The 72089-nt window shown below is 43.2% G+C and overlaps 1 protein-coding gene across 1 annotated transcript; it reads left to right on the plus strand.

The window, feature by feature from the left end:
- Nucleotides 1–34556: 34556 nt before the first annotated feature.
- SLC52A3 (solute carrier family 52 member 3) lies at nt 34557–37576 on the plus strand. Its single transcript, XM_089518446.1, has 3 exons — nt 34557–35620; nt 36048–36171; nt 37364–37576. Exons 1-3 carry the CDS (start codon nt 34557–34559, stop codon nt 37574–37576), a joined length of 1401 nt encoding a protein of 466 aa, XP_089374572.1.
- Nucleotides 37577–72089: the final 34513 nt, after the last annotated feature.

Here is a 72089-nt window from a genome sequence, read left to right on the forward strand (position 1 = left end):
GTAACCAGTTATCCCTAGAAGACAAAAAGGGAAGGAAAAAGGAGTTTCATGTCACCTTCAAGACCAAAAAAAAATATGACTGTGTGACACATAATATTCCAATGTTTCACAAATGAAAACTGGAACATTTGTGGACAAGGAACATTAGAATATGCTCAAGCTGGCAAAAGTTATTACTGATGGAGAACTCACAAGCTAGGAGAGAATGCAGCAATTTGCTTTTGCCTGAATCTCCCAGGAAAGGCAAGCTTTGTGCCCCTCTTGTTGCACCCCTTCAAATCATATCTGACTTATGGCAATCCTAAGGCAAACCTATTATGGGGTTTTCTTGGCAAGTTTCTTCAGAGGGGGTTTGCCATTGCTATATAAATGTATTATAACTTCATTACAATAGAAACAGGGGGGACAGATATATATTTATGATGTAGTGTGCATGGAAGAAAGAAGCAGAAGACATTTGCGGATCATGGTGACTGGAAGGAATGGCTTGTGACAGCTCTCCCCAGGGAGCCCAAAGTCACAGCAGGCGGCAGGGACTAGATGGCTAATCGGAACATGATGGAAACATGGCAAGGAGGCAAAGGCACTGTTACTACTAGAATGCCACATTCATTGGTGCGGGTGAGCTCAACTGCATGACCTATTTTGAATGCCAAGGTGGCTTCTGCTGCTGGACCAGGGAGCATAAGAAGGAGGGTGCATATGTCCCAGGTGCCCTGATTTGGCAGGAACTGTCCCAATTAATCCTCTGCTGTCCCACTTCTTCAACTGTTTTCCAAATTTCCCAGTTTCTCCTTTGTCTCCTTTGTCCTCAGCTTACTTCTGTTGCTGCAAACTGAATTCAAAGTGCAAAATGAATTTGCATTCCACTCGGCAGCGGGGAGAGGAGAGGAGGAGGCCAAATCATGCCCTTCTCAGGAGGCTTGGGCAAAAGCAAACTGCTGCAACCTCTCCTAGCTTGTTAGTTCTTCCTCATCAATGACTTTTTGCCATCTTGAACACAGTCTGATATTCTAGGCTACATGTGTCCCAGTTTTCATCTGTGGATGTTGGATGGCATGAAGGTGCAGAAGACATGAACTAAAGAGAGGAGTGCTGGTTTGGTGCACTCCAGTGGTGTAGAGGATTGATCCTCCAGGACTTTTAGGTGATCAGGGACTGCAGCAGCATCTGCCAACCCCATTATATGCCCATCCTTCCATCCCTGTATTTTTAGGCCATTCCCTTTTCCCAAACTGGGACCCATGCTGGCTTACAGAACAGGAAAAAAATCCCAATCAAAACTCACATGGCTAAAAAAGCATGCAAAAGGCTGCGATTAAAACTGTGTTGAACAACCAAATTCAAATAATATCAAACCCTGTTTGCTCAGTTTTTTTGCTTTGTTTAATGAATATGCTGCTTTTCTTACAGTATGGGAACCAAGCCAGCAGAAGCTGAAGCAAAATGAAGCCGGTACAATGTATGGTGGAAAAGTTTTTTAAAAAAATTAAATAAGCAGCCCTATTAAAATGTTAATTTAGCTGTAATTCACACAGAAACTTTGAGGAACAATGGCTTTGACCAGCAATAGTTATTAATATAAGCTATCCCTGTTGTATTCCAAAGTATTTTGGGGTTGGTATCAAGTAGCCTAGATCCATTAACTTTAGAAAAGACCTGCTCTTTATGGATATTAAAAGTGCTAAAATTCGTATCTTTAAATTGTTGTGTTGGAGTCTCCTTCTTTGGAATTTTTTAAACAGAGGCTGAATGGCCATCTGTCAGGGGGGCTTGGATCATGTATTCCTGCATGGCAAAATGGGGTTGGACTGGATAGCTCTTGGGGTCTCTTCCAACTATGATTCTATTGTTCTATAAGCACGCAGTCCCACCAATGCAAAAAGGCAGTGCTATGGTAAGTCATACCCAGCTCAGCCATAAAACCCATTGGGTGACCTTGGTCAAGTCACACACTCTCAGCCTCAGGGGAAGACATGGCAAACCTCTTCTGAACAAATCTTGACAAGAAAGCCCTATCATGGATTCAGCTTTGGGTTGCCAGAAGTCAGAAATGACTTGAAGGCACACAACACACACACACACACACACACATGCTGTGGGTCTTTGGTTTGCAATGAATGAGGGTTTTCAAGAAGGGAGTCCCACCTGGCCTTGCTAGGAATGAGATTGTGTGTGCGTGCTGGAGGAAACGTTTCTAGATTTTTTAAAAGAAAAACAACAACTCTCCTTTTCTTGCCAACAGAACTCAACCTCCCAGCCATGCGGGGACCCTCAGCACACGCCTCACCCCAAGATGTTGCTGCTCCTGGCAAGAAGCCAGCCTTGGCACCAACTGACAAATGCCCCTCATCATTCCTCCTCCCTCCCTGCCTGAGAATTGTACAAATAAGTCCTTTGTCTAGCAGTGCAAACACAGCACATAACCGTTATCGTGTGCCAGGTGCATTGTAGGGGTGCCTCCAAGGGAATAAATGGAGGAATGAGGTGTGTTTCCAAGCAGGGAAGAGAAAATTTTCCAAACACTCCTCCTCTGACCCGTTCTTTTTGCAGTGATACAATAAAATATGAACTAGGCCGCTCCGTTTGCAAGAACAGAACAGGCCATTTGATTTTCCTGCAGAAGGGGTTGACTGGTGACTTCTTAGCTGTGGTTGGAATGCAAATCCCATCAGCCGTAGTCTCAATATGGATGAAGGGAGATGCTGTCCAACCATTTCTGCAGGGACAGACACTGCTACAGGAGTCCTTGAGAAGGGAAAATACCTTACTACACCATATCATGTGCCTATTCCCTCCAGATATGTTGGATAACAATCCTATCATCCTCAGCCCTAGTGTTTGTGTTGATGGGAAGTGCAGTCCAACATGTCTGGAGGGAACCTGGCTGGGTAAAGTTGGCTTCTGGATGGGAGTGCATTCCTCTGCAAGGGGAAAGTTACATTTTCCACATTTGGCAGTGGGTCAGACTAAATGACCCTTGGCTCCCCTGCCAACTCTGTGATTCCAGTGCTCTGGGGTCTTCCAGGAAAAAGTGTGCTTTTTCCATCCTACCTGTCATGTTGAGGGTGCCAGGAGTAGTTTCTGCAACATACTTTCCCTCTTTTAAACTGCTGTTTAGTCTGTTTCAGCATTAAACAAAGGGGAGGGGGGTGGACAAAGCAATGAAGCCGCACCTTTGAAACAAGCTGACATTTTATTGATTTATTATGATTTATTGTAAGATTTAGCAATGAAAGGCAAAACCTTCCTATTCAAACAGGTCTCCACTCTTTAAATGGTTGTGACAGAAAAAAGATGAGCAATGAGCACGCTCTTTTTAAATATATAATGCCTAAGAAAACCTTACGGGGTTTTCATATTCATGGGGTCATTGTAAGTCAATGAGTCACTTGAAGTGTGTGGATCATGTGTTTTTAATTGTTTGAAAAATAACCTTTTCATCTTAAACTACAGATCCCTGGATTACACAGGATGGAGATCATGACAGTTAAAGCGGTGTCTACAGTGCAGATGCAGCGGAAGAGAAGGAGGTGGAGGGAGAACCATGGATGTTTTAAAAGCAGATGAAAAAGTTGGATGACAGAATATTAACTGGGACTCTCCCTGCCAAACTGAGACAGTTAGAGGGCATAGAATAGCAGTCTTTATGTTTGTGCAAAGAAACAGCCGTGCAACCTGGGACCCTCCCAGACAGGCCAAACCTCTGACTCAAAGATCTTTCCCAATCGAAGAAACATCTTTGTCAGTCCCTTTGACGAGAGCTGAAACGTCAGCCCTGGAAACAAGGGTTAGGTGGGACTGATAAGTCATGATCATGCAATTGGAAAGGCGGGATATAAATAAAAACTATTATTATTATTATTATTATGATGGTGCAACAGAAAGCCACGGACCAGAGGAGAACTCCTATGGGGCTCCACGGAGGAACCTTAACTTTAATCCCAAAACTGATAGTTCTTCTACAATGGGATGAGCCACATGGGGCACTCATTGGAATATTACCTTGTTTTTCCTATTGACCTGTTTGCAAGATTTTAAAAGCCATTCGGCCTTTGTTTGCAGGTCTTCAGATAGTTCGTGGTCCAGAAATGCCTGAACACTGATTCTGAACAAGTATAGACAGAATACAGTTGGCTCTCCATAGCCAGAGATTTTTTCATCCACAGATTCAAGTATCCACAGCTTGAAAATATTTGAAAAATATATAAATTCCAAAAAGCAAACCTCGATTTTGTCATTTTATATAAGGGACACCATTTTACTATGCCATTGTATTTAATGAGACTTCCAAAGAGGGTCCTGAAACCAAACCCAAGCAGATACCAAGAGACCACTGGCTGTTGTTTTTGTTGTGTGCCTTCAAGTCATCTCCGACTTATGACAACCCTGAGGTGAACCTGACATGGGGAGTTTTTAGCAAGCTTCTTCAGAGGAGGCTTGCCATGGCCATCTTCTGAGGCTGAGAGAGTATGACTTGCCCAAGCCCACCCAGTGGGTTTCCATGACCGAGCTGAGATTCAAACCCTGGTCAGCAGAGTCCTAGCCCAGTGCTCAAACCACTACGCCAACCTGGCACTCATCTTTGTCCAAACCTCTGCTAAAAACTGACATCACTAAAACCATCCAAAATTCAATTAGTTGCCTAGCCCTGCTGCAAAGGTTCCTGAAAGAAGCAGCCTTAGGACCTGAGTGCTATGGGTAACTGCAGTGAGCATGTAGCCACCCAGCAGATTTAACTGCCACGACTCCATCCCACAGAATCCAAGGACCTGAAGCCTAGTGAGGCACTTACTCTGGTCTATCAGAAAGTTCTGGTGCCTCAACAAAGTACATATCTTAGGACTCTGCAGGACGGAGCCACAGCAGCGAAAGTGGTGTGAAACAGCATCAATTCTACACTGTAGATGCATCCTGAGCTTGGGAAAGTGGGCACTCCTTTGGACTCATAGAATCATAGAACCACAGAGTTGAAAAAGACTTCAAGGGCCATCCAGTCCAACCCTCTGCCATGCAGGAAGACACCCTTAAATCATTCCCAGAAGAGGGCCATCCAGCCTCTCTTTAAAGACCTCCAAAGAAGGAGACTCTACCACCCTCTTCAAGGGCATGTGTTCCCCTGTTGAACAGCTCTTACTTTCAGGAAGTTATTCCTAAAGTTGATCTGGAATCTTTTTTCAGGGCTCCTACATACAGCCCTGAAGGGCCAGCCTGCAGCCACCCCTTCTTCAGCTGGATCGGGGCCGTGACAACCTCATGCCGCAGCCCTGATCCAGCCTTCCGAGGGAGCAAAAAAAGCTGCTAAAAGCAGCTCCTTTTTGCACCCTCGAAAGGGTGCCATAGCCGTGGCAGCGTGGCTATATGGCAACCCTTCAGCACTGTGTCATCCGGACGTAGCTCTGGAGGTGCATCATGATGCCGCTTGCCATCTGGAATGGTGCACAACGTCAGGGCGCCCTGGGGGTTGAGTCGGGCGTGCGTCCTCAAAACGCTGCACCCTGACTTTGCCCCCAGGCTGGCCTTTCAGGCTGATCTGGATAGCCTCTTCCTGTAGCTTGAATCCATTGCTCCATGTTCTAATCCCTGGAGCAGCAGAAAACAAGCTTGCTCCATCTTCAGTATGACATCCTCTCAAATATATAAGCAGGGCTATCATGTTCCCTCTTAACCTTCTCTTCTCTAGGCTGCATATCCCCAGCTCCCCAAGTCTCTCATAGGGCTTCATGGTTTCCAGACCTTTCACCATTTTGGTGGCCCTCCTCTGGACACACTCCACCTTGGCAACATCCTTCTTGAATTCGGATGCCCAGAACTGGATGCAGTATTCTAAGTCTGACCAAAGCAGAAGACAGTGGCACTATTACTTCCCTTGATCTAGATACTATATTTAATTGAAACAAAAATCCACCAAACAATGATAGCTTTATTGGCCAACCGAAATCCACAATATAGGTATTACTATACCAATAAAGATATCAGTGTTTGGTGGATTTTTGTTTGAATTTACCAAATGGCTAACACAGCTTACCCCTGCATGTTTTCTATATTTTATTGATGCAGCCTAGAATGACATTGGCTTTTTTAGCTGCCACATCACACTTTTGACTCAAGTTCAAGTTGTGGTCTCCTAGGACTCCTAGATCCCTTGTACTTGTACCCCAACTCACAGAATCCTCAGCCATACAGCTTGGGTCCTTGTGGTTGGGGGATTCATACAGAATATAGCCAATGTAATTATGAGTTTAGGTAGTGTGATATCATATATTTACATTTTGTCCTTTTTATGATTTGATAGAGCATGTGAAGAAAACCTTAAGGTGTGCACAGGCCAAAATACACCAGGCTTTTTCACTAATGAAATGACCAGCTTTCTGAGAATCTTGAGCTGTGTGTCAGGTTTCTTTGGTAGAATACAATGGAGTGGGCATCATGGCGTAGTCGCATTTGAGCATGGCTATAACTAGTGATGGGCAGAGCTCAAGGATGTTGCTACGGGGAAGGAGGCGATGGCATTGCCCCTAAATAAGAATTCTAACCCCCACCCATGAAATTTTATTTCAAAATTAAATTTTGTGTTGTGTACCTTGCAACTTATGGAGACCCATGGGGATCCTTGGCAAGGTTTGTTCAGAGGAGGTTTGCCATTTTCTTCCCCTGAGTCTGAAAGCATGTGACTTGCCCAAGGTCCCCCAGTGGGTTTCATGGCTAAGCAGGGAACTGAACACTGGTCTCCAAAGTCATAGTTCAACACTCAAACCACTATGCCACACTAATCAAAATGTACAACTAATGTGGTTATTTCCCCGCCTTTTGTGTTTTTACTTTCCTGCTTTTTTAGACTGGAACTTAACATTTGTTACACTGGAACATTTGCCTTTGAAGGTAAATAAATTTGAAATTCAAAAAGAATCCTTAATCTAAATAAATAACAGTCGTCATCATCATCATCATCTCAGGCTGCATCTGCACTGCAGAAATAATGCAGTCTGACACCACTTTAACTGTCATGGTTCAGTCATATACAATTCTGTAGTTCTGTAATTCTGATCTGTAATTTTGTGGGATATTCTTTAGTGGGATACTTTGGCTCCACTTTAAGCGCTGTAGCTCCATCCTATGGAATAAGAGGATTTGGTCTTCAGCCTTCCCTGCCAGAGAGCTCTGGTGCCCTACCCAATGACGACAAATCCCAGGACCCCATAGCATTGAGCCATGGCAGTTCACGTGGTATCAAACTGCATTATTCCTGCAGTGCAGATGCAGCCTAGTGAGGATAGGCAGTGGGGAGAGCTGTTTTATCCCTGGTATTGTCATCATCTGCCCCTCCATCTGAGTGTTTTTCTGCAGAACTGACAGTCAACCATCTGAAGGGCTTGACCTGATTCACCTCAAACTCATCCAAGGCCCTTTCAAATTGCATCACCCGGCTGTTGCTGGTATTGCAAACTCTTGTGCACAAAGGACAACTCGGAACCAGCCGGCTGGTCCCTAAAGCATGCCGAGGCAGATCCTACTGGAAGTGGGTGGCAGACAGCTTGGAGCCCTGATGGGGGACACCCCACAGCGAGGACACAGCTGTGCCTTCCAACAATGGGCCACCTTCCGGCACCCAGACAGGTGGAAATATACTCTAATATATCAAGCTCAGTCTGGGCTATTTTGGAGCAAACAGATCCAGGCATGCATATTTTGCTTGGCTAAACTTGGCCATGCTCCCTATCTTATTTTATAGAGATCGAGCTGCAAAACACACACTAGCTCTGGCTTCTCTGTTTTCAAGTTAACCTTAGGACTTGTGAAGAGTGGTTCTTGGAGCATTGTGGCATGTGTCTTCCTCTGTGGGTGTCTTTCCACAGAGAGGGATACCACTATTTTAGCTTGCATATAAATATAACACAGGTTGAGTCTCCCTTGTATGAGATGCTTGGGACCAGAAGTGTTTTGGATTTCAGAGTTTTTCAGCATTAGGAATACTCCTTTGTTGTTTTGTTGCATATCTTCAAGTCATTTCTGATTTAGGGCGATCATGGGGTTTTCTTGGCAAGATTTGTTCAGAGGAGTTTTGACTTTGACTTTGTCTTCCCGTGAGGCTGAGAGAGTGCGACTTGCCCAACGTCATCCAGTGGGTTTACATGCCCAACCAAGATTTGAACCCTGTTCTCCAGAGTCTGAGCCCAACCCGCAAACCACTAAACCATATTGACTCTTGGAATACTTGCATATACATAATTTCATAACTTGGAGATAGGACCCAAGTCTAAACATGACATTCATTTTTGTTTAGTATACCTCTTAGACACATAGCCTGAAGGTAATTTTATACAAAATACTTTTAAATACTTTTGTGTATGAAACAAAGTTTGTGTACCCTGAAGCACCAGAAAGCAAAGGTGTCACGATCTCAGGCCATGGGGATAATTTTAAAATATTTTGGATTTCAGAATTCTGGATAAGGGAAAGCCAGCCTGTAATATTTTAGCCTGAATTAATAGCGCCTAGTCTCCAAGTCAAGGGAAGTGATAGTCCCACTAGATTCTGTGCTGTTCAGGCCTCATCTGGAGTATGGTTTTCAGTTCTGGGTGCCTCATTTTAAGAAAGATACAGATAAGTTGGAGTTGGTTCAGAAAAGGGCAAAAAGGATGATATGAGGTACAGAGAACAAAACCTAGGAGGAAAGGTTAAGGGAAAATGTATACTTATTGCTGGTAGACACCAGCAGAAACAGCCAGCTTCAGGGTGGCGTGAGGGCATGGTGTCTGCATGTCACATACCCTGACTCTGCCCCCAAGCCACATGCCCAAACAGATGGTGGAAGTATTTTAGCATTTCGGCTGTGTAGCGTTTACACACTCCACGCTGAAGAAACACTGAAGAAGCATCGCTGCAGCAACAAAAGCGCCCTTTCCCTGGTCCTAAAAGGAGAAGCTTTCTGCTGCTTGTTTTTCACTGGGAAAAGGCCAGATCAGGGTCATGGCATCTGCAACTCAGATCTGGCGCACAAAGGGGTGGCATGACGCTGCCCCTTTAGAGCTGTCTGTTTTTGGCCGGAGTTAGGTATTTTCAACCTAGTGAAGAGAAGACTGAAGGAATCCGCCTCGATCCAATACAGGGAGAGGCGGGATACAAATCATCATCATCATCATCATCATCATGGAATCATAGAATTGGAAGAGGATTCATGGGCCACCTAGTTGAACCCCCAGCTCATGAGGGTCCTGTTTCAATACCTCAAGACAGTCACGGAGAGGATGGGGCAGGCTTTGGTCTCTGCTGCCTCAGAGCAGAGGGCCAGGTCTAATGGTTTTAAGTTACAGGAGAATAGATTTTGATCAAACACAGTTGTCCCTCAGCATTCACTGGGGTTAGGGGTGAAGGACCCCCATGAACATGGGAAAAACGCAATTTAAAAAAAACCTATTCTTTTTACTTAACAGAATATTTCTCTAGGAATTTCCAGTTCCTCCCATGCAACTCCATGGTCAACATCTGCCAGAAGCTGATGGCAGAATCGTGCTGGAGGACCTACAAATGCTTAGAGAAGTCTTTTTCTTGGAACTTCTAGGTGCTCCAGAGCAACTCTATGGTCAACTTCTGGCAGAGTTGCACCGGAGGACCTAGAGATTCCTAGAGAGAACAGATTAATCAAAACCGCAAATAATCACGTCCGCAAAAGTCAAAGCCACAAATGTGGAGAGCCAACTTTATTTGAAGGAACGTCTTTATTATAAGAGCAGTTTGACCACAAATGAATGGCCTAGAGAAGTGGTAGGGTCTCCTTCTCTGGATATGTTTAAAAAGAGGGTAGAGAGCTACTTGCTGGGGATTCTGGAGCTGGCGATCCTGCACTGGGCAGGGGGTTGGGTTTGATGGCCTTTTGGGATATCTTTGATGGCCTTTTGGGATTCTATGATCTCCGTCAAGTGAGTCACACTTGCCACAATATCCCCCTCCCTGCCATCTGTCCATAAGACGGCCTTCCATTTCTCTCCTTGGAGTGACATCTGGGATTGGGGAGAATCTCAGCTCTTTCTCCTTTCTTGGATATTCCCCAGGAGGTTCTGTTTGCTGATGTTATCCTACTAAAGCCTTTTTGAAGGTCTTGCTTTCTCCCCCACTTTTTAAGACCTGGGTTTTTATTTTTTCTCAAAAGTGAGGTCATAAAAGAAGGCCCCTCTGCATTATCAGCAGGGCCTATAGAAACTTCCAAGGGTATGACTATTTTATCGGTGTATGAAAGGAGAAAGGTGGGTGCGTCAATTTATTACTCTGTTCCAAGTCACCTTGAAAAGCACCAACTTCTCACACATCACACACATCTTCCTTCCATGCATCTTATCTGGGGGGGTTAATACTTGACACTTAATTACAGATAGGCTAGTTTCTATAGCTATAGGCCAAAAGCTTAACCCTTTCTAGGCATCTCTTTTAGATTCAGTTTTGAAAAATAGGCAATTACAGTATTATATATATATATATATATATATATATATATATGGAGGTTAAACAGTGCTGGAGCAGGCCATACAAAGTCAACTGATTACCTTTTGACATTTCTCAGATGAAAATTGATGATGGCAAAATGTATTAATGGTGAAGAACATACAAGCAAGGAGGGGTTGCAGCAATTTGCTTTTGCCTCAGCCTACTGGGAAGGGCAAGGCACAGTTTGCAGCAACTGAAGGACAAAGAGGAGGACAAAGGAGAGAGGAGAAGAGAGAAAGTGGGTCCTCTGAAAAGCAGATGAAAACGGGAGAGATAGTAGACAGAGAGAGAGGCTTCCATTTGTTGCCAGACCAGTCCCAAATTCTGACCTAGTTCTTACCTTTAAAGCCATTGATGCTGTTGGTGTTGTTTGTTGTGTGCCTTCAAGGCATTTTTGACTTATAGCAACCCTAAGGTTAACCTAACCTGGGGTTTTCTTGGCAAGATTTTTTCAGAGGAGATTTGCCATTGCCGCCTTCTGAGGCTGAGAGAGTGTGACTTGCCCAATGTCACCCAGTGGATTTCATGGCGAAGTTGGGAATCAAACCCTGGTCTCCAGAGTCATAGTCCAACACTCAAACCATGGCTATTCTTATTATTTAGAGAGTCAGTGTGGAATAGCGATTTGACTCTAGCACTCTGGAACACTAGAGTCCAAATCTGACTTGGCCTTGTAACCTTGGACAAGTCACACTCTCTCAGCCTCAAGAAAAAGCAATGGAAAATCCTTTCTGAACAAATCTTGCCAAGAAAACCTTGCGATAGGTTTGCCTTAGCTGTGTCATAAGTCAGAAATAACTTGAAGGCACACAACAACAACTGTCGTTGTTGTTATTGCTAGGCTTTTTTTCCCTCGAGAGTTGGACTCAAACCAACTTACAAATTGTAATAATTGCAATATAATGAAAAGCATACAAAAAGTCAGCATTAAAAGGGAATTAAGCTGTCAACAATAAAACAACTTAAAGCTCACACTTTTAAAGATAACAAGAAAGCAATTAAATCACAGGTCCATGAAAGTCAGTTCGACAGCTTCTTAAAGCTCTTTCCTTTAAAAAAAACCCCAAACACTGCAGTCCTAAAAGCCTTGTTGTGTGCCTTTGAGTCATTTTCAGTTTATGGCGACCCTATCATCGGATTTTCTTGGCAAATTCTTGCATAGGAGGTTTGACCTTGCATCTGAGGAAGCGGACTGAAGACTATGAAAGCTCACGCTGCCCATTTCTTTCTTTCAGTGAGTCTCAAAGGTGCTGCAAGATCTCTGTACGTACCGATTCTACAGATTAACATGGCTATATCTCCAAATTCTGGCCTTCCCCTGAGGCTGAGAGAGTTGGATTCACCCAAGGTCACCCAGTGGATATCAGAGCCAAGCTGGAAATCGAACCCAGGCCTCCAGAGTCGCAGTCCAAACCACTCAAACCACCCAGAATACGGTAAAAGAAAAATTAAAAGCAGCTGGAAAAGTGGGATGATCGAGGATTAACCCGGACAGTCCCTGCCAAATTGGGACAGTTGAGGGATCACAAATTGCTCCTCCGGGAAGATTCTGCATGGCAGAAGGGGGTTAAACCGGATGGCTCTTGGAGTCTCTTCCAAGTCTATCATTCTATGATTTACCCACCTTAACCTAACCTTAATGAATTGACTTGTCAACCCTGGTAACAAGTACTGGGGATGAATTACTCCTCCTTATTTATTTATTTATTTATTTATTTATTTATTATTAATTTTCCAGGCTCTGTTGCTTCCTCTTAGAATGCTTTGGGACAACCTGAGATGGTTTGCACTCTGCATAAACCTAACTTGAACCACAATCCCATCCACACTTACCTGGAAGTGTTCTGGGGCCTGGGATCTGCCATAGCTGCCTTACTGTGGCATAAGTGTTTAGTCCCCAATACATTTTTCTTTATATACACATGGGGCCCTTTCACGGCTTTATGACTTTAAAACCCATGATGCAGTGCTGCTGCAAGTGAAACATGTGTGCATGAACATAATCATCCAAAATCCCCAAAACAGTGATACCTTTATGGGGCCAATCTAAATGCATCAAACACATCATGCAAGCTTTCAAAGCTCCATTGGCTTCTTCAACAGGCAAAGGTGTTAACAATCATACAGGAGAAAGAAAAGAAAAAGGTGGCTATGTTAGTCTTAGCCCTGCATTTTGTCAAGATGTTGTGGGTTGTTGTACTCAGTTCAGATTGTATAGAAGGGTATGCATACAGGTGGGCCTCTCCTCCTTCTGGCCATGTGGTTAATGGGAGAGTCTTAAAGTCTAGGAAGTACACTTTAAATTCCATTAGCAAGACAACAAACAAACAAACCAACTTCTGCCTTTGGGGTCTAGTTTATCTTGACTCCATCTGAACAGAGGACAACAACTACAACATCTTAACAAAATGCAGGCTTATGACTAATACGGTACTGTGATTTTTGTTCTTTCTTTCTTTGGTATGATTTTTTAAAGATTTTTTTTTAAAAAATTATTATGCGGTAAACAACTATATACAAAACATGTCACAACAATAAAGCAAAATAAAACAATTCATCTCACAACTTTGAATTGTGTTGCAGGTCTCCTTCTTGGGTTCTGTTCAATGTAAGTGGTCATTTTAAAGCCCAGTTGTGTCTTGTGTAAATCTAGTCTAGAATGTCTGACGAAACGTTCAGATGAGATAGAGGTTGTCTTCTCTTCTTTCTGTCTTTGTTTACAAAGTCAATGATTTCTAACACCTTTGCCTGATGAAGAGGCTGGTAGAGCTCTGAAAGCTTGCAACACGTATATTATGCATTTTGGTTGTGGATTTTGGATGATATTGTGCTTTGCTATATGGCCAACGCAGCAACCCCTGGATATGTATTATGCATGCACAAAAACGTCCATGACCTTAAATCAATGTGGGCAATTGAAATGAGCCTCCAAGAACTAAAGGCAAGATCTAATTAAAAGGAAGGGGGAAATGCCGCAATAAATAATGGTGCGAACAGAAGCATCGGAAATTCATTTAAGCAAATGAACTTTTCATGGATTATTCTTGAGTACACAAACAACCTCCTTCTGTGGGCTTCAGGGGAAGCTTTGTAAAAAAATAAACCAGGAAAGTGGCAATAATCTTTGTGGGGAAGGGACCTCCCTTTTGCCATATTTTGAGCTTGTTCCACAGCCGTATAAGATCAATTTTCCATCTGACTTGCAAGTCATTAAGTCAGAGCTCACCCCAATGAGCTGCAGCTGGCTTGACCTTTCTTTTGTCTCCGGCCCAGAAATTAAAAACAGCCAGCGCAACTTCTACGCAGCTTGGCGAGGACGTCACCGGAGATGTGTTATCTGGCCTCCAGGAATCGAGCTGTCTTAAAATAACACAATAAAGTCTCTGCTTCTTCCAGTCCATGAGGCAACTTTAAAAAATGTGAACTGTTCATAATTCTTGGAACCTGTTTCTCCATGAATCAGCAAAGCACCATCCTCTTGGGCTGATATTTACTGGAGTCAGGTCTCTTGAGTTTGTTTCCAAATGTCATTCCTCACATTGCTTTGGACGGTTTCTGGCTACCTGGCTGCCTGAACCGAAAAGGGTACCTCTGTTCAGCATTACCTTTTGGGGGCTGAAAACCAATCCCAAATGGTGACCAGAAATGACAGAACATCACTTATAGTGCACTGGAAAATACCACTAGTGCAGCTAGGGTTGCAAGATTGGAAACTGGAGGGGGCTCCTGTACCTTTTAATGGTTGTCCAGAAGAGGGATTTCAGCAGTCAGGTAACAAGCTATACCTGCTGAAATCCCCAGTTCGACAGAACTATTAGAGAGACAGAATTCCTTTCCAAGTTGCAATCCAGCAACCCTAGACATGGAACCTCAGCCCCATCCAAATCACATCCCTTCTAGGGGTCTGATATCTGCAAAGTAGGATGCATTGCAGCCTCCTCCTGCCCCATAGACAGAAGCCAGGCTGGACTCAGAGGCAGACACAAAGGATGCTGAAAGATTCCCTTTGACAGATTTGGCCACAATAGGCCTGGGGTGGCCCTCCACCTGCCTGGCCAGCTCATGAGTCCCTCAGACGTTAGGCACACTTTGCAGGGTCAAGGGTCAAGGTCTGGGCCACAGCGCCATCAGCTGACCAGGGTGCCTTGCCTCAATGACAGATGGAGATTTACTGTCGGGTTGGACAGTGTTGGGCTGGACGGTGGGGTCCAGGGCTCCCCTTGGGGCAGGACTCTTTTGTCTCTGGCGGGCGAGTGCCGCATGCCAGATTTGTACATGAGGACAGCATGCTCCCCTCCTTTGCCACCCCTTCCCCGGAAGCATCCCTTCAGCCCCCCAGATGGCTGGTCTGCCTGCTGACAGTGGGGGCTGGAAATAACCCTCTCTTTGGAGGCAGGGGAAGGCCAGGACCCTGGGGATGAGGGTCTTTTGTTCCCCTGCTCACTCCCCTTCCTCAAAAGCCCCTTTCCCCTCCGGGATCAGCAGACGCAAGCCTTTCAACTTTCAACTTGACCTGCTCTATTGGCATGGAAATCAGATGCAAATGGCACAGGCCATTTGCCTGTGCAAGAACAGGACTGGGATACAGGCCTCTTAGGAGCCCTGCCAAGGTTCGCAGCAGATATTATCCCTGGAAAAAAAATGAGAGAGCATCCATCACTTTGCAGAGAGCATTCATCCCTTTGTGGAGAGCATCCAACTCTTTGGAGTTCTTGTTGCCAGGACTGGTCACCCCCTGAACAAAAAAATAGCACTTTTGGCTTCAATAAATTTTGATTTAAGAAATAGATACAGGATTCAATTAATCAATCGCAGTCAACAGACTGAAGGCAGACATAAAAGTCAATCAGTACATAATAACATAAAATGTTTGAGCAGACATATAAATACAATATTACAATTGTACAATGAATTCCACTTAAAAACAAGTTCTATATATATAATTGCAACATCAGAAAACCATATTACCCTTTTTTCCATAAGAGTTTTGTCTAAATTATTTTACTTCACTTTTAATATTTGTGTCACATTACTTTCTAAGTCATAATGGCAGAAAAAATGAACTTTGCAGCTTCCTCAGCAACTTTTCTATCATTATCTGCTAATAGGAACTTCAGATGGAGGATTCAACATTGAATGAAAACTTATTAAATATCAATGTGTGAAGGAGAGGTGAGAAGTTTATGCTGTACTTTGTTATAATTAATCGTACTATTATTACTGTTTTGCATGTATATAGAACACTGTTTGCATTCCATTAAACAACAAAGAAAATGGTATGATTAGGTAATCGAGGGGAGAGTGTCTAAAGATGCGCTAGTCTGTATAGAAGGATGAAGAAAATGGAAGTCAGCTACGAAGGTATATTCATGTAAATGTGATTGCAAAAATATGAATGATGTAAGACTGTAAAGAAATTTTATTTTAATAAAATTGTAAAAAAAATACCAAAACCAAAAGCCCCGAACAAGGAAATAGGTAGGAGAACCCTTGTTTGTTTGGTTTCTTTGCTATTTTTTTGCATTGGGGACTGGGTGAATCTCTGTTTAGATTTGACAAAGCTCCCAATTTTAAGGTGCATCACCCTTCACCCATACTAGAGCTCTCTAACGGAGAATGCCAAGCCTCTCCCCAAACTACAGATCCCAGGATTCCACAGAATGGAGGCATTGCAGTTAATGCAGTATCAAACTATGCCGATATTATTCACACTTTCCGTTGACTTCTTTGGGATTTCCCAACACTGACTCAGTAACGTTGGAGGAAACAGGATTCCCAGTTTGCTGAACCACAAATCTCTAGTTCCAGTCAAAGCCTTTTGAAGCAGGGAGGGGTGTGTGTGTGTGTGTGTGTGTGTGAGAGAGAGAGAGAGAGAGAGAGAGAGAGATGGGGTGGGTAGACCTTTGCCTTTAGATAATAACCTAACCATGCTTTGGCAAAAGACTGGTCATCCTTCTCCCTGTAAACTGCTAAGTACCTTGTGGCCAGTGATTCAGTGCAATGTGGCGGATGTGTGTTCGTTTGGAAATAATCACCAGGTGCGTGGGATGGTACGTTAGGGCTTGTCCAAATTTTGCAAGAATGCCTATGCACCAGACTAAAGGAAGAGCTTCCATCACCTTTCTATGCTATGATTTGTACCATATACAAACAGATACCCTCCAACATTTCATGGATGGAAACTGGGATGCATGCTGCCACAAAACCTCAGAGTATGGTCAAGAGGAGAAATGTTATTAATGAGGAAGAACAGACAGGTGATTATCGACGAAGGAGATCAGGGGTTTATTCCATGAATATCCCAGAAAAATCGCGTAATTATGTGAAACGACTTCACATGACATTGCACAAAACCTGCCATTAAAGTGGTCCCAAAGAAGCATTAACGTGCATCTTTTTACTTTTGGGATTTCAGCCACAATGCATTTCCCATATCACTTTATTTGCGAAATTGCATGTGATAACTATTTACACAATTACTTGCCATTTTCGCTTTATTTGCTGAATGTTTTAAATGTGCTTTAATCTCTCTTTAATGCCAAAATTAGCCCCAGTGTGATAAACTCCTAGGAGAGGCTGCAGCAATTTGTTTTTGCCTCAGTCTACTGGGAAGGGCAAGATTCAGCCCTCTCCTTTCCTCTCCCTTGTACAGAATTAAGAGAGTACAAAACTACTTTTTGCACCTTGAACAAAGGGATTATTCCGGTGGTGAAAATAATCCAGGTAGAATCTGGGCCAGATCTTTGTTGTTCACCTGCATTTCGAATGTATACGATTATGTTTTGCAAGGGGCTGCCCCCCCCCCCTTTTAATCTGGGATAATGGATGTTGGTGCTTTTTCTGAGTTTTTCTAAAAGATTGGGATTCTGTGGGAATAACCGATGCAAATGGATTTGGGATAAACCATGCATTGAATATATTTATATCATCGACTCCATCTTTATTTATCTTTGTTTGAGCGCTGGCATGTGTGAGCAAGCGGACTTGCAGAGATGTGCATAGATGTGGTTCCATGGTGTCAATAACAAAACAGAATGTGTGAGTGAGATTATTCGCACAGTTGTGCTAAAAACAACAATGTGTGAATGATTCCTCAGTTTGCAGCCACTAAAGCAAGCAAAGGGGAAAAGTGGAAGGAGGAGAGAGAAACTGGCACATTTTCAAAGCATTTGAGGCTGCATCTGCATTGCAGAAATAATGCAGTCTGACACTACTTTAACTGCCATGGCTCATGGATTTATACTTTGGCGAGATATTTAGCCTTCTCTGCCTAAGAGCTCTGGGGCCACAACAAATTACAAATCCCAGGATTCCACAGAATGGAGGCATGGCAATTAAAATGTTGTCAAACTGCATTATTTCTGCAGTGTAGAACCTACAGATTGAAAGCCTCTGGGAAAAGAAAACAAGCATGGTTTCAGTGGCAAGAGGCACTCTGGGAGCAATTCCAAACGGATTGACCAAACATCTGGAAGAAATCGCCGGAAAGAGGATGGCAAGAGCACATTTGCAAAAAGCAACAATGCTTAGAATGTGCCACATTACCCACCTCTCGCATTCCAGGACTGCATCCACACTGAAGAAATAAACCAGGTTGACACACTTTAACTGCCATGGCTCAGTATTATGGAATTATGGGAACCATAGTTTATTTTGGCTCTCTGACAGAAAATGCTAAATGTCTCACAAAAGTACAATTCCCAGAATTCCATAGCATTGAGCCATAGCAGTTAAAGTGGTGTCAAACTGGATTCTTTCCGCAGCCTAGACTCTTGGATAGAATCAATTGACAACTCCAAAAACTCCGCCTAGTAGTCTGGGATACTATGGAGTTTATCACACGAAGGAGATTGGGAATGTATCCTGAAAATAAATATCCTGGATATCCTGGAAAAATCACGTAATTACATGTAATGATTTCACGTTTCACAAAACCTACTATTAAAGTGATTAAAAAGAAGCATTAATGCACATCTTTTTTTACTTTCGGGATTTCAGCAACAATGCATTTCCAGTATCGCTTTATTTGCACAATTGCTTGTGATAATCATTCGCGCAATTACTCGCCATTTCCATTTCATTTGTGGTATGATTTAAATGCGCTTTAATCTCTCTTTAATGCTGAAATCAGCCCCAGTGTGATAAATTCCTATGAACTGTACTCTTATTTGCAATCATAAGCATTCCTCAGACTATGCAAAAAATATAGTGTGGTGGGGAAATCGTTCTAGTCTGGGAATTTTGTAAGACCTTTGGAATTCTGAAAATGTTAAGATGCTTCAAGGAAAATGCATCAAGCAAAGGAAACCTCAGGTGATGAATTTATGGCAGGAGGACTTTAGACTTGCCTGCTCATCCTGGACCCTTCTGCCATGAAGGGTACTTACCTCTGATCCTCTCTGTCCCAGCAAGATAATGCTTTCCCTTATCCAGCATCTTCTACTGGGGAACTGGGAAGGCATGAGAGCAAGGGGAAGGATTATGGTCTTGTACTCTCAATTGCCTTTCATTTTCTAGTTTTAGAAGTGTATTGTTGAGCCAGGAGGTCATCTGCTGTCAAGTCAGCTTTGACTTATGGTGACTCTCTGAATGAGAGACCTCCAAGTTACCCTATCCTCAACAGCCCTGCTCAGGTCTTGCAAGTTCAGGGCTGGGCCTTCTTTGATGGAGTCTGTTGTTGCTGTTGTTGTTGTTGTCTGCCTTCAAGTCGTTTCTGACTTATGGCAACCTTAAGATTAATGTATCATTGGAGTTTTATTGGCAAGATTTGTTCAGAGGAGATTTGTTCACTACTGACTGTAGTAAGTGGTACTCATCTCTGTTATTAATTCAGAGAGCCAGTGTTGTCCAAAGACGACTCCAGTGGTCATGTGGCCAGCATAACTGCACCGGACATTGTTACCTTCCCGCCAAAGTGGTACCTATTTATCTACTTGTATTTGCATGTTTTCGAACTGCTAGAAGTTTGCCATTGACTTCTCCTGAGGCTGAGAGAGTGTGACTTGCCCAAGGTCACCCAGTGGGTTTTATGGCCAAGGTGGGATTTAAAACCTGGTCTTCAGAGTCACAGTCTAACACTCAAACCATTACCCACCTGTAAAGTGATCTTCTTTTCCTACTACCTTCTGGAAATCTTTTCCTCTTTTTAGTTCATTTTTATTAAAAAAACAACAACACATAAAAAGCATAAACAACTACTATATATAGCTATATCTATATATCTTATGAATACATAAATCACAAAAAACACACCACTATCAAATTAACAAACATGAGTAACATACTAAACATCCACTACATATAACTAACATACTAATAACTTTCCCATTAATAATTAATGATCGTTTTCCTCTAATACTTCATACTTCCATTAACCTTAAGCTGTGTTTTCTTTCTTTTGTTTGTTTGTTTTACCTTTGTTTTTAAACTTTTATTTATTTCATTTCCATAAAGAGTACTAAATCAACAACAACAACCAAAATGTTCAAACAGGCTGGTCTGGGCAAATGTGAGGTTTGTTGTTGTGTGTCTTCAAGTCGTTTCTGACTTATGGCAAACCTAAGGTGAACCTGTCGCAGGGTTTTCTTGGCATGTTTCTTCAGAAAGGGTCTGCCGTTGCCATCATCTGAGGCTGAGAGAGTGTGACTTGTCCAAGGTTGCCCAGGAGGTTTCATGACCGAACCATGTATTCCAAACTCTCGTCCACCATTCTTCCAGAGTTAAATCTCCCATCTTGCAGGGCAGCTATTTCAGTTCTTGCAGCAGCCAGAAGGAAGGTGATAATGTTTCTGGTTTCAGAGCACTGTTCATACAAATGAAGCAACAAAAGTGCAGGGCAAAAATGGATGGTTTGTTTGGTGTTAAGTCAGATCTGGTTTATCACCGCCATCCAAAAAGTCAAATTGTGTTGAAGTGGCCCTGCTCTATAAAAAGATGTCTTTTACTTCTACAAGATAATCCAACCTAATTCACTTAACAAAACCTAACACTGATATTTGTCCCCTGGTGAGAGTACATAAAATAAATAAACAGTGCCTAATTTTTCTTAAACCTAATTACTGTAAGAATTTTTCCTTGGTTCAAATGGACAAGTTATCCATCTCTGCGTGTTCAACAGTCTTTGTCAGCCTATCTTTTATTGTTGGGCTTGTATACTTCTTTCTGCTTCTGAGCACCAACAGTTCTCGCAGCTGTGGTTGTATATTGTAGAGTATTTCCATATTTCTTCTCTAATTGTTTGTCCATCAGTCCAAGTAGGAAGACCTTTTCCAATGGGTCACGTTGTCCCATGATGTCCCAACATAAAACAGTCTCCGTTTAGTCATCTTGGCTTCAGAGGAAGGCAGTGGCAAATCTCCTCTGGAGAAATCTTGCCAAGAAAGCCCCATGACTGTAGTCCAAGGCACATAATGTTAGCAGAGCCCTTTGAACTCAGTGGGGCACACATAAAGGAGTACAATGTGAATCTCAATTCCTTCTATTCTATGATTCTCTGATCCGTCAGGTCTACCTTACAAGGTCTGCTGTAAATTCTTCTCCATACTGCAGGGCTGGAAAAGCAGTTTATGGATATAACCAGGATTTGGAGAAATTTCTTTCTTTTTTAATGGCAATGTCCAGAAGTCCTGGGGATTTCCAATGCAGGTTTGAAGTATGTCAGAAGTATGTCCCATTGTGTTGAAAGGGCCCTGCTCTTTAGCACAGGAATGGGCAACCTTGGGTGGTCCAGAGGCCAATTTATTTCCCCCAGACGCACTGCAAGCCTTTATCAGGTGTATGGATCCCTAGGAGATTCTGGAATCTGGAATCCAAAAAAGAAACTACAGGTTAGGGCTCTCTTTTCCAAAATGCTTGTGACCAGAAGTGTTTTAGATTTTGGAATTTTTTTAGATTTTGGAATATTTACGTACACATAAAGTAGTGGAACTCACATCTAAACATGGAATTCAATTATGTTTTGTATACACCTTTTACACACAGCCTGATTTTGTACATAATATGTTTTACAATTTTGGGCACAAAACCAAGTTTGTGTACACTGAACCATCAGAAAGCAAAGGTGTCACCATCTCAGCCAACTGTGAAAAAAGCTTTGGGTTGGATCTGGATTTGGAGTATTTTGGATTTTTGCATTAAAGAGATTGAACCTATATTCCCAAGTTTTGTAAGGCCGTTGCATCGTACTCTATGTTTGCAAAGGCTATGATCTCAATCCTGTTGGTTACCCCTAACTAGATCCATTGAAACAATTGTCGAATAATGCTTCAACTCCTTGGGAAATACCGTGGATTCAGTCTACTCTGGTTACGTCTTATCCCAGGTTGTGTCCAAATACATCTGAGGAAGTAGGCTCAAGTCTACGAAAGCTCATGCTACCAATTTCTATCTTTCAATTTCTCAAAGGTGTGGCAAGATTCCTTTGCATAGCAAATTTCCAGACTAACACGGCGAGGTCTTTGAATTCTACCACAGGATGTGTTGGAGGACCTTATTTACGAACAGCCTAACCTAAAGGTAAAAGAAACCCAATAAAATTTCATCCTACATTGCCTTGCTTTTGCCCTTTGGGTGTGGTTTTGTCCAGAAAGTGAACACAACTTCAAGAAGAGGCAAATGTGTTGGGAATTGTTTTTTTAAATGGGCAGGACCAGAGAGACCAGAGACAGGGCAAAGGTGAAGAGATGTCTAGATAAAGGAGTCTCTGGGATGGGACAGGTGAGGCTGGGCTGGACAGTGTGGAAGGCGAAACCACGGCGGTCCAGGTGAGATGGGAATCCCACAGAGGGCTTGATGTAAGATTTTGCCCCCCCCCCCCCAGATAAAGGATCGCAGAATAGCTATGGGTGGGGCAAAATTAGAGTATTCTCCCCAGTAAGAATTCTGCCTTTCCAATGAAATTTTGTTCCAAACCCTCAGCTTCTAGCATTGCAGAGAGTTAAAACTTCAGCTGAGCATTCAGAAATACAATACAGCTTATGCATCCAAAGAAAAAGGGCAAGCAGAGTGAACCAAGGTACTATGTACACTGCATACGTTATACAGTTCGACAGTGTTTTAACTGCCATGGCTCAATGCTGGGATTTGTAGTTTTGTGAGATAATTTAGACTTCCCTTTTACAGCAAACTACAACTCCTAGGATCCCACAGCACTGAGCCATGGCAGTTAAAGTGGTGTCAAACTGCAGTGTAGATGCAATCTTAACAGCCTTGCTGCTAGTGCTCCTGGTCTAATCATGGCTTAATCATTTCTGAAATAGATTTAAGATACTGTTCTATTCCTGTGTATACTGAAAAATGGTTTTCAAGATATAACTTGGTTTTATTAAAGCTAGTGTGGAAACAGTTGGATGTTTTCATCTGCTGCGGAACACTGGCATTCAATTCAAGATTTCACAAGCAGGGGTGCACATTGAGTGCCATTCTGCATCACACACACATTGTGCTTATGTGTGAAATGTGCATGGATATGAATGCATGTTGGATGGTGCACTCAGTTGCACATTGAGTGTCTTGGCTCAGTCGTGCAAGGTTGCCATTCAGTACAAGCATTGTGTGGCATAATCAATGCACAACTCTGCACCTGGAGATACTGTATATACTCAACTATAAGTCGACCTCATGTATAAGTCAAGGGCAACTTTTGGGGCCAGAATTATGGATTTTGATATCACCCATGGATAAGTTGAGGGTAAAACTTAGGGGCATGTAACAAAGGATCTAAAGGATGAAGCAAAGGAAAACAATGCCAAAGAACTTACAAAATTCCAGTAGACAAAACTGTTTGTGCTCACACTAAAGGCTGGATGGATAAGAGAACAGAGGGAGGTCAGTGCTTCCAAGACAGGTAACACTCTTGCCTTTCACCAGGGGATAGTTCCTGTTTTTGAATAAGAGTTAAGATACAATACTTACAGTGACTTGTGGATAAGTTGACTTGGGTTTTTTGGGGGGGGGTCAATTTTTTGACTTAAATTTCTAGACTTATACATGAGTATTATTATTATTATTATTATTATTATTATTATTATTATTATTATTAAGCTTTATTTATAAAGCGCTGTAAATTTACACAGTGCTGTACATACAGTCTTTTTAATTAGACGGTTCCCTGCCCTCGGGCTTACAATCTAAAAAGACATGACACAAAAGGAGAAGGGAATGGTGGTGGGGAAGGGGATGAGGTCCAGCAGTTCCTCTCTACCTTCAAGGCCTGGACCAAGGCAGGTGGACTGGAGGGAGGACCTGGCTTCATAATGGATGGTTAATATTCATCCAGGGAGGCAAGTGACAATTAAGCAAGGCCTGGGAAGGCTTCTCTGAACAGGATGGTCTTCAACTCCGTTTTGAAGCTGGTTAAAGAAGTGATGGCCCTTGTGTCTCGCGGGGGAAGAAGGTTCCAGGAGTGAGGGGCAGCGAGTGAAAAGGGGCGAATCCGAGATGGGGCAGAGGAAATCCTGGGCTGGGACAGCAGACCTTGACTACCAGAACGGAGGGCCCGAGTGGGAAGGTTGCAACTCTGTGCAACCTGATACGGGATCTCCATACCTGCCAATATTTTACAGATGAAAATCAGAACACATGTGGCCAAAGAACATCAAGGGATAGTCAAGATGGCAAAAGTTATTAATGAGGAGGAACACACCATCTAGGAGAGGCCACGGCAGGTGGCTTTTGTTCCTGCCAGATCAGGACAGTTGAAGGGTATGGCTCTCAGTCCATGTATTCCTATTTGCAGGCACTGACTGCCTTAGGGGCCCTGTAAGTTGAGAGATGATCACTCTTTGAATAGTTTATGTTTTTAAATGGTTTTAATTTTTTTGATAGTTTGATCACTTTTTAATTTTTATATATTGTGACTTTTTAACTTTGCAAGATTTTTTTAAATCTGTTATAAAATGTCTTGAGTCCTAAACTAGGAAAAAATGTATGATGACGATGATGATGACCAACAAATACATAAATACAGGTTGAGTCTCTCTTACTCAAAATGTTTTGGATGAGAAGTATTTTGGATTTTTGAATATTTGCATATCTTTAGAGAGACAGCATGGTGTAGTTGTTTGAGCATTGGACTCTGACTCTGGAGACCAAGGTCTGAATTGCAGCTCAGCCATGGAAACCCACTTGGTGATCTTGGGCAAGTCACATTCTCTCAGCCAGAGAGGATGGCAATGCCAAACCTCCGCTGAAGAAAACTGCCAAAGAAACCCTGTGATATGTTCGCCATAGGGTTGCCATAAATTGGAAATGACTTGAAGGCACAGAACAACAACATAATGAGATTTCTTGGAGATAGGATCCAAATCTAAGCCTAAAATTCATTTATGTTTCATGTGTACCTTATACACATAGCCTGAAGATAATTTAATACAGTATTTTCTTAATAATTTTGTTTGTGAGACAAAATTTGTTTATCCTGAACCATCTGAAAGCAAAGGGGTCACTATATCAGCCACCCATGAAAACAAAAAGTGTCACCATATCATCCAACTGGAAACAGTTTTGTTTTTTTGGAAGATTTCAGCTTTCGGGATTCCAGATAAGGAAGACTATTCCTTAACAAACAAACAAAGCAAGCCTGGGCTCCCAGTCTTCTTGGCATAGATACTGAGCACATAGCTCTGTGTTAATGTCAACATACACATATCTCAAAAAGCCAAAAAAGGAAAACCTAGCTCCGGGCAAGCTAGGTCCACATGCCCGAAGCCAGGGCAGGGTCATGCTTCATGCCCGGCCCCTCAGCTGCCAAATGGTGTTTCTTTGCACCAGGGGACTTTCTTGGCATCTGCTCTGGGCTCAGTGGGGACCACTGGGATTTGCCAGGCCACGGGCCTCCTTCATCCCTCCTCCAGCCCCGATCTGTCGGCTGACAAACTCAGCTGCTGCTGGAGATAATTTGGGATGAACAGAGGGGGGATGTGGAGAGATAAAAAGGAAAAACGGGAAGACATTTCATGCTGCTTTGGGGCCCTGAGGTGGCTGGCGGCACGTGTTGTGGGATGGGGGGACGTCTCAGGCGAGAGGCGTGAGGCATTTCCACATGGATTAGTCTGCCCTTTTGTCTCGCCTCTTGTCCCCCCTTCTTGGCCCAGCAGCCAAATTGATTTGGAAATAGCCTTCCTGCTGGCCGACCACCCAAAGACACCGGGCCACAGCCGGCTCCTTCCTTTTGTGCTCCTTGGGGCTCAGAAATTATACTTGAGACAAGAGTCAGCCCTCCATTTCTCTTGGGCATCACTTTCGCCTCCTCCCATGGCCATCCGGGCCTAAATCTCTGGAGGTCTCTCAGCTTTCAGCCATCAAAATAGACTCATTCTATGGAACATATTTCATTGTCCCCAAGAACAAGGGGGACAAAGAAAAACAAAGCAAGCGACTGCGCAAGTGACAGAGACGGAGACAGAAAGATATTCAGGGGTAACCATGTTGGCCATGCAGTAAAATACAATATTTTATTCAATGTGAGGTCAAAGGCTTTCATGGCCAGCATCCATAGTTGTGTGTGTGTGTGTGTGTGTGTGTGTGTGGCCATGTTCCAGAAGAGTTTATTTCTGACGTTTCGTCTGCATCTGTGGCTGGCATCTTCAGAGAAGATGCCAACCACAGATACAGGTGAAGTCAGGAGTAAACTCTTCTAGAACATGGCCACATAGACCAAAAAACTCACAAAAACCCCTAATATTTTATTCATTTATTTCATTTCTATGCTGCCTTTACAAGAAGATAATGCAAAATAATACAAGATAATAATAACACAAGGTGATACAAAATACAAAAAAAAATCCCAGATCCACAAACAGTGATAACTTTATGAGATCAACCCAAAGACACAAAATATAAAATGCAAGCTTTTGAAGCATCACTGGCTTTTTCATCAGGCAAAGATGTTTAAAAAAAAATAAATAAAAAATAAGCCAAAGAAAAGCAACTTTTCTTCTACCTTTTGGTTGCCCCAATAAAGGGATCACTGTTTTGGGGTTTCCTTGTATTTTGAGAGAGAAAGAATCATAGAATCATAGAGTTGGAAGAGACCTCAAGGGCCATCCAGTCCAACCCCATTCTGCCATGCAGGAACTCACAATCAAAGCATCTCTGACAGATGGCCATCCAGCCTCTGTTTAAAGGCCTGTAAGGAAGGAGATTCCACTGCACTCCAAGGAAGGAGTGTGTTCCACTGTCAAACAGCCCTTACTGTCAGGAAGTTCTTCCTAATGTTGAGGTGGAATCTCTTTTCCTGCAGCTTGCATCCATTGCTCCGGGTCCTGTTCTCTGGAGCAGCAGCAAACAAGCTTGCTCCCTCCTCAATATGGTATCCCTTCAAATATTTAAACAGGGCTATCATATCACCCCTTAGCCTTCTATCCTCCAGGCTAAATATTCCCAGCTCCCTAAGTCATTCCTCATAGGACGTGGTTTCCAGACCCATCACTATTCTGGTCGCCTTCCTTTGGATACACTCCAGTTTCTCCACATTCTTTTTGAACTGTGGTGCCCAGAACTGGACACAATATTCCAGGTGGGGCATGACCAGAGCAGAATATAGTGGCACTATTACTTCCCTTGATCTATTGATGCAGCCTAAAATCGCATTGGCCTTGTTAGCTGCCGCATCACACTGTTGACTCATGTTCAATTTGTGGTCTGCTTGGACTCCTAGATCCCTTTCACACATAGTTTCATTCAGCCAGGTGTCCCCCATCCTATATCTGCACATTTCATTTTTCCTCCCTAAGAGAGATTGAGGGAGCAAGTCTGGAGCTGTTAGGACCAGATGGAGGTTTGTGGAGGCTGAAGACAGTGTCAGCAAGAGACATTTCTTTCCTGAGCTGCAACAACAACAACAACAACAACAACAACAACAATTCAGAATGTAAAATTTCATAGGCCATCAGAGGCTATCAGGGCCTTAAAAAGTGAGGGGTTGCCCCCCTTGCAGCAAAATGACAGCACACAGCAGAGCCTTGATACGTCCGATAGGCAATTTTAGGGTAAAAAAAAAATTGTAGGATCCCCGAAATTTCTTTTTTTTTAATATATCTTTATTAGATTTATAGTATCGCATTAATTTACAAGATTACAAAATATACTAAAGTAAACAATATATCATTTACACCCGTTGTTTTTGGCGTCGTTACTTCCTGTCTCCTTAACGAAAATAAATTTCTTTGTGTTGAAATCCTGATTTCTTACTGCTTCTTGCCTGTATACAATAAACAATTTTTTTTTTTGAAAATGGGGAAGCAACGCGGAGGCCCCTATATATCAGAACCAAACCCAAAATACCCCAAATAAACTTACTCAAAAATTGTGCGTACCTCTTTGATTTCTCCAACAATATAAAACCAAATAATCCCGTTTAGAACTACTATCGCTTGATATAATATACCTGGTTTTTTTCCTTCCATTATATTCAAAAAAATAATTCCTACAACCCTAAATTAAGTTTTATGTATTATGTAATTAAGCTCGCCAGGTTTTCATCCAGACCCCATCTTGTTTGTAGGAATACCACTACCTGTGCCCATTCCTTATCCATTTTTTCCAGTAGATCCAATTGTCTTATGTCACTTAGTTTTATTAGCCATTCCTCAATCTGTAGTTTTCCTTCATCTTTCCAATGTTTGGCCAGTACTATTCTAGCCAGCGTTATCATATATAAAAAAATCTTCCATACCCTCTTTTCCTCCTCCGGTTTTAAAAAATAAGTCATATTTAATAGATAGATTTCTGGTTTTTTCTTATAACTAATACCTAGTATTTTTTGTATTATAGAGTGAATTTCATTCCAGAAGTCTTTAATTTTTTCACTCTTCCACCACTCTTCCACCACATGTGGATTGTTGTGCCCTTTTCCATATGGCACCTCCAGCAAAGTAGGATCCCCAAAATTTCGAAATGAGTGCCTCATCCTTTGGAGGAAAAGGTGCATAGAGGCCACAAAAACGGCATGAAGGGCCACATGTGGCCTATAGGTCACATTTTCCCTGCCCTTGCTTTCTGATACAGTGTCCTGATACCCCCTTGGAAGCATTTGGGGGCAATATTAAACAAGAGCCAGCATCCTATAGTGGTTTGAGCATTGAACTATGACTCTAGAGAGCAGATTTTGAATCCCCGCTCAGCCACGGAACCCACTAGGTGACTATGGGGAAGTCACACCCTCTCAGCATCAAAGGATGGCAATGGCAAACCCCCTCTGAAGAAACTTGCCAAGACAACACCATGATAGGGTTGCCTTAGAGTCGCCATAAGTCGACAACTTGAAGGCATGCAACAACAATAATTAAACAATGTGCGGGGCAAGATTTGGGGTCACACTTTTTTCCAATGCAGAATTCCATTGAATATGGTGGTTCTATTTAGTAACCAGTGCTAACTGTGATTAATGAAAAAGATTATATTCCATGAAAATGACCCTTTCTTAAAACCTTCAGACTGAGAGACTATTGCCATATCTTTGGAAACACTGTGGTCAAATCTTATTTGCAAATCCTGTATCCAGTTCTGGGCACTGTAGTTTAAGAATCATACAATCATAGAACTGGAAGAGGAACTCTCAATCAAAGCATACCCAACAGATGTCCATCCAGTCTCTGTCTAAAGACCTCCAAAGAAGGAAATTCCATAATTCTCCATCATCTTTCACTGTCAAACAGCCCTTACTCTCAGGAAGTTCCTCCTAGCGTTGAGGTGGAATCTCTTTTCCTGGAGCTTGCATCCATTGCTCCATTGTGTCCTATTCTCTGGAGCAGCAGAAAACAAGCTTGCTCCCTCCTCAGTATGACATCCCTTCAAGTATTTAAACAGGGCTATCATATCACCTCTTAACCTTCTTTTCTCCAGGCTGAACATCCCCAGCTCCCTAAGTCGTTCCTCATAGGGCATGGTTTCCAAACCCTCCACCATTTTGGAGTCATAGGCCAACATTCATGCAGTCCAACTCTCAGACTGCTAAGCGGCGCACATCACATTGGTTCTATTCAAGAATCCCTTTACTCCCCATTGAAATATTCACCTTTAATGGCCACATATTTTTCTTGTTTAATTGCTTGACAGTCTCTAGATGTCGCTAGATGCCTGATTTTGAACTTTGCTGCCCTGTCCCCACTATTCAAAACCAAACAAAGCCAAAACAAATACTACGCTATCCTAAATTTGTTTAGAAAGCAGTTAAGCCTACTATGTTCAGTGGGGGCTTTCCTCCAAATAAATATACCATCTGTTTCCTAAATAAACTGCAGACTTTCTGGATTTCAGTTTGGGGTCCGAAGGCTGTGAAGGTTGGCATTGGTGTCAACTGGTGGCTACTAGTTTTTTTCCGGGCACAATTCAAAGTGTGAAGTCGAAGGCTTTCATGGCCAGCATCCATAGTTTTTTGTGGGTTTTTCGGGCTATGTGGCCAGGTTCTAGAAGAGTTTCTTCCTGACGTTTCACCAGCATGCTGCCAAAATATCAGGAAGAAACTCTTCTAGAACATGGCCACATAGCCCAAAAAACCCACAAAAAACAATTCAAAGTGCTCTTTTGAGCCTGCAGTGCCCTATATGGCTTGGGTCCAGGCTATTTGAAAGGCTGTATCTCCCCATATGCACCCGCAGTAGCATCACAAGGGTTGGCATCAACCGCCATTGAGCTCCTCCCATACCACACCATACAAAATCCCTAGTCAAGCTTTTTGTACTAAAGTTACTTGTAAATCGTAATTCCTGTACATCACTGGATACAATAGCAATACTTGTGTCATAAAGAACTAGCAAAATTAAAACTATACCTTTCAATTGCAATAAATATGTACAGTATTTATGTGTGCACAGTTTCATGTGGTTAAAGTGAACATTTGGTAAGATGTGATGCTTCTAAATAAAATTTTATAAGAATAGATTTTTAATTTTTAAAGAAATATTTTAAATTCTATTTTTATATATACAGTTGGCCCTTCACATTTGTGGCTTTGACTTTTGTGGATTTGATTATTTGCTGTTTTGATTAATATGTTCTCTTTAGGGATCTCTTGGTCCTCCAGCACAACTCTGCCAGAAGTTGACTGTAGAGTTGTGCTGGAGAACCTGGAAGGTCCTGGAGAAAACACTTCTCTAGGCATTTGTAGGTCCTCCAGCGTGATTCTGTGGTCAACTTCTGGCAGATGGTGACCACAGAGTTGCACTACAGGACCTGGAAATTCCTAGAGAGGTACCCTGAGGGCTCTCCTTTCTCGTCACACTGGGCCTCACTTTGCTCACAAATATCTCCTCTGCTGAGCTCCAGGAAATGCCATAGCCTATTTCTGCAAAAAGGCGGATATTTGGGGAGCTGTGGTGTCACCCGGTGTGGACTGTGTCCCCCGCATCCCCTAGTGACACTCCTGATCTGAGAGCAACACAAGAGAAAGCCTTCTCCGAAGTTCTCCACTCTGCTCTGGGCCACAACAAACCCCATCTCCCAGAATTCCATAGCCTTGAGTCAGGCAGTTAAAGCAGTGCCAAACTGGGTTATCTCTCCAGTGTGGATGCAGCCTTAATTGTTTTCAGTTTTGATATCTTTAAAGAAAAATAGTGTTTTAATTAGGTTTCCCATATTCCAGTCCCACATATCCGGGCATCGGATGTGCATATTATGCAAATTAATATAATTATACTTCTTGTTAATGTGCCTTCGGATTATGCAAATTCAACACATTAATCATTGCACTTTTTCTATTATTATGTTTCAACCTCAATACCAGTACCAAGCTAAGAGCTCTTTGCTTCTTCTTTTTCCTTTTTCCTTCCAAGCAGCCTGAGAGAATAAAGAGCCTTCCTTTACGCTCTGGAGACAGTTGGGAAGTCAAGTTCCAGTGTGTTGCCTAGCCTTAGGCTCAAGCTGCCGACACAGTCACCACACAACACAACACAACCCAAAACACAATGCAACCTGTTTACAAAAGCCATGCTTTTTTGCACAGATTCCTGGATCAAAAGTAAGGATTGCAGTCAAGACATCGAAATAATTGTATTAATCAAGCAATTAGTTTAATTTAAATCTTATCTCTTTCCTGGCTCAGGACTCAAGGCAGCTTGCAAGAAATTAAAACAAAACAGAGCAAGATTTGGAAGGGTAATGAGATAAGAAACTAGATAAGATCCTCAAGTGTAAAGATATGTAACTGAATACCAAAGTCAGGATTGTCCATACTATCGAATATTAGTTTCTATGTACGGCTGTGAAAGCAGGACACTTAAGAAAGCTGAAAAGGAAGAAAATAGGCATTTTGGAAATGTGGTGTTGGAGGAGAATTCTGCAGATTCTGCATGGGCTCAAAGGAGAGAATTGAGTTCAAAAAGTCAATTGGGTTCAAGCACAAATCTGAACTCTCACTAGAAGCCAAAATGACTAAACTGAGTTGGTCGTGCTTTGGGCATATCATGAGGAAATGTGACTCATTGAAGACACAATAATGCTTGATAAAGTGAAAGGAGAGAGCCAGCATGGTGCAGTGATTTGAGCATTGCACCATGGTCCTGGAAATCAGGGTTTGGATTCCCACTCAGCCTTGGGAAAAGCCCACAGAGTGACCTTGGGCAGGTCACACTCTCTCAGGCTCAGAGGAAGGCAACTGCAAATCCCTTCTGAATTTTACCAAGAAACCCTCATGATAGGTTCACCTTGGTGCCACCTTAAGGCATATAACAACAACAAAGTGGAAGTTGGTCAGAAAAGAGGAAGACCACACTACAGGTGGATTGAGTCCACCAAAGAAGCCATGGCTGCCCTGAGTTTGCAAGATCTGAACAGGGCTGTTGATGATGGAGCTCTTGGAGGTTCTCATTCATAGGATAATCATAAGTCTACACCAGTATGACAGTGATGGTGAGGGTGATGATGTGGGTGGTGATAATCATGGAAAGAAAAGGAAAGTTTGAATTATTAATTGTGTATACAACCCAAAAGAGATGGAAAGACTGTAAAATACTAAGACCTTTTCAAAGCCAACTTCATGGCAGACAACAAAAACTATAGCAACAAAACTTTCTGTATCTAATAATCCCCCCAGAACACTTTGCCAGGCATGAATACTGAGAGACAAATAAGAGACATGTGGCAGTTCCCCTGTAAAATGTACAAGTAAGGAACTGTGTCCTTGGCTGAAATCCTATGCAGTGGTAGCGGTGCACCTCCTCATTAGTGAATTGTGGCATTGTGCAACTAATGCAACCACACATAATGCACATGTGAAAGGCATACTCAGCATGTGCAAGTCTCCTTCCACAACATCAAACTATTCTACTTTGGACAAAAGTGTCTGACTGCTTCCATCTGGAAACTTTGTTGTTGATGTAGTTGTTAACTGCCCTCAAGTTGGACCCGACTTATGGTGACTTCCCAACTTCCTCTCTTTCTACTTCTCTCCACCTTTGCTAGCATTATTGTCTTTACCAATGAGTCCTTCCTTCTCATGATGAGACCAAAGTACAACAGGCTCAGTTTAGTCATCTTGGCTTCCAGGGAGAGTTCAGGCTTGATCTATTCAAGGACCTATTTGTTTGTCTTTTTGACCATCCATAGTATCCTCAGCACTCTTCTCCAGTACCACATCTCAAATGAGTTGATTTTCTTTCCATCAGCTTTCTTCATTATCCAGTTCTTACACATGGTGATGGGAAATACAAGGGCTTGGACGATTCTAACTTTAGTGCTCAGTTGTATGGAAACTTACACATGTGCTAAGAAACCACCAGGATTTACCCCTCTATTGATTCTTGACTACTGTTAAGTACATTCAAATAATAATTTAAAAAATCAAATGTAACAACTGAGGAACACACCCACATTTCAAGGCAGGGCTCTTGCCCTGATATTCCTCCACCTCCTCGCCCTGGCACCATAGGTGTCATCTGTGTGCAGCGTGGCTGATACTGTGGCTCTTGTTCTCTGTGACAGTGAGAAGACACAACTGCTGCCTTTGCTGTCACTGACCTGATTAGCCCCGGAGCCACTACCAACCAGACATAAACTATGAAGCTGAACTTGCTTAGCAGCTTCTCTGGAGCTTGCCTTTTTCATGTGGGGAGGCCTTTTGGCGAAGGGCAGCTTCTTTGACTTCCTCCAGTTTCAAGGTGGAGTTGCTTGGGAATTAACAAGTCTTTCACCTGAGGAGAAGACAGCACACGCGAGGCACGAGCCCTTGACACGCTCCGTTTGCAGGGAGATGAGGAATGGGGAAAGGTGAGGAGAACTCCTTCACATGCTGGAAAGGGATTTCCGCTGGTGCTCTTCAGGAGAGGTGAAGGAGGTGACCTGGTTTCCAAAAAAAAAAAAAAAATTAACCTGAAGGTATGTAGGATCAATAGAAGAGCTCCTCCATCAAAGCAGATGCACCTCTTCAGACAATGCATGGTGACAGTGGTGGAACTCATATTAACTGCTAATCCATGAGGTGGTGGCCCCTAATTTAGAAGCTTCAAAGGGGGAGACTAGGCAACTTCTGGGTGTACAAATCTGTACAGGTGGATGCCTTCCCTTTAGAAGTCTAATTGGCACTAATCTGGCTTCTTTTGGGCACCATGTTAAGAAGATGGATGCCATCAGTAAGGTGCACATCCCAGTTACACTGGCTGTCTGAAACCCCCAGGATCAGAGGGCTTAAAACTCTGAATACCAGTCACTAGGGATCAATAGCAGGAACATGCTATTTGTTTTATGCCCCCCTCAATTGACACTACCGACAATGTGGATCTTTTCAAAAAGACTTGGGGAAAACCCTGATGTCGATTATCCCAGATTAAGTGGGTTTTTTGACAGCCCCCGCCCCCCAAAAAAACTTAAATCAGGCACATTTGGGATGTGTGTGAACAATGGAGATTTAACCCGGATTCATCCTAGATTATTTCACAGTGTGAATAACCCCTGAATAAGGCATTGGAGAAGCATTCTGTTCAGAGGCAGCAGGTTTTGTTGGCCTTCCCCTCAATTCTGGGAAAAGTGTAGCTACCAGTGTAGAGCACTAAGAGGCTTCCAATGTTTCCTGCACTATCACTAATCATCCTCTCTCCTCCCACAGGAATTAGGCTCATCTTCTTGGACTGCTAGGAGAAACCATGGCGTTACTCACCCATGTGCTGGCATGTGTCTTTGGGACAGGGTCTTGGATGGCCATCAACGGCGTGTGGGTAGAGCTCCCCTTGCTGGTGAACAAACTCCCTGAAGGCTGGTACCTTCCTTCCTACCTCATCATCATCATCCAACTGGCCAACATCGGGCCTCTTTTCATCACCCTCATGCACAAGCTGAAGCCTGGCATGCTGAGCGAGGTGCCTGTCATCTGCATGGTGGTTTCTGCAGGAGCCGTGGCCTGCTTCCTCTTGGCTTTTTTCTGGGATTATATCACACCTGTGGCTGGACGGATGCACAGCACCCCCTTCTTTATTCTGGCCTTCTTCCTATCGCTTGTAGACTGTACCTCTTCCGTCACCTTCTTACCTTTCATGGCACGGCTCCACCCTCGCTATGTGACTACCTTTTTCATTGGTGAAGGACTCAGTGGCTTAATCCCAGCTCTTTTTGCCTTGGCCCAGGGGGCAGGAATTGCAAAGTGTGTCCAGGTGGAAGCCCCAGAGAATGCAACAGTCAGCAACACAACCTTGCGGAACATGACTGCTGAAGATGTCCATCACCACATGGAAACTCGGTATTCTCCTGCTAACTTCTCCAGCATGGTCTTCTTCATCATCCTCTCCGTCATGATGTTTTCCTGTCTTGTGGCCTTCTTCTTCCTCAACCGGTTGCCCAAGGTGTGGGAGCTTTCGAAAGAGAACCTCTGTGCCAGTGACATCACTCTCAATGCTATCCATAAGATTCCTGTGGATGGGCAAGGACCAACAAATGTAGGGTGCTTCTCAATCTCAACCATTGATGCAAAAGTGCCAAGCACCACTAAAGGAAAAGATGATAAAGATCCGGGAACAGCTGCCTACTCCCAGACCAAGTTCATCTTCATATACCTTCTTGTGGCGTGGGTGAATTCATTGACTAATGGGGTCCTCCCCTCTGTGCAAAGTTACTCATGCTTGCCTTACAGTAGCATTGCCTACCACCTGGCTGCCACACTGAGCTCCATAGCCAACCCTTTAGCATGCACCGTTGCCACATTTCTGCCCAGCAGGTATGTACCTTTCTTCAGCCAACCATTTCTGTTCAAAGTTCTTTGGGCATTTCAATTCGGTCAAGTTTCTATTCCTTTCATACTGGCTGAACCACCATAGCTTTCCTCAAGTGCTGTAATTGGGAGAGATACCAATTTTGTAGAGAGCTAGTGTTGGACTATGACTTTGGAGACCAAGGTTCAAATCAGCAAAAGGCTTGAACTCACAGACCAAAGTAAGATACAGAGGAGTGAAAACAAAGGGCAAGCATTGTCTATAGACTCTTTCTCCTTAATCAAGTACTGATACCTCTTTGCTTCCCCCACACTCTCCATTTGAGACTCAGTTTGGGAAGATCTAATTATTTCTATCTGAATTCCCATCTCCAGGTCAGCAAGGAACTGCCCAGTGTCCAGTCTTGATGATTTGCTTCTTTCTCCTACCCAGGTCTCTCCCTGTCTTGGGTGTCTTGACAGCCACTGGAACAGCCTTTGGGGCCTACAACATGGGCATGGCTGCCCTGAGCCCATGCCCTGTCCTGCAGCACTCAACCTGGGGGGATGTTCTCATTGTAAGTAGCTCCCCTTCTTCACAAGTCTTGCATGCAAGGGTTTTCATGCAGAATGGTTGTTTAATGGGATTTCCTCATATTTGCATATCATTGGGAATTCATGCCAAATAAATAAATAAATAATCGGTAGTTGAGAAAATGAAAAAATCAGCTAAAATGAACTGCCCAGAGGAAAACAGACCTATTTGGAAACAGATGCCAGCGAAACGAAAGGGAGGAAACTCTTGGCCACATAGCCCAAAAACCCCACAAAAAACTATAGACGTATTTGGTCTTGCTGTGAGGAATGACGTTTGCCTAGCTATAGTAGAAAAGGCTTTAAAAAGTAGGGACGCAACTGCATAGGGAGCAATTTCACCCCCCCCCCCAATCTCCTGTGGGCCACCCCACACACAGCAAGCCCAAATACCTTCGTTTCATCTGCAGTCTGTCTCCAAATGGCTACAGGGAAGTCATGTTGCAGCATGGCTCTCTGCATGGGAGCAAAAAGTGCTCAAAAAGGAAACTGAAAAAATAGAGTTGAGTCTTTGGAGGTCTAATGGGAGGCTTCATAGACAAGAAAAGTGGGGGCTAGGAGCTGCATGCCTAACTCTGCTCCATGAGTCACACTTTGCCCACATCTGCTGTATAAGAAAATGGGGTGATTCATAGAGATCTGTCCCTGGCTATTATTAGCCATGACTGTGGTGACTTAGAGGAAGCTACAGTTTTATAGTGTATTTTTGAAGTAAAACCACTACATCGTGGTGAGGAGAGGGGGGCAAATGCAAACCACATGGGAGGCCTGGTGCCTTCATGGCTCACTTGTGGGCTACCAGGTAGTCCATGGTTGGCCATTGTATGAAGTAGGCTACTGAATTAGATGGTTCTTGCATTTGATCCCACAGATATGGTCTGTTAGAAGGGATCCTATGGATCTATTGGCTGGTCTTCCTATATTGCAATTACAGATTTGTAACATATTACTCAGTATATTAAAACCAATATTAAAATGTGTGTGTGTGTGTGTGTGTATAATGAAAAACTTTCAAATCAACCAAAGAATACAATCACATAAGTTGAACAGTTCAAATAATACGCAGTGAAAAGAACCAAGGTCCTGTACTTAAAAGGAAAATGCTTAATGTGTTGGCCTTTGGTTTGGAGATGGCTTTTCTGCATACACATTAATACACAATGTCTTTGCTGGCAGGTGATCTCCTGGGTCTTCTTCACTGGGACACTGACTTATGTCAAGGTGATGATGGGGGTGATCCTTCGAAGCCACAGCCACAGCGCCCTCGTGTGGTACGGAGCGGTGGAGCAGCTGGGCTCCCTGCTGGGAGCACTGACCATGTTCCCTTTAGTGAACATCTACAGCCTCTTCAAATCGGCAGACTTCTGCAGCTTCCAGTGCCCAGCATGACCTCAGAAGGAAACAGGGACTCCATTGGTCAACCATCAGGCCCTTGACTAGTCAGCCCATGGTGGGACAATGCCTGACTCTAGGAATCAGCCAATATGGTGCCACACTTCTGAAGGAAGGGAAGAGAGTAAGCTCATGGAATTCTAGAATCCTAGAATTAGAAGGGGTCCTATGGACCATCAAGTTCAACCCCTGGCTCAGTGCAGGTGTCCAGAAAGAACATCCCCAGAAGGTAGTTCTTCAGCCTCATTTTGAAGACTTCCAGTGAAGGAGACCCTACCATCTCTCTAGGCAATTGATTCCATCGCTCAACTGCTCTCACTGGCAAGAAGATCCTTTTCACATTCCATTGAAGTCTACCATCCTGTAACTTCAAACCATTATACCTAGTCCTATGCTTTGGGGGAGCAGAGGACAAGCCTTCATTCTTCTCTCTGTGGCAGCCCTTGAGGTATTTAAAGAAGGTGGTTGTGTCACCCCTCAGTCGTCTCTTCGCCAAACTGAACAAGCCCAGTTCCTTTAACCTTTCCTCATATGTTTTGTTCTCTATACCTCTTATCATCCTTGCTACCCTTCTCTGAACCTGCTCCAGTGTTGGTAAAATATCTTTATGTAGGATTCACATGAGGGAAGCAGCTTCATCCACGTTTGACTTTGTGATGTACAGTTGGACCTCTGATTCTTTATCCACAGATTCAATCCATGGATTTATTCCATGGATTCATGGAACACACACACACACACACACACACACACACAGCGCAATTGTATTTAATGGATCTTGGGCATCCATGGCTTTTGGGATCCACAGGGGTCCTAGAAGCAAACCCAATTGGATCCCAATGGCCCACTCTATTTTGGTATCCTCAGGGATCATGGAAGCAAACCCCAGTAGATACCAAGGGCCCGTTGTCTTGGGAAATAGTGGATTTTAATTTGCACTTTCCCTTAAGAAAATACCAGTTTCCACTGTCCCTTGGCAGAGGTGAATTTTGCTGCAGGCCTGTGTTAAGTGCCCTGCCAAAATGCTTTATAGATCCTTATAAATAAATCAGCTCTTACCTGCACGCCTATGTGAGGCCTGTTTCCATGCTTCAACAGACTACATGGACTTGGCATTCGAGCCCCAGTGAAAGTGATGGCCATTACTTGGTCTGAATATTAAATAATGTATCTTTGGCCCCATGATAGGTTTGCCTTAGGGTCACCATAAGTCAGAATCAGCTTGAAGGCACACAACTATGCTGAACTCTATTTTCCCACCCCAGTAGTTCCAGCATTTTGCATAGCTTCTTACAAGTCTGGACTACAACCTGCAGTGGATTTTCTACCCCACCAAGATGGAAGCCACAAGTGGCATTCATTCTTTCTTTCCCAACCAATGCATAGTGAATACATACCTAATGCTGAATATATGCTGAATATACACCTCGTGCTTCTGCTTGAGTGGGTTGTTGGCCATTAAAGTTTACGCCACAATGCCTTTGTTAGTCTTCAAGGTGCCAGCAGGACTCCTTGTTGTTTTTTGCTGCAAGAGATCAACAGGGGAACCAGTGAGAAATAAAGAACTGTCTGGATTCACTGAAGCATACAGGATTTATACTGACATCACTTGAAAGGGAAACGTCTACTTTGTGATTTCATTGTTTAGTCAGTTCAGTTGGCATACTGCTTGCTTCCCATTGACTATGGGCTAGTCTACACATTAGCGTATTATGGGAATTGCTGTGGATATTCACATGTTCACATAGATGGTTAATTGTCTTCCTTTTCTTGCACAAATCTGCATTTATTGACATCTATTTGCTCTCCCTCTAATGAAAATGCACAGCCATCCAAATTCATGCAAAGCAAACAGACGGCCACATGTGCAATCATGTACATTTCAGAGGATTTCAGCAGATACTCTGGTAAAAACTATGCAACTTTTTTCTGCTGAGTTTAAGGAGGGTTTTTTTTGGGGGGGGGCATGCTTTTGTGGATTTTGGACTTTATTATACTATGCATGGAGCCCTGGTGGCGCAGTGGTTAAATGCCTGTACTGCAGCCATTCACTCGAAACCACAAGGTTGCGAGTTCAAGACCAGCAAAAGGGTCCAAGCTTGACTCAGGCTTGCATCCTTCCAAGGAGGGAGCTAAAATGAGTACCCAGATTGTTGGGGGCAAATTAGCTTACTTGCTAATTAGCTTACTTGCTGTTCACCGCTATGATCTTTGGAATAGTGGTATATAAATAAAACAAATTATATATATATATATATATATATATGCATATGCATATGCATATGCATATGCATATGCATATGTATATATAGTGGTCTCTTTCAACTCTATGATTCTAAGTACATAGTACATTGTCCAATAAACACACACACACAGTTGGCCCTCCATTTGCATGGTCCATTCCAGACCCCCCATGAAAATGGAGGCTCATGCATATTCAAGCCTCATAGGCATGAATAGGGTGCACTCCTGGGCATGCCATTAGAAATAGCGGAGGTCACCCCTTCACAGATAGTCGAGGTCACAGACTCTGTGTGTGTGTGTGTGTGTGTGTGTGTGTGTGTGTGTGTGCATAGTATAATAAAGTCTTTTGTGGGTTTTGGACTTTATTATACACACACACATGTTGCAAGCTTTCAAAGTTCCACTGGCTTCTTCATCAGGCAACAATGTCATAAATGATACCGGAGTATAAAAAATTATGATGATGTTAGTCACAAGCCTGCATTTTGTCAAGATGTTTCTGTTCTCAGTTCAAGTGTTGTTGAAGGGGCATTTATACCCACCAGCCCCTCTTCTTTCTGGCCATGTGGATACTACAGGAAGATTTTTAAAGTTCCATTAGCAAGACAAAAAGAGATGCTCCTCTTGAGATCCACATTGCCTCAGTCCTTTGTGAAGCCACACAAACTTTCCTTGTTAGGTAGAGAGCAGATTCCAGATGGATGGACTGAATCATGACAGTGAGTCTGCAAACCCTGAGCAGAATGATTGATAATAGCGTGACTTATAGCTCAGACTAGAACCTGAAACAGATTCACCACCCCACCAACACATGGGACACCAGTCACCAGTGCTTATTATATGCCTTTTTCATCAGTGTCTCGCAGGTGAATTTGAGTATTTTAATTTTTGGAAAAGTACTGTATATCCTCTATTGCAAGTCTGACATTCGTCCTGCTTTATTTGATTTCAGAAATGTCTGAAAATGATGAAATGTCAGCTACTGCAATAGCACCAGAATTCCTTAGCTGCAATGCAGTTGAGATCCACCAGGGGGTAATGTAGTTCCAGGGAACTACTCTTTTAGTTCCATAATTCTATTTTTCCCCTGTTCTGTGGCTTCAGGTAACTCTTACACAGTGTGTGTGTGTGTGTGTGTGAGTGTGTACTTCCAGTGACAGATGGCCATCCAGCCTCTGTTTAAAGGCTTCCAAAGAAGGAGACTCCACTACACTTGGAATTCACCATTTGGAATATTAACATTTGGAATCTGGAATTCACAGCCAGAAAGGCCTTCTGCCTCCTCAAACTACAAATCCCAGGTTTCCATAATCTGGAAACATAGCCGTTAAAGTAGTGTCAAAGTGTTATATTATTGTGCAGCATATAAAAGACCCGACTGTGAGCTCCTTTATAGAAATAATTGCTTTTACATTACTTGCATGTAATGTTTTCATCGTTTGAATTGTTTAATTGTTTCTTAAACTTTGTTTTTTTTTTATGTTTCATACTGTTTTAACTTTTGAGGAGATCAGGAGTTTATCCCATGAATATCCCAGAAAAAATGTGTAATTACGCATAACAATTTCACACGATGTTGCACAAAAGCTGCCATTAAAGTGGTCACAAAGAAGCATTAATGCGCATCTTTTTACTTTTGGGATTTCAATGACAATGCATTTCCGATATCACTTTATTTTCACAATTGCATATGATAATCACTTGTGCAGTTACCATTTCTTCATTTGTGGGTTGCTTTAAAGGCACTTTAATTTCTCTTTAATGCTGAAATCAGCTCCAGTGTGATAAACTCATTAGACTGTTTTAACTTTTGTTAGCTGCCTTGAGTCCCTGTACAGGGAGGATCCATTTTATTATAAATAAAATATAATAATAATAATAATAATAATAATAATAATGCAAATATGAACCCTACTTTTTCGAGAATGGATGTTAAGATTTATTTAATTAAACTTATTCTCTTTCATTTTGCATCCTATATATAATACTACTATTCACAGGCCGGACATTCCACAGAAAGTGAAGTTTCTAATGTCAGTTCAGAAGATAAACTGGAAAGCTCTCCAGAAATGACACCGACTGCAACTGCACTGCAGAATGACTCCAGTTTCACACCATTTTCACTGCCATGGCCCAATGTTATGGAATCCTGGGATTTGTAATTTGTCATGGCACCGGCGCTCTCAGACAGAGAAGACGAAATATCTCACCAAACTACAAATTCCAGCATTCCATAGCATTGAACCTTGGCAGTTAATGTAGCATGAAACTGTATTATTTCTGCAGCGTGGATGCAACCTTAGTCTTGTTTGACTTCTTTCTTCCGCCATGATTTTCCCCATCTCTGCAGCACAGCTTGGAAAAGTTACTTTTGGGGCTAGGGGCCAAGCTGACTGGGGAATCCTGCGAGTTATAATACAAAACAATAACATTTCCCAAGCGTATCTTCACAGAACTCAGTGTTCCTGCTACTGTCCTTTTGTTTGGTCTTCACTTGTAGCACATGGGTGCGCCAGCGTGGTGTAGACTTCCAGACTAAGACTCTGGAAGCCAGGGTTCAAACCCTGGGTCAGCCATGGAAACCCACTGGGTGATCTTGGGCAACATGACACTCTCTCAGCCTGAGAGGGTGGCAGTGCCAAACCACTTCTGAAGAAACTTGCCAACAAAACCCCACAACAGAGTTGCCTTAGAGTCACTATAAGTCGGATAGGACTTGAAGGCACAGAACAAAATAGCACATTTCTTCCCCACTTGAGAATTGGCTAGAGTGTGGTGTGTATTTGTGTGTGTGTGAGAGAGAAGGAAGACGACATAATTTTTCTCCATTGTGCAGCTGCTGGCAATTATTCTTCCATTAAAGCAGTTCTTTATGGAGGCGAAAGGATTTTTGCTTATGTGCTGCTTTATTTGCTGATTTTTAGTGGCTCTGGATTTCAACTGCTTTTACTTTTACTAATCAATTAATTCAGATGCACCTGCCTTTTTCCGGATTCATGAGGGCCTGCAAACATTTAAAACAAAATATAGTTGGCCCTTTGTGTCCACGGATTCTTTATCCACAGATTCAAGCATCTCTGGCTTGAAAATATTCCCAACAAATATAAATTCCAGAAAGCAAACCTTGATTTAGCCATTTTATATAAGGGGCACCATTTTATTGTGCCCATGGGGGGGTCCTAGAACCATACCCTAGTGGATACCAAAGGCCCATTGTACATTTTTTAAAAAATGAACCTACAAATGCAAAGAATTAAACCCCAATTTGTTTCTGAGCTCATTTCATAGAATCATAGAATCATAGACCGCATGGGCCATACAGTCCAACCCCATTCTGCCATGGAGGAAATCCAATCAAAGCATCCCCAATAGATGGCCATCTAGCCTCTGCTTAAAGGTCTCCAAGGAAGGAGACTCCACTCCACTCCACTCCACTACAAGGAAAGAAAAAAAGGGGGGGATTAAACCCATGTTCTATTTAAAACATGTACCTTAAAAACACAAGTTCCAAATGGTTCCTCCATCAGAAGCATGAGGTGTTAACCATAAATTTTAGGTATATATTCAGAATGCATGGCTTGAGAAAGAGAAAATCGATGCCACTTGTAGCTTCCATGTAAAGTCATTAGAAAAAGGAAACACAACACAAACATGCAGCCGTTAAAAGTTGCACTTGTGTTGTCGTGTGCCTTCAAGTTGTTTCCAACTAAGGGGTTCTCTTGGCAAGTTTCATCCGAGAGGGTTTGCCATTACCATCCTCTGAGGCTGAGAGAGTATGACTTGCCCAGAGTCAAACAGTGGGTTTCCATGGCTGATCAGGGATTTGAACTCTGGTCTCCAGGGTTGTAGTGCAATGTTCATACCACAATACCATGCTAAACTACACGTACTATGCCTTAAATCTTGTTGCTGTTCCTGATTAGAGTAGAGCCACTGAATTTAAAGGATTTACCTATGTGTTCACTCACCATTCAGCAATTGCTACAATGGGTCTGCTCTACCTGGGAATTAACCAACTGTCTGTCATGTTTAATTTATAAATTACTACTGATAATTGAATTATGTTTTATATCTGAATTATACAGATGCACATGCATGCACACAGAGTCAGCCTTCCGTATCCATGGATTTTTTTTATCCATGGATTCAAGCATCCATGGTTTGAAAAGAATTTAAACATTTATAAATTCCAAAAAGCAAACCTTGGTTTTGCCATTTTACATAAGGGGCACCATTTTACTACTCCATTCTATTCAATGGGACTTGAGCATCCATGGATATTGTTATCCACAGGGGTCCTGGAAAACCCAGTGGATACCAAGGTCCCACTGTATATGAATTAGGCTACTGATCATTGAATTACATTTTCAACTTTTGTATGTTTTGTGGGTTTTTTTTAGTGATAGCAAATTTATCATAGCCGGGAATCGAATCACCTTGACTCCCAGGACTGGGAAAAGTCAGGACATAAATAAAACAACCAAAACAAGACACACATGTAGGTTCACAGCCATGCCCTGCAATATTTTTCCCTCTGATCCTTTTTGCCTCTCCTGGACATGATTACAATTAGGCAGTGTGTGTGTGTCAACTCCATTGTCTGGGTCATCAATCAGGAAGGGGCAGCCAGCAGAACTTCTGGGGGTGACCCACTTACCAGGCGGGCAGCTTGTCTGCCCAAGGCAGCACCTGGCATTCTGGATGTGTCACGAGGAAGCCGGAGCTCACCCTCTTCACCTGCCTCCCCAAAACATAGCCTTGCCAGTGTATGTATGTGTGACTGTTAGGTGGATTTGTAATTGGTTGACTGGCCAAACCCAAAGGGTGCTCAACAATGGCTCCTTTTCATCTTGGAGAGAAGTGACCATTGGGGTCCCACAGGGCTCTGTCCTGAGCCCAGTGCTATTCAACATCTTTATCAATGACTTGGAGGACAGAATAGGGAGCATACTTGTCAAATTTGCAGATGACACCAAACTAAGAGGAGTAGCTAATACCCCAGAGGACAGGATCAAAATTCAATACGACCTGAATAGACTAGAAAGCTGGGCCAAAGCTAAAAAAATGAAATTCAACATGGAGAAATGTAAGGTATTGCACTTAGGGCAGAAAAATGAAATTCACAGATATAGGATGGGGGACGCCTGTCTTAACAAGATTATATGTGAAAGGGATCTAGGAGTCCAAGTAGACCACAAGTTGAACATGAGTCAACAGTGTGATGCGGCAGCTAAAAGGCCAATGGGATTTTAGGCTGCATTAATGGAAGTATAGTGCCTAGATCAAGGGAAGTAATAGTGCTACTCTATTCTGTTTTGGTCAGGCCCCACCTGGATTACTGTGTCTCACACCAAAATGGTGAAAGTCCTGGAAACCATGCTGTATGAGGAAAGACTTAAGGAGCTGGGTATGTTTAGCCTGGAGAAGAGACTGTTGAGAGGGTATATGATAGCCCTCTTTAAGCCCTGTTAAGTATTGTGTGCCTTCAAGTCATTTCAGACCCTATCTCAAGGTTTTCTTGACAAGATTTGCTCAGAGGAAGTTTGCCATTGCCTTCCACTGAGACTGAGAGTATGTGACCTGCCCAAGGTCACCCAGTTCGATTCCCATTTGGCCATGGAAACTCACTGTACCTTGAGTGAGTCACACACTCTCAGCCCCAGAAAGCCCCATGATAGGGCTGCAATAAATCAAGAATTTCTTGAAGGCACATAACAACAAGAAACTGGTATAATAGCGATAGATGAGCTCAATAGAAACTTTTTATCAGGGTTCGATTCTCAGCTCGGCCATAAAACCCACTGGTTGACCTTGGGCAAGTCACTCTCTCTCAGCCTCAAGGGAAGGCAAAGGCAAACCTCCTCTGAACAAATCTTGCCAAGAAAACCCCAGGAGAGGTTCGCCTTAGGGTTGCCATAAGTTGGAAATCGCTTGAAGGCATGCAGCAATAACAACCACAACCACAACCACAAAATTCAGATAGAGCACCACTAGAGGGCAATGCTGTTTTTACAAATTAGGATCCAGGAGTATATGGCAGGCAACAACATTTAGAAACGGGGTGCTGCTGGATTTTGCTTTCATCCATCATATTTCTTCATATGTTTAGATAAAATTCTTCTCTTTGTGTCTAAATTTAAGTGTATTCCTATTGGATTGTTTTAAACTTTTTGATGTTTAATCTTTTTTTATAGGTTGATCACTGTTTTTATCACTTGGGGAGGGTTGGGGTTTGATGTTTTATTTATACTGCTGAAATCTGCTTTGATTCCTTTGTGAAAAAGCGGAATACAAATTATTATTATTATTATTATTATTATTATTATCATTATTAAAGCAGATTTCTATGCATGTCAAATTGTCCTAAGCCCCATAGTTCATGCTGACCTATGACTGTTAGCAAAATTTAATGCGAGGCCTGAAGCCCAAGATACAGAAGATTCATTCAAATCAGCATCTTCTTTTGTCCATCAATTGATGATGAATTGTTTTATTGATTATAGTGTGGTGTAGTGCTTAGAGCATTGGACTATGGATCTGGAGAGCAGGGTTCGAATCTCAGCTTCGTCATGTAAACCCACTGGGTGATTTCGGGCAAGGCACACTCTCTCAGCCTCAGAGGATGGCAATGGCAAACCTGACTGAAGGAACTGGGTCCCAACTTGGGAGAAAGGCGGGATATAAATAAATAAATAAATAAATAAATCTTGCCAAGAAAGCCCCATGACGGTGTCGCCTTAGGATTGCCATCAGTCGGAAATGACTTTGAAGGTACACAACAACAATCTTGCTCTGAGATCTAACTAATACTGTATAGGGGCATGTTAGAAATATTTCAGTAAGATATATAACACAATCAATAAAATGGTCCTTGGATTTGCCTCTTTTGCATATAAGAGTGTGATGATGCTGTCCATGTTTATTCAAAAGGAAATTCCACTGAGGCTACATCTGCACTGCAGAAATAATGCAGTTTGTCAACACTTTAACTGTCATGGCTCAATGTTATGAAATCTTGGGATGTGTACTTTGCTGTGTCACCAGTGCTTTCATACAGAGAAGGCTAAACATCTCACAGAACTACACATCCCAGAAATCCATAGCATTGAACCATGACAGTTAATGTCATTTTTTTGCCTCTGACATGTATAACCCAGTGCATCCAGGCCAATAGTCTCCATTTTGCTTTTCTGCTGTACGTTTGACCCACCCTGAGGTTCTGAATCCGGGTTGAATCTCCGTTGTTCACACGCATACTCAATGCACCAGGTTAAGGGGTTTTTTCTGGGAGGAAGGACTGCCAAAAACCCTACTTATCTAAGATAATCGATATTGGGTTTTTTAAAAAAGATCAACACCATCGGTAGTGTGAATAACCGATGCAAATAGACCCGGGATAAAATGCTGCATACCGAAAAGGCGGTTCTGAATGCATTTGCATCATCGACTTCATCTTTATTCAAATGCTTGCAGGGTGAGCAACGGAATTTGCAGAAGTGCGCATCAATGTGGTTTCATAGTGTGAATAAGAAACCTGAAATAATAAATAAATAAATAAATAAAGTGTGTGAGTGAGTGAGATTATTTTGTGGCTTTGTTGCCTCCTGCTGCCGCCAGGGGTCACCCTTTTTGGGAGTGAGAGGGGTTAGTAGTAGCAGCGTCTGTGTTTACATTTTGATCAGAGGCAGAGGGAGATAATTAACCCAGAGCTAATAAAATGCCGATTTGGGGGTTCTTTTGTGTTGCTGCAGAAGGCGGCATTGAGATGCAAAGGGCCTTGTGGCCATGTGTGCTCTCTTGCAGACATCCTTCTCCAGCTGCAGCTGGTCAGGCAGGGCCAGCTGTACGGTCCAGATTTGGCTGAGGGTGCAAAGCTGAGACTGCGAAAGAGGACAGAGAAGAAAGAACAGCCATCCCCTCTCTGACGAATGGAGGATTCTGGAGATTGCCCTAGACCAGGTCCCAAGAAGAAGGAAGGATGGAAGGAAGGCCAAACTCAATAGGCAGAATCACGTAAAATCTTCATTTTTCAACATCTTCAGTGTGATTGAACAAACTGATTCATTCTGTCTCCTCCTCCTTGGTCCTGATCCTATGTATTTTGTAACTTTACAAATCTATAGCTAAGGTGCAGAAATGCAAAAAAACATGCTGTTAGCAAGCTGTGAAGATGTGTATTTAGGTACTGGCAAGAGTGCCCCAATGTGCATCGAGTGCATGTGGTGAGCATTCATATTTTTCTTGCCAGTCCCATTGGGAAGTGTCCCAATGCACATAGATGCTCGTTGTGCATTTGGACACAGCACATCAGTCACTCCATTGGCTACCATTTTGCAACACACACCCATATACTGTCATTTATTTTATTTTATTTCATTTCATTTCTATGCTGCCTTTCTCCCAGAAAGGGACTCAAGGTGGCTCACAATAAAAAGACAATAATGTCACCACAGCCCCTGGTTGAATATGGGCAGTGCAAAACTGTTAAATTTTGGACACACATATCATGAGAAGACATGACTATTGTTGTTAGCTACCCTCACGTTGACCCTGACTCATGGCAACCCTGTGGATGAGACATCTCCAAGTCCCCCTTTTCTCCACTGCTCTGCTCAGGTCCTGCAAATTCATGCCTGTGACCTCTCTGGTTGACTCCAGCCATTTAGCATGGGATCTTCCTCTCTTTCTTCTCCCCACCACCTTTCCTAGCATTATAGTCTTTTCTAATGAGTCTTGCCTTCTCATGATGTGGACAAAGTATGACACTCTTGGTTTGATCATATTTATTTATTTATTTATTTATTTAGGCATTTATATCCCGCCCTTCAGCCCTAATGGCTCTCAGGGCGGCTTACAATTATTCTTTTTAATCAGACAGTTCCCTGCCCCTCAGACTTACAATCTAAAAGACACGAAACAAAAGGAGAAGGGAATGGTGGAGGGAAAGGGGATGAGGTCCAGTGGTTCTTCTCTCCCTCTGAGGCCTGGACCAAGGCAGATGGATTGGCTTCCAGGGACAGATCTGGCCTGATCTGTTCAAGGACCTATTTGTTTATATTTTTGGCTGTCCACACTATACTTTGCACTCTTTTCCAGCATCCATTTCAAAAGAGTTTCTTTCTGTTTTCTTCACTGTCTAGCTCTCACATTCATATATGGCGATGTGAGATGATGATTCTAACTTTAGTGCTCAGTTTTATATCTTTACTCTTTAGGATCTTGTCTAATTCTTTCATAGCTGCCTTCCCATTCCTAGCCTTTTTTCTAATTTCTTGACTGCACTCTCCATTCTGATCAATGTTTGATCCTAGGTATGGAAATTCTTTAATTATTACCAGTGAGTAAACCTGGTGGATTTATCCACTGGTAAGAGGAGGCCAAACAGTATGTAGACCTCAAAGGCATAGCTTTGTTAGTCTGGAAAATCAGAATGCAAAGGGATATAATTATATTATTATCTTGCAAAGGGTATGATGATGAAGTGGCAAGTTCAATTTTAACAATGGTCATTGGGGGACAAAGGTAGGAGGAAGGATGTTGCATAAAGCCAAGGCGAGTAGATAACAATATGAATGGTAGTGAGGATATTGGGATGTAATGTAGGATCCCAAAAGGAGATGTGATGAACTGGCCAAGAGAGCCCTCATGAACTGAACTGAACACATGTCCTGCATTTGTATTATTGTTCTCACACATAGCCTGCTTATATAGGTCAGTCCCTGGACCCTCCACTCCATACATCTGAGGAAGTATGCTCAAGTCTACAAACGGTCATACTATCAGCTTCTTTCTTTCAGTTAGTCTCAAAGGTAGTGACAGGTTATAAAAACACTGGGATGCCATGAGGCACAGAGAGAGAGAGAGAGAGAGAGAGAAAGACTGGGACTTTGGGCTAAGGCACTTGCCTCACCTAGGGAAATATCATGCCCTTATTGAGAGATTGGCATCAAAAGACTAAACAGATCTACTGCAGCTGTGCCCTCCTCCAGCTCAGACTGACAGCCATCTGAGTTCTCCAGATGAAGAGGAGGTAGGAGGGAAAGCTCCAGGTCCTCAGGAAAGGTGAAGGCTTTGGTGTTTGACACAGATCCAGTCCCTTCTCTGTGGGCAAAGCAAGGGATCGCGCCCATGCAGATGGGAAACACCTTTTTGAAAAACAGGTTGGATGAGGCTGAGTTGGCCGGCTTTATACGTCAAGGGCCTTTTCCCACTTGGTTTGCTGGAAACGAGGTTGGTTTCTCACTCAGCCTGCATACTGTGAGATATGACCCTGGACTGTTTCTTGACTTCGATTTCTTGCTACTCGTGTGTGGACTCTGCTTTGATTTACAGCTTTTGACCCTGGACTGTTTGTTATCAGACATTGTTTGTTCCTTCTGCTACTGTACTTTTGGCACTCTGCATTCTGTTGCCATGTGAGAGCAGGACAGGAAACTTGGTTGCAAGCTGGGCAAGGGCACCCAGACCCCCAGGTTCCTATGAACACCTATGACTCAGAAATCCATCTGTATTGTGAGTAGAATAGGAATGTTTAATGAGTTGCATTAGGGTTATGTTCTTTTTTTAACCTTGGCTGAATATGACTTAGATTGTTGGTAACTACTGTTAAGTAATGTCTTGAGGGAAGGTGTCTTTGGGGCTGTGCAGACCGGCCATTAAGGGTCGGTGGGAGCAGAGTCAGAGCATGGCGTCCATATGACACATGGCCCAATGCTGCTCTCATGGTGGTGTAATGCCACTCGCCACTACAAGTGGCGCGTGGCATCACGCCGCTCCTCTGGCACTGTGTTTACATAACGCAGCACCAAAGGGGCACTTTAAAGCCATGATGCCATGGCTACTGCACCCTTTCCAGGGCACAAAAAGGAACCGCTTTTTTCACCCAGATTGGGGTCACAGCATGCAGTTGCCACAGCCCCAATCTAAGGAAGATGGAAGCGGGTGCAGGGGGGGTCTGCACAGCCCCTTCATGTACAAGATACCCTTTTGCTAAAGATAGATTGCTTGCTTAGAATAAAACTTTTTCCTTCAAGGATGTTCTCTCTCCCATACTCTTTTCATGTGCCTTTTCCACATTTTGTGTGTGACTCTGTGTGTGCGCATGTATGTATGTATGTATGTATGTAGGATTCTCATCTCCCAGAAGGGAGGAAGAGGGAATGCCTTTGCAGAGTCAGAGGTGGAAAAAATGCCAGTTGAGCCCATGAGTGACTTCCCACAGAGTTACTAAGTGATGGGTTAAGGCAATGGGTGGTGGCAACTGGATGATCTTCAGGAGTCCCTGTCATAAAATCAGCAGTCTGAAACATGAAAGATGGTCTGCCATTTTAAATTTCTCACAATTCCTTAAAGCACTGCAAGATAAGGAAGGAGGATTGGGGAAAATTACAGTTGCAAATATTAGCTTCCATTTCATTTGAGAGGTGGGAAATGGCACAGTGCTTTTTCCACTGACTGGATCCTACTTTCAGAAAAAGGTATGGAAGATTTGTTTATCCACAAACATTAGCCTTGGCACATTACCTGGTGGCTTCATAGTAAGAAGCAGTGTACCTTTTTGGAGGGTGTGTTCCATAGCACAAAGCCACCATTGGATACAACCTGCTGTGTTGCTCTTGTTTTTATAATGCATTGCACTTTTATTCTTGGTAGGCTACTCTGGGAGCCAAAAAGCAGCATTCTGAAAATGTATCATATTGCCTGGCAATTATTTCACGGCCACTGATCTTCAGTGATGATACCATATATTCTCTAAAATATCCTTTCCAAGGTCACTGCTGCATTTAATCCAACAAACATTGTTACTCCCGGAAGTTATCTCAATCAGGATCTGATGTATTTTGGAAAGCACACATTTCCCAAGTCCTTCAACTCATTTTTCAGTCCTGGTGTGTCCTCTTGTGGTATTTTCACTGCATTTCAAATAACCCCATGACTTTAATGCTAGCTTTACATGAAAGATCGGATTTCATTTTGTGTGCGTGGGAAACTCATGAAAGGCATGTTCTGCTAAACATTCCTGGCAACGCGAGAGCTAGAACTTCTGCATAAGGTCACTGAAACAGCTTGAAAGCATTTGAATAGCTGATTCACTGCATATAAAACATTTGCATCCTGTTCCGAAGTATGGTTTTGCAAAGGTTAACCCAATGGTGGCAAATTGAATACAATGGTGAACATAGTTTTGATTTTACATTAGAAGCTGGAAATGAAGATATGTGCCACTAGCCCTCATGCTCAAGTAGCTCTTGGCTTGTGTTTCTTGAACAGGTCTGTGTACCATATGACAAGTTCCCTTTGAGACCTGAAGGGCTTTCATAGCAGCACATTTTTGGGAATGAAAAAGGAGAGATTTATGTTGGGGAGGAAAAAAAGTCAGAAATCCCACTACTATGCCCAGATTCTTTGAAATATCATCATCATCATCATCATCAGCAGCAGCAGCAGCAGCAGCAGCAGCAGCATCATCATCTCCTCCTCCTCCTCCTCCTTCAGATGGCAACCATAAGGCAAAGTTATCACGGGGTTTTCTTGGCAAGATTTGTTCAGAGAGGGGTGGCCTTTGCCTTCCTCTAAGCCAGAGAGAATGTGACCTGGGTTTTCATGGCTGAGTGGGAACTCAAACCTTGGTCTCCCAGAGTCCTGGTCTAACACCCACACCACGACACCACAATGATTCTCATAAACTCTTAATACAATTTTTGTTTGTTGTTGCTATTGCAAGGTCTTCAGAAAGGGTTTGCCATTGTCATCCTCTGAGGCTGAGAGCGTGTGACGTGCCCAAGGTCATCCAGTGGGTTTGCACTGCTGAGCCAGAATTCAAACCCTGGTCTTCGAACCTGGAAGAAAAAGACTTCACGGTTTTTACCAGAGCATCTGAGACTATCTGCGAGAATGCACTTTTTCAAATGTGTGGTCATCCATCTACTTTGCATGGATTCAGATGGCTCCACATTTTTGGCAGAGGGAAGGGAAATAGATGTAGATAGATGCAAATATGCACAGGAAAGTGAAGACAATTAAACATTGGTGCGTACGTGCGAAAACCCACAGCAATTTGCATAATACATTTTCATGTAGATTAACCCTAAGAGTCCTTGTCCCTAGTGGCGCACTGGTTACATGCCTGTACTGCAGCCACTCATTCACAAATTACAAGGTTGTGAGTTCAATACCAGCAAAAGGGCTCAAGCTCGACTCAGGCTTGCATCTTTCCGAGGTCGCTAAAATGAGTACCCTGATTGTTTGGGGGCAATTAGCTTACACTTTATAAACCGTTTAGGGAGTGCTTAAGTGCACTGATAAGTGGTTTAGAAATGTACTTGCTATTGCTAGTCCAGCACTCAAACCACTATACCATGCTTGCTTTCAAAACTGGAGAGCTATTGTCCTCTATTATATCAATCAGAATGAGGCAACCACATCAACTGCCAGAAGTGGTTGCAGCCTTTGGTTTTTAGCCTCATTTCCAGCTTATTCTGCCCTTTCCTAAATGAGTCCTAAATGACCCTCAGGAATGGTGGAAGACCCTACTCTGTTGCCCATATGGCATCAACTTCACTTGTCAGGCCAGTTGTCTTTTGTGAATGACATTGAGGAGAGGCACCGTCTTGTCTTTTACTTCAGGCAGCAAAAAGGTCTTGTGCATTCACCGCCAGCGCTGAGTCGGATAAGATGCACAGATCCTTGATCCCATGCAATCTGCTTGAGATGCTTGACATTTTACTTTCCCCTTCCTCCTGTGCCACTCCCTTTCTTTCATCCGCTCATCTTTCTCAGTCGATCGATTCACTTCCCACACTCTCCTTGCTTTGATGGCGAAAAGAATCACATCCAAATCTTCCTTAGTTCCTCCTTTCTGAGGACAGAAGTTTGACAGGAAGGCAGGCGGGTCAACCAGCCCAGCTTGCTATTAAACTCTCCTCCTTGTGCAGCTTTTGTGCAGCTTGCTTTTGTTAAGACAACTTGGAATCAAAGGAGCATCTTTGCACCAGAAACTGACACTTTGTATTTTAACATGGGGCCCTGTTGCTTGTCCCCTTTTTGGTCTAGCAGGGCTGATGGTCTGGCAGAAAAGGAAGGAGAAAAGAAAGATGGACAAGGTGGTCTGCTGGGGCTGCTGGTAAAGTGGGTGGGGGGTGTAGCGGTGATCATGGACTCCTCCCCTTCTCCTTCCCCTTCCCCTTCCTCTTCTTCTTCCCATTCCCATTTTTCCATTTCCTCCTTTCCTGACCAGCCAGAAGTCCCACCAGTCTGCGTTCCTCAAAAACAAGTCATTTTTTACTTATGGCTACCTATCATGGGTTATCTTGACAAGATTCGTGCAGGGAAGATTGTCCTTTTCTTTCTCTAAAACTGAGAGAGTGTGACTTGCCGAAGGTCACCCAGTGGATTTCTACATTTGAACGTGGAATTCAGAGCCTGGTCCCTCAGAGTCCTAGAGTGCCAATACTCAAATCCCTAGACCACACTGGCTCTCTGTGCACATTAGACTGTGCATTTGGTTTCACAATGGTGTGTGACATCTACATAAGTCCATGATTGCACAACGTCTCCCTAATATAGGGACTCAGCCCTAATATAGGGACTCAGCCCAATTTGGACTAAAATCCATTGTGATTTTGCTAATGCCCCCACTGTTCTTCACGCCACCTGTTTACAATGAACCAGGGAGTCTTCATTTTCTTTTGGACAAGGGAATTAACTGGACACTCTGCTCTGTTTGCAATCTTGGCCTCCCTGTCTCCTCCACAAATCAAGGGAGCAGCGTGGGGTGTCATAAGCAGCTCGCTCTAATAAAGGGACTAAGTGACAAAGGCTCTCTAGCCTGTGGAGTTCAGCGATCAGCCCAAACACGTCTGTTTCAGGGAGAGTGGAAGCACTCGGCATGAGGTTGATCATCCCATTCCATTTTTGGCCGCATCTTCAGCTTGGGATATTGAGCTATTGATCTGAATTCCTACTGAGAGGTGGGCCGTACGTGCTATGCAAAAAGAGAGAGAAATGCATTTCGGAGGCAGTCTGCAGGAAAATTACTCTCTGCCCGGCTGCTGGGGTCAAATGGTTAAATCCAGCTTCTGAAGTGTTAGGCCCCATTCCTTGCTTCCATCTACAGTCCACATTTGCAGCTTTGACTTTTTGCAGATTTGATTCTTCACGGATTTGATGGATATGTCCTCTCTAAGAATCTCAAGGTCCGCCTGTTCCTCTATGGCCAGCTATTGTTGGATGTTGATCACAGAGTTGTACTGCAGGACCTAAAGATTCCTTATGTTTGTAGGTCCTCCAGTGCAATTTTATAGACACTTTCTGTGTTTTGCACAGGAAACAGCATTTTCTGTGCGGAAATATTATTTTCTGCACAGAAAAAGCTGTTTCCTGCACAGAACATTCTGCAATTGTGGTATTCCATGCAAAATTTGCACAAGCTTATTTTGTACTGAAATTTTCATTTTCAGTGCAGAAAATAGCTTTTCCTCCGAACACAAATTAATAATAGTTCTGCATAGAAATTTTCTTTTCTGTGACAAAAATGATGTTTCCTGTACATACAGTATTGGTTTCTGTCCAAAACAGCCATGTATGAATTTTGTGCAGAATGAGTCCTAAACGTCAGATAGTGCGGTTTCTGAAGCAATTCTCTCAGCAAGAAGAAAAGGGCTAAAATATTTGTTGCTTCCTTCAAGAAGTAGATTATGGACCAATTACATCCTTCATGAGACATTTCCTGAGCAGCTCCCGAAGTAGCCTACATGCCACACAAGCTGGAAGTGCTGCAAACGCACATGTCCATGTTGCTCACTTGAGGCAGAGACTTTTGGAGTGCGAGAGTTACTTTTCCCATTAGATCCAGCTTCCCCTTTCTCTCTGGGTTTGGCAGGCCCTCCTGCAGTTCATCAGCTCTATGAGTATGCAAAGGGATCTTTTAGCACCTTTGATACTAACTGTGTGAAAGATGCAATAATACCTAAAATCCAAAAACAGTGATACCTTTTTCAGAAGGTGGCAATATGTACAGTTAGCCCTCTGTATCCATGAAATTTTTACCTTCAGATTCAAGCCTTCATAGCTTGAAAATTCCAAAAAGCAAACCTTGATTTTGCCATTTTATATAGGGAGCACCATTTTACTACGCTATTGTGTTTGATGGGACTTGAGCATCCGTGGATTTTGGTATCCATGGAGGGTCCTGGGGCCAAACTCCAGTGGATACCAACAGCCCACTGTATTTTGTGCATCTTGGTTGGCCCAATAAAGGTATGTACACAAATTCAACCTAGACAATAAGGGAATAGAAATAGGAAGAGTTCTTATACCTTGGATCATACATTGGTCAGAGTGGGGATTGCAGTCCAGAAATCAGAAGAAGATAAAGAATGGGAGTGGGGGGCATCAGCTATGAAAGAACTAGAAAAGATCCTAAAGAGCAAAAATATACAACCGAGCACAAACATCAGAATTGTATAAGCCATTGTATTCCTTATTGCTATGTATGAATGGGAGAGCTGGACAGTTGAGAAAGCAGATAGGAAGAAAATCAATTCATTTGAGATGTGGGACTGGAAAAGAGTGCTGGGGATACCATGGATGGCCAAAAAGACAAACAAATGGGTCCTTGGATCAAGTCAGAAATCTTCCTGGAAGCCAAGATGGCTAAATTGAAATTGTCATATTTTGGCCACATCATGAAAAGGCACAATTCATAGGAAAAGACAATAATGCTAGGAAAAGTGGAGGGAAGTGGAAAGAGAGGAAGACCACATGCTAGAAGGATGGATTCCATTGAGAAGGTCACAGGTATGAATTTGTGGGAACTGAGCAGAACAATAGAGGATAGTAAGTCTTGGAGATGTCTCATCCACAGGATCACCATAAGTCGAGATCCACTCAAGAGCAGCTAACAACAACAAATAAAGATAACACTGTTTTGTGGATTTGGGATGTTATAGTACATTGCTATATAGGCAACACATCTACTCCTGGACATGTGCAGAAGGTGCTACAAGATCCCTTTGCATACAAGCTCGACACCAGGGCTTCAGGTTGACTCAGCCTTCCATCCTTTTGTAGGTCAGTAAAACAAGTCCCCAGCTTGTTAGGGGCAACTGGCTTACAGACTGTAAACCGCTTAGAGAGTGCTGAGTTTTGAAGTGTTATAGAAAGGTAGAGGGGTCTTGTAGCACCTTTGAGGCTAACTGAAAGAAAGAAATGGGCAGCCTGCGCTTTCGTAGATGTCAATCTCTCTGCTTCCTCAGATGTCTATAAAAGCTCCTGCTTTCAGTGAGTCTCAAAGGTGCTGCAAGATCTCTCTACGTACTGATTCTATAGATTAAAATGGCCATATCTTTGAATTCTACCACTGTGGTATAGCAATGTAAGTGCGATTGCTATTGCTGCTGGAATTCCAAATGAACATGGCCATGTCTCTGAATTCTGGCACCCTGTTCAGTGTGGCCCCCCTTTCTTTTCTTCTTCTTTTTGGCCAACCACGGGTCCTTTGGATGAGTGGTGCATCGGAGATCAAATTAACTTTTCCACACTTCATTATGTTCCCCCACCTCCTCCCTCCTGCCCCCCTTCCCCCAACCCACATGGCCGTCTGATCTCCAGTTCTCTCTGGGCAATTAATCTTCACACCTCCACCAGCCAACTGGCTATTGTGCACAGCCCTCCAAGAGTGTTGGGTGGGAGAGGGCCATGGTGGGGGGAGAACCAGCCAGCCTTGGGCTCAGGGCCTGTTCCCCGCGATAAGGAAGAAAGACAAACTGCAAAAGCTGCAAGGCAGATAACCTCCCCATTGCCACCTCCCCCCTTCCAGGCATTGTGAGGGTCTCTAAGAAAAAATGCATGCTTTCCAACCCCCCTCCCTCCCCTTTGCACACTCTCCTTTGGCCAGCCCAATCCCTTCCCCCCTTCCACATTTCGCCTTCCATCCATCTGTTTGCACAGGACTATTCCCCCAGGATGGTGTGGGGAAGGAGGATTGATCTAGGGCTTTTGTATGGTGTTGCTGCTGCATGAAAGTATAATCATTTTAGAGATGGAGAAAGTGTGTGCGTGGGGGGGGGGGAGTGTCACAAAATAATTGTTTCGTACCCTAGAGGCAACAGAGTCTGATCTTGGAAGCAAAGCAGAATCAGCCCTGGTTGGTACTTGGATGGGAGGCTACCAACAAATATCAGGCGCTGTAGCCTCTGCTTCAGAAGGTGGACGTGACAAAACCACCTCTGAGCATTCCTTGCGTAAAAAAACCTGTATGAAATTCATAGGGCCAGCATAAGTAGACAGGTGTCTTGAAGACACACACAGCTGAACATGATGGAGGAACATCACTGGAGGTTCAACATCTTTTCCTCTGACTCTTCCTCCTTCCCAGCCTAAGTTTTGAAAACCAGGTAGAAATCTGCCCGCCCCCCAGTAATATCCTGCCCTTGTATAGGGAAAGGAAGGCCATGGTTGAGATCATAGAATCATAGAGTCAAAGGAGCTTATCACACAAAGGAGATCGGGAGTTTATCCCATGAATATCCTAGAAAAATCACGTAATTACGCAAAATTTCACATGACATCACACAAAACCCGCCATTAAAGTGATCGCAAAGTGATCCTTTCAGGATTTCAGCAACAATGCATTTCTGATATCTCTTTATTGCACAATTGCTCTCCATTTTCGCTTTATTTGCAGCAGGATACTTTAAATGCCCTTTAATCTCTCTTTCATGCCAAAATTAGCCCCAATGTGATAAACTCCCAAGAATCGTAGAGTTGGAAGTGGACCTCTAGGTAGAGTCCAACCAGCTGCTCAGTGCAGGATCTCCAGTTAGAGCAGTAGTTCTCAAGGGGGAGATTCAAGACTTGCAGTCCCTGATCCCTCCTCCTCTTCCTCTTCCCAAACTTTTTTTATGTGTACAAATTACACATAAGTTGAGTTAAATATTGAATTTTACTTAAACAATCCATTTCTAATTTGAACAATGAGAGAGTATGACAGTAAAGGCTGTTTGACAGTGTAACACACTCCTTCCTCGGAGAGCAGTGGAGTCTCCTTCCTTGGAGGTCTTTAAACAGAGGCTGGATGGCCATCGGTCGGGGATGCTTTGATTGAGAGTTCCTGCATGGCGGGGGCTAGACTGGATGGCCCTTGTGGTCTCTTCCAACTCTATGATTCTATGATTCTATTATTTTAATGGTTGTTGTTGTTGTTGTTGTTGTGTGCCTTCAAGGCTTTTCCGACATAAAGCGACCCTATCATGGGGTTTTCTTCAGAGAGGGTTTGCCATTGCCTTCCTCTGAGGCTGAGAGACTATGACTTGTCCAAGATCATCGGGTGGGTTTCCATGGCCAAGCTAGGAACTGAGCCCTAGCCTCCAGAGTTGTAGTCCAACATTCAAACAACTACCATGCTGAGTCTCTTGAAATATTTTTATTCATATACTATGTTTGGGGTGTGTGTGATGTCCGCATAAGGATGTAAAGTTTGAGAACCACTGAAATAGAGCATCCCCCGGCAGGGCTAGAGAAAGAGACCTCACCATGTCTCTAGGCCATTGGTTCAATTGCTGAACCATTCTTACTGTCAAAACGTTCCTTCTAACACTGAATTAAAATCTACTTGAAACTATTAGATCTTATCCTACTCTATGGAGTAGCAGAGAACAGGCATCCATTCTTCTCTCTGTGACAGTCCTTTAGATAGTTAAAAAGTGCAATCATGTCTTCCCAGAATTCCATAGCATTCAATAGTGGCAGTTAAAGTGGTGTCAGACTGCTTTATTTCAGTGTCTAAGAAAGCTTAGGCTACCATTTCTTTTGCACAGTTAATCTCAAAGGTGCTACAATATCCTTTTGCATATTGTACCACTGAACCAAGACACCCAAGCTGTCATCCTGTGTATGAATTACGACAGTGTAATGTGGAATCACGCCATCACAGTGCACTTTTTTTTTTTTTTTTGGGTCACTGTGGGGGTCAGAATTCTGTTCCAACCATGCAACAACCAAAATCCTCACCCAAACCTTGTACAATCCACAGATCCTCCTCCTCAACATAGCCTTTTCCATGTTGTTGGAGAGTGGTTGAAATCAGTGGGAAACCCTCCAGCTATTTTTCTATATCTAGGCACGTAGCAAGGATGTTATCTCCCAAGGACTCTCAGAGATCCTTGTGAATGCCTATTGCAGCATGTTTATAGCAATTTTCCTGGAGCTGCCCATCCCTTCTGATTCCTCTCCCTGCTGTCCAACAATGCAGCCAACAAATTGGCTATGGAAGAAAAGCACTTGGAGACATAGCTAAGGCGAAATAGTTAGACAATACACATATATCTCCTGATGCTGGATCTCAGCCCATTTGTGCAGACCAAATGTGCATGCGCATCCATGTGCAATGAGAATGGATGCACAATATTGCCATGCACACAGATGTTCACGTGCATCTTTTGCCTGAGCCCTCTAGGAAGGGAAAGATTCCACACTCTCCTGTTGTCACCTCACTGTTGAGTCACTGTGGCATGCAAGCTACTTTTGCATTTTGAATGTGGTTTGTAGCAACTGGAGCAAGCTGACAATAAAGAGGGAAAGAGAGAGGAAGAGAGAGAAACCAGGACATTTTAAAAGTAATTCAAAAAGTGGGATGGCAAAGGATTAATCAAGACTGTTCTTGCCAAACCAGGACAGTTGGAGGGTATGGTAAGGTTCACCCTGTCTATAGGGGAACTTACATATATGTCAGATATGTGTAAGAGTCAGCAGAGTGTAATGGTTTAAGCACTGGACTACAACCTTGGTTCGATTCCCCACTCAGCCATTGAAACCCACTGGATGACTTTGGGCGAGTCACACACTCTCAGCCCCAGAAAACCCAATGAGAGCTTTGCCTTAGGGTTGCCATAAATCAGAAACCACTTGGAGGCACACAAGAAGAAGAAGAAGAAGAAGAAGAAGAAGAAGAAGAAGAAGAAGAAGAAGAAGAAGAAGACGACGACAGCAACACTGGCCACTGTTTGATTGTACTGTACTATTGTTATGATTATTTATTTTTTTAAAAATCAATATTTGCTTCTCCTTTTACCATTCTGCTAGGTACTAAGTGTCATACTGATGATCAGAGAATTCTTTCCTGAACAGACACACACAGCTGGAAGTGGATACCTACAGTCACCCAGGACATGGCTCTCACTGGCCAGGGAAGAAAGCGTTCGGAAGATTAAACACAGCCAGTAAGAGAGATAAAGGTGTCTGAGTATATAATATGCAAAACAGATTAAGCAAATGTGTTCCACTTGCATAATTAATACAAGCCACAATAATTCCACCCACCCACCCCTTTTTGGCAGAATTTGGACTGCCAAAGTGCACAATTTTTATTTAATTTTGGCATGGCGAGGAACCCAAAATCTTAAAAATCATAGAATCTAAGGAGTTTATCACATGGTACGAATCCCATGCAGAAACTAAATTTAGATAAATTCCTTAGAACTGGAAGGAATCAAAAGCATCTTCTTGTCATGCCCCCTTCCATGGAGGAATCCTTACTTAAAGCATTTCCAATAGTTGGCCATCCAACTGCTGTTCAAAGACCTTCTTTAAAAATAAATAAATGATTGACTACCACCCTTTGAGGGAGTCTATTCTCATGTTGAACAGTTCTTACTCTCAAGAAGTTCTTCCTAATGTTTAGCTGGAATCTCTTTACTTGCAGTGTGATCTCATTGGTTTGTGTCCTAGTCTCTTGCTTGACCTCTCTTCTATATGACAATATTTCCGATATTTAAAGATGGCTATCCAACCACCTCTCCATATTCTCCTCTACAAGTGAAATATTCCCTGCTCCCTTGTTAACAGGGTCTTTTTGCACATGCACCTGCCCAGCCAAGCTGCATCTGAAAAACAAGCAAACAGGGCCAACTCCAAATAGAGGAAGGCAGGCAGATTTCTAATTGATCCCTCCAGCCCTTCTTTTGGTAATGTTTGTTTGCATGAAATGGACTCTAAAGAACAGAAATCTGGACAGGGGAAGCTGCAGCCAGGAACATGATTGATCACAATAATAATCTATTTAATTAAGATGGGAATCTGGGAAGCACACCGAGGCTGTTGGAAATTGTTTTGTACATCATATTATAAATTCAGTTTTTGGACAGCACTTGCTGGCAGTGCTGGATGGACCTTGCTAGATGCCCCCACCCTGACCCTCAACCTCTTATTTTGCCTCAAAAACCAAAGAAAATGTTAAAGTGCTTCACTTTCTGGGAGATACCAGGAAAGATGGTTGAAATCTAATATCATCAGCAGAGGCCCTGTTCTAGGTCCCACCACCCTGAAAGGCTAAGCTGGTGGATACGGTACATGGACATCCAACATGTCTAGGTCCAGAAGGCCCTCCTTCCATCCCAACTGTCACTGTTCTGGCCTTGAAGGGAAAGAAGAAGAGGCAGGCACAGTCTCACCATGCTTAACACCCAGGAGCAGAAGAAATGTCCTCCATCCATCCCAAGTGCCAACACCCTGATCTTGGAAGGAGAGAAGAAGAGGCAGGCCCTGAAGCAGATGAAAGGTCTTCCTTCCATCCCAATTGCCACTGCCCTGGCATCAGAAGAAGAGAAGAAGAGGCAGGCACAGCTTGATAATGCCTAAGCCCAGGAGTCGATGAAGGACCTTTCTTCTATCCCACCTGCCACTGCCCTGGCCTTGGAGGAAGAGAAGAGGCAGGCACAGCTCCACCATGCCTAGGCTCAGAGGCAGGTGAAAAATCCTCCCTCCATTTTAACTGCTACCTCCCTGGCCTCAGAGGAAGAGAGCAGGCACAGCTCCACCATGCCTGGGCCCAGAAGCAGATGAAGGGCCTTCCTCTATCCCAACTGCAATTGCCCTGGCCTTGGAAGGAGAGAAGAGGCAGGTGCAGCTTCATCATGCTAGGTCCAGGAGCAGATGAAAAGCACTCCCTCCATCCCAACCTCAACTGGGAAATATATCCTACTCAATGGCTGGCCTCCCATAAGTGCCATATTCAGGCATACGTTAACCTTACATCTGCCTATGTCTTCTTTTGGATGATACGGAGTTGGTATTCTTCCCTCTCCACCAACCAAAGCCACTCCAAACCTATTGTAGAGTTGCTGAAGACCAGCCCTCATGGCCATTTCATGCCTGGTGAGGGCAATGGAGGATCAGAGCAGCATCTGGCTATGTCCCTGCAGCCAGTTGCAAAATGATTACATCCTCTGCTCAGACCTCCAAAGGACCCCAGCAGAGGATGAAAACATTTCATGTCTGACTACAGGGATATAGCCAAATGCTTCTCCAAACCCTCAGTGCTCTCACCAGTCAGTTGTGAAATGGTCATGGGGGAGGGAGTCTGCAATTATTTTATGGAAAGTCAAGTGGTCAGTGAATAGCCAGCTGCCATGTAGTTCCAGCAGTGGAACGTCTATGCTATACTGGACCATACAGGATTGTGGTCTGTACCTCCTGGCATAGGGAGGCTACTTCAAATGTTCATCCACCCATTCCATCCATCAACATGTAAGCATAAATCCCATCCCAAAGGAGAAGGGGACTCTGAGATCCCACCGCTGACACCTCTGAGACATCCTGGAGTTGTCTCTGGAATCCCAGAAGCATCTTTATTGCCTATAAACTACAGCCCTATTCCTTAGCCTCATGATTCTCTGTCTTTGACCTCCAGATGTGTGGACTTCAGCTCCCAGAATTCCTTACTACAGGCTATGCTGATTGGGATTCTGGGGGAGCAAAATGGCATTTATGTGTTACAACAAAGCTAATTGAGACTGGATCTGGAGGAGAAAGGGCATGGACCCTTCCCCTGCCCCAAGACCACATGCTGACATGTATTATTATTATTATTATTATAGTTTATTTCTACAGCACTGTAAATGTGCATAGCGCTTTACATACAAATAATCAAATCAATAGAATCATAGAATCTATGAAGAGACCTCAAGGCCATCCAGTCCAACCCCCTGCCATACAGTAAGATACAATCCAAGCACTCTGAACAGATGGCCATCCAGCTTCTGTTTAAAAACCTCCAAAGAAGGAGATTCCACCACATTCCAAGGAAGGAGTGTGTTCCACTGTCTAACAGCTCTTACTGTAAGGAAGTTCTACATAATGTTTAGGTGGAATCTAATCTTCCTGTAGTTTGCATCCATTACTTCATGGCCTATTCTCTGGAGCAGCTGAAAACAAGCTTGCTCCATCTTCAATATGACATCCCTTCAAATATTTAAAAAGGACTATCATATCACCTCTTAACTTTCTCTTCCCCAGGCTAAACATACTCAGCTCCCTAAGCCTCTCCTCACAGGGCACGGTTTACAGACCCTTCACAATTTTAGTCTCTCTCCTCTGCTCACGTTCCAGATTCTCAACGTCCTTCTTGAATTCTGGTGCCCAGAGCTGGATGCAATATTCTAAGTGAGGCCTGACCAAAGCAGAATTTGTGACTATAATTCTCAGAATCCCCAGGCAGGCAGCATGTTGGCTGGGAAAATCTGAGGAGATGGATTCCCCTAAAATAACTTTCCCAAGCTCTGGGGAGAACACCAGTCCTGTCTCAGTGATGCTGGTGTGCTTGGACTCACCCTTCAAACAAAGTGCTGCGTGCACACAGCAAAGGACATACCTATGCGCTTGTCTTTGTCTTGTCTTTCCACCTCCATGCTCCATGCTGTCCTACAGGGTTGTGCTTCTTGTGTGGGCATTGTATCATGTCCGAAGTGGCTCTGAATCAGCCGGAGGCATCAAGTGCTCCAGCTGCTTAATTGATACGTGGATCGATCGGATTGGCTTCTGCCATTGCTTTTCCCTGTGTGACCTTTTAGCACAGAGGGTCAAGCTGGGTGGGCTTCCTTCCCACCCCCCCACTCCCTGTGGCAAGGAATGGAGATCACTAGGCTGCCATAGGTCTAATTGATACTAGGCAGCCGGAAAAGCAAAAGGAAGAAGCTGCTGTGCTCTTTCACCAAAGGGTTGGCAAAGAGAGGATTAGAGCCTTATTAGAATGAACAGCTACAAACATCCTTGTCTTTTGTACATGGCTGAGTGAGTACATGGTCACACCATGCTCTCAGGTGGATTAGCTGCTCTCTTGGACTTGGTTGCTGATGGTTCAAATAGATGTGCAGATGCAACCATGCTGACATAAAATATATATTTCTATCTGCATGACATTCCTCCAGGTAAAGAGATCTTGTGGCACCTTTGAGACTAACTGAATCATAGGCCTGATACAGATGGGCCAAAATAAAGCTGCTTCAAGTCACTTTGCAAGTATGCTATTTAAATGATACATGTGTCCTAAGAGTCCAGAAGCTGCACCAAAGCCACGCTCCAGTCCTAAGGACTGGAGTGCAGCTTTGGTGCAGCTTCCAGACTCTTAGGACTCATGCATCATTGAAACACCATACCTCCAAAGTGACCTGAAGCAGCTTTATTTTGGCCGGTCTGTATAGGGCCAAAGAATCATAGGCCTGTTACAGACTGCCAAAATAAAGCTGCTTCGGGTCTCTTTGGAGGTATGCTGTTTAAATGATGCATGCATCCTAAGAATCCGGAAGCTGCACCAAAACTGCACTACAGTGCTTGGGAATGGAGTGTGGCTTTGGCGCGATCTCCGGACTCTGCATCATTTAAATAGCATACCTCCAAAGAGACCCGAAACAGCTTTATTTTGGCAGTCTGTAACAGGCCATAGAATCATAGAGTTGGAAAAGACCACAAGGGCCATCCAGTCCAACCCCATTCTGCCATGCAGGAACTCTCAATCAAATCATCCCCGACAGATGGCCATCCAGCCTCTGTTTAAAGACCTCCAAAGAAGGAGACTCCACCACATTCTAAGGAAGGAGTGTGTTCCACTGTCTAACAGCCCTTACTGTCAGGAAGTTCTTCCTAATGTTGAGGTGGAATCTCTTTTCCTGGAGCTTGCATCCATTGTTCCAGGTCCTGTTCTCTGGAGCAGCAGAAAACAACTTGCTCCCTCCTCAATATGACATCCCTTCAAATATTTAAACAGGGCTATCATATCACCTCTTAACCTTCTCTTCTCCAGGCTAAACATCCCCAGCTCCCTAAGTCTTTCCTCATAGGGCTTCATGGTTTCCAGACCCTTCACCATTTTAGTCACCCTCCTTTAGACACTCTCAGTTTCTCAACATCCTTTTTAAATTGTGGTGCCCAGAACTGGACACAATATTCCAGGTGGGGCTTGACCAAAGCAGAATAGAGTGGCACTATTACTTCCCTTGATCTAGACACTATACTTCTATTGATGCAGCCTAAAATCACATTGGCCTTTTTAGCTGCCGCATTGCACTGTTGACTCATGTTCAACTTGTGGTCTATTTGGACTCCTAGATCCCTTTTACATGTTGTCTTGTTCAGCCAGGTATCGCCCATCCTAAGTGCAGTACCTTACATTTCTCTATGTTGAATTTCTTTTTGTTAGCTTTGGCCCAACTTTCTAGTCGATTAAGGCCATTTTGAATTTTGATCCTGTCCTCTGGGGTATTAGCTACTCCTCCTAATCTGCAAATTTGATAAGTATGCCTCCAGTTCTGTCATCCAAGTCATTGATAAAGAAGTAGACTGAAGTCTATGAAATCTCATGCTGCCAAGTTCTTTCTTTCAGTTAGTCTCAAAGGTGCCACAAGATCTCTCTACATACTGATTCTACAGACTAATATGGCTATAGCTTTAATTTCCTGCAGATATTTAAATATGGTTCTCATGCACCTCTCAGCTGTCCCCTCTCCAAGATAAACCCAGCCAGCTCCCTGAATCATTCCTGATGAAATTTGGTTTTCAGATCTTTGATCATTTTGTTCATACTTCTCTGGAAGAGGAGAGAGTATTCTATCTATCTATCTGTTGTTGTTGTTGTTGTTGTGTGCCTGCAAGTTGTTTCAAACGTATGGTGACCTTACCATGGGGTTTTCTTAGCAAGTTTCTTCAGAGGGAGTTTGCCATTGCCATCCTCTGAGGCTGAGAGAGGGTGCCTTGCCCAAGGTCACCCAGTGGAGTTCATGGCTGAGCTTGGAATCAAACCCTGGTCTCCAATCTCTACAGCATGCTAGCTCTCCAGATTTCGATATGTGGCAGTACCTTCAAGGCTAACTGGTTTTGATTTTAGCAAGTGCTTTCATGGATATAAATCCATTTCTTCAGATGGGGTGATATCCAGGCCTCAGGTATAAATATCTGGAGGATTTGCAGTGGATCTGGAAAAATTTCTTTGTTGTTATTGTTGTATGCCTTCAAGTCATTTCTGACTTATGGCAACCCTAAGGCAAAACTATCATGGGGTTTTCTTGGCAAGATTTGTTCAGAAGAGGTTTGGCATTGCCATCCCCAGGAACTGAGACAGTGTCATTTGCTCAAGGTCACCCAGTGAGTTTTCATGGCCAAGCTGATATTTGAACCCTAGTCTCCAAAGTCCTAGTCCAATGTTCAAACCACTCTGTCACGTTGGCTCAGGTTGTTCTATTAATGCAGTCTAAAATATTGTTCACTTCTGCTGCACAGCACCGCACTGTTGCGTCTCTTAGATAAAATGGCACTAAATGAAGCACCATAATGTCTGATCATTCTGATACAAAACCTATACTCTGGTCAAGTGGCCACTGTCAGGACACAATATGAAGAATGGTTTCCCATTGGCAAGCAGGTCAGACAAGGTTGCATTTTATCTCCATCTGTTCAATTTATATGCAGAACATATCATATGGAAAGGAAGATTAGACTCAGAGGAAGCAGGCATGAAAATTGGGGGAAGGAACATCAGCGATTTAAGATAGGCAGATCAGATTTTACTTGCAGAAAATAAAAAGGACTTGGAATGATTACTGATGGAAGTTAAGGACGAAACCACAAAAGCAGGCTTGCAGTTGAATATTAAGAAGATAACAATAATGACCACAGATTTATGTCAGTTTAAAGTGGGTGATGAAGATACTGAAATAATCAACCAAAATGAAGACTGTAGTCAAGAAACCAGAAGATTAAGGATGCAGCCACACTGCAGAATCAAAGCAGTTTCACTCCACTTTCACTGCCATGACTTATCCTAGAAAATCCTGGGATTTGTAGGTTGGTGAGGTATTCCATCTGGTCTGTCAGTGAGCTCTGGTGCCTCACCAAACTACAAATCCCAGGATTCTGTAGGATAGAATTGTGTCAGTTAAGTAGTGTCAAACTGCTTTAATTCTGCATTGTGCTTATACTCTAAAACCTGGAAAGGTAGCCACCAAGAAACTAGATAAGAGCCTCCGATGTAAAGACATATCATTAAATACCAAAGTCAAAATCATGGTTCTGAAAGCTGGACAGTGAAGAAAACCAACAGGAAGAAAATCAGTTAATCTGAAATATGGTGCTGGATAAGAATTCTGTGGATGTTTTAGTCAGCCATGGCAGCCATAGAGAGAGGTTTGGTCTGGTTCTGGAAGGTGTAGTCCAAAAAGTAACTTTCCCAAGCCCTGGCAACCAAAGACTTTATCCTTCTGCTCCTCATAGTAGCTTCTTACTGATCTGTCAACAATTCCATTCCAAAACTGCGGCAACCATTCCCACAAAACTACCTTCAGCTGTCCGTACCACTCGATGAAGGGCGAATGCCCTCATTCCTTCCGTTCTCTCTTTCATTTCTCTTTTAAACAGGGGTCTAATTCCTTTACTATTCTCTTCCTTTGAGACATTTCTCACTGCCACCCCAGTAATCCAGCTGGGGTTTTGATGGGAAAGCTGCACAGGCTGTCTCTTGCCAGGGTTCTCTACTTGCCTTAAATCAAAGCAGCCAGCCGGCCTGGCATCGTGAAGGATGGCAGCGGGAGCCAGGTGTGCCCAAGAGAAGAATGGAGGGATGCCCGAGGTTGTGAATATGCTTCCTCTGAGGGCTGCTCACCAGGCTACCAAAGAGGTGCCTGGCAGCATTTTTTAAAAAGGAACATTTCTGAAGCGCTTCAAGAAGCATGAGCATGAGCAGGTGTTGTGTTAACATCCATGCAAAGAACAATCGCCTACCTTTTCAACCCTTTTGGGTCCACTCAGAGACAGCCAGAGGAGGTCTCCCAGAAGCACAACTTAATCCTATGTTTTTGCAACAGAAATCCAAAATATTGATGCTTACAGCTCAGCGTGTTCTCTACAGGAACCCTTTCCAGCTGCAGTCCTTTAGATCCATAAATCAGCCTGCAAATAAGGTGAAATGTGTGAACATGAAGCAGTTGTGTATTCCTTCTCTGTTTGCTTCCACTTTCTTTCCCTTTCTCCATTGTCCTGCTGTGTAGCTTTTAAGAATGTAGGTTCTTTGGGGGCACGAACCTAAGCTCTTGTACTCTATAAAAATAATTCATTCATTCAATGAATCATTCACAGTGCATCTACACTGTAGAAATAATGCAGTTTGAGACCACTTTAATTGCCTTGGCTCCATCCTCCAGAATCATTGTTGTCATTGTCAAATTTATTTCCCTCCTCTCTTCAAGGGTCAGGTGGAGTACAGCCTGTTAAAGCATAAAACACAATTTAATAAACACAGTTAAAATACAATACTATAAAACCATTAAAATATACTCCTAAGAGTACATATATAAATTAAAAAGTCAAGATTTAAAACTGAGTGGGTAGATCTGCTGGAAGAGATATGTGTTTAACACTGTTTACAATCTATCATAGGGTTTTCTTGGCAAGTTTCTCCAGAGGGGGTTTGACAGTCCATCTGCTGAGGCTGAGAGAGAGTGACTTGCCAAGGATACCCAGTGGATTTGTATGCCAGTGTGATGTAGCGGTTTGAGTGTTGAACTACGACTCTGGAGGCCAGGGTATGGTTCCCAGCTTAGCCAAGAAACCCATTGGGTGACCTTGGGCAAGGCACACATTCTCAGCCTCAGGAGAAGGCGATCGCAAACCTCCTCTGAACAAACCTTGCCAAGAAAACCCCAGAATAGGTTTGGCAATCAGTTAGAGTTTTGGAGAAAATATTTATTTTTAAATTCAGTGTAATTTGGGGGGAAATTTTGTCCATATATTCTGGAGAAATACCCCCACCCCATCCCCCCATAAACATGCCAGAACCTTGGACCACCCTCAAATACCCCCTTTCTTCCTGTGCAGTTCTTGTTGCCATTTTGAAAAAGATTTAAGAAGAAAATAGAGGCATTTGGAGATGCTGAGTGTGATGCGGAGGAGACACAACCCGTTGGAAGTGTTGGGTGAAATTGGGCCTTGGCTCCCATGCAGTTGCTCACTCTTATTTTAAAATTGCCATCCTCTGAGCCCTGGTGGTGCAGTGGTTAAATGCCTGTATTGCAGCCACTCACTCACAAACCGTAAGGTTGTGAGTTCAATACCAGCAAAAGGGCTCAAGCTCGACTCAGGCTTGCATCCTTCCAAGGAGGTTGCTAAAATGAGTACCCAGCCTGGTGGGGGCAATTAGCATACACTTTGTAAACCACTTCAGGGGTGCTTAAATGCACTGATAGGCAGTACAGAAATGTACATGCTATTGCTATTAAAATCTGGACTAGAACCCAGAATGGATTCAATGCTCCACTGATACAGAAGCCACCAACTGTCAAAGTGTGACATCCCATCTGTCCTCTGGATCTCCCTGAAATGTGACTGTCAGCTATGCCAGACTTTTCAGGAAGGTTAGTTCTGATGGATGGGTTTGTCTCTCTTCTCAATGCTTGCCTGCTGCCATATTCTGTTGCACAGCATAAATCTTTATTATTCCTACTGTGTCATTTTAAGCCACTCTGGGAGGGTGCATTATATCGAGAGAATGTCATTTCCAGCAAGGCAGTGGTGTTTGTCTCTTGCAGCAGAGAGAGAAAGAAAAGAGAGGGGTAAAAAACCCTAAAAGGTACTGGGTTGCTTTTGCAGAAAGGCAGAGATCACCAGTGCTTGGAACACCAAGGTAATTTCTTGAGACAGCCTAAAATCTGAATGATAGCAGGAGAGGGACCACACTCCCAACATGGCTGGGTTTGTGTCACCTCTCCTCCTAAATTTTGACTAAATTTTGATGGTGCTATCCAAGGGGTTGTCTCCATGAGCTGAAAGAAACAGTCCATGCCCTACGAGGAACGAATTAGGGAGCTGGGGATGTTTAGCCTGGAGAAAAGAAGGTTAAGGGGTGATATGATAGCCCTGTTTAAATATTTGAAGGGATGTCATATTGAGGAGGGAGCAAGCTTGTTTTCTGCTGCTCCAGAGACTAGGACCCGAAGCAATGGATGCAAGCTGCAGGAAAAGAGATTCCGCCTCAACATTAGGAGGAACTTCCTGACAGTCAGGGCTGTTCAACAGTGGAACACACTTCCTTGGAGTGTAGTGGAGTCTCCCTCCTTGGAGGTCTTCAAACGGAGGCTGGATGGCCATCTGTCGGGGATGCTTTGATCTGGATTTCCTGCATGGCAGGGGGTTGGACTGGATGGCCCTTGTGGTCTCTTCCAACTCTATGATTCTATGATTCTATAACTGTTTTGAAGATACATGTGGCCAAAACAGGAGGGAACCAACGAAGCCATATCCCAGGGCTAAACACCAGAACAAAATAATTCCTTGGTTTGCTGGGAGGGAGTGTCTTCCACTGACAAACAGCTCTTGCTGTCAGGAAGTTCTTCCTAATGTTAAGGTGAAATCTCTTTTCCTGGAGCTTGCATCCATTGTTCCGGGTCCTATTCCCTAGAGCAGCAGAAAACAAGCTTGCTCCATCATCAGTATGTATTGCCACCACTGGTGGGACCCAGACAAAGACTTCCATAACATAGTTTTTTGTGGGTTTTTCAGGCTATATGGCCATGTTCTAGAGAAACTCTTCTAGAACATGGCCACATAGCCCGAAAACCCCACAAAAAACTATGGAGGCCAGCCATGAAAGATTTCAACTTAGTTTCCATAACAGACCTTAAACCTTGGGCAGCATACATCGAGAGAAGTACTTCCTTAAGTACATAGGTCCCAAGCAGTATAGGGCTTTAAATGATATCACCAGCATCTACATATTAGAAAATACTTGGAAAATAGTCAAAAATATTTTTTTCTGAGTGTTGAGAAACCCTGATGAGAAGAATCCTGGACTGATGAGAATCTTCACAGTTTGGGATTTATTATGTGCAAAACCTGCACCTTTTTTGCACAGAATATAGCATTTTTGGCACAGAAAATAATATATCTATGCAGGAATAGTACGTCCTGTCCAGAAAATGCTGCTTCCAGTGCAGGAAAAGCTGTTTACTAT

This window comes from Sceloporus occidentalis, unplaced genomic scaffold (genome assembly GCF_023333645.1).
Source record: "Sceloporus occidentalis isolate IW3139 unplaced genomic scaffold, rSceOcc1.0.p SCAF_3, whole genome shotgun sequence".
In the NCBI taxonomy this organism is placed as follows: Eukaryota; Metazoa; Chordata; class Lepidosauria; order Squamata; family Phrynosomatidae; genus Sceloporus; species Sceloporus occidentalis.

Coding starts and splice junctions, on each gene's coding strand:
- SLC52A3 (XM_089518446.1), top strand. CDS start 34,557: ATGGCGTTACTCACCCATGTGCTGGCATGTGTCTTTGGGACAGGGTCT. Junction 35,621..36,047: donor GCCACATTTCTGCCCAGCAG/GTATGTACCTTT, acceptor TCTCCTACCCAG/GTCTCTCCCTGTCTTGGGTG. Junction 36,172..37,363: donor CCTGGGGGGATGTTCTCATT/GTAAGTAGCTCC, acceptor CTTTGCTGGCAG/GTGATCTCCTGGGTCTTCTT.